The 65,447-nt window shown below is 37.7% G+C and overlaps 1 protein-coding gene across 2 annotated transcripts; it reads right to left on the bottom strand.

Moving 5' to 3' along the window:
* Positions 1 to 4,756: 4,756 nt before the first annotated feature.
* On the bottom strand, positions 4,757 to 54,493 carry scamp1 (secretory carrier membrane protein 1). 2 transcript variants are annotated; one of them, XM_088910670.1, is made up of 9 exons: positions 54,291 to 54,493; positions 34,358 to 34,435; positions 28,326 to 28,433; positions 22,035 to 22,146; positions 20,571 to 20,699; positions 16,557 to 16,716; positions 14,935 to 15,036; positions 13,975 to 14,092; positions 4,757 to 8,943 (listed from the first exon to the last, which is right to left on the bottom strand). In XM_088910670.1, the coding sequence occupies exons 1-9, from the start codon at positions 54,345 to 54,347 to the stop codon at positions 8,791 to 8,793; spliced, it is 1,017 nt and encodes a 338-aa protein (XP_088766796.1). In that variant the 5' UTR covers positions 54,348 to 54,493; the 3' UTR covers positions 4,757 to 8,790. The 2 variants fall into 2 exon arrangements, with proteins under 2 accessions (XP_088766796.1, XP_088766798.1); XM_088910672.1 differs by lacking the exons at positions 34,358 to 34,435; positions 54,291 to 54,493 and adding an exon at positions 33,399 to 33,488.
* Between the last annotated feature and the right edge of the window lie 10,954 nt (positions 54,494 to 65,447).

Raw genomic sequence — 65,447 nt, 5'->3', positions numbered from 1 at the left:
AGAAGATAGTGTTAACAACCAACCCTCATCTCTTTGTATACAGTATGGGCATTTCCCCTCTTTTGTGTTTTGAATTGGTTTCCTGCTGTGCTAGGTTTCTTTGTGGAGCCTGAAGTGGTTTATTGGATTAACACAGTCAATGACTTACAGGCTTTTTAATTCCCTAATCAAAATTTCCTTAAATCTTCTCATCCAGGTTAAGAATGATTTTTATTTTTATTATTTTATGTTTGACTTACCTTCCAGTCAGGGAATTATTCAGTTCTTTTCTATTGAGTATGTTCCATTACAGCAAATTATTTTTGTAGAATGGTGCCGAGGACTAAAGGCATTGTTGGAAATTGGCGTTTCACGTATATTCCCTGCTTTTAAGTGTTATGAAGTTTTAAGCTTTTTAAGGGAAGCTAAGGCTTCACTTGGGCCTTCATTACCACTAACAGCACATTGATAATATCATGATCCATGTTTCTTCAAAGGCAGCATTCTTCTTATCTGTATGTAACCTCTTGTGTCATCCACTTTCTAATATTGATATTTTATGCTTATTATTACTTATTGTACTATTTTTTATGATACCGGGTTTGCCAATTTTGAACCATTTGCAAATATATCAAATCAACTAAACCAATCTTGGGACATCTACATAAGAAAAAAAAGTCCCTGTGGTTAACAACAATTTATAACATCCCACTTCAATAAGTTTCCATCACTACCCTCTATTTTTTTAATAATCCGTTTTGAATCCACATGCATCCAATAACTTGGATTCTTACCAATCTCAAGTTTAGAATTAATCCTGTGATTGAGCTGTCTCAATAAGTACTGTATTGAAGTAACAGGTAAAGGTTTATTCCATGCTTAAAGGAAAAGAGACAATGTTTTGGCCATGGAGCCTTCTTCAGGTACTGTATGAAGATGTACTACACCTGAAGAAATGCTCCGTCTCTTTTCTTTTCAGCATAGAATAAACTGTTTCTATGCAGCCTGTGCATGCTGATGCAGCTACCTACTTGAACTATATTAAAGTAGATGTCTATATTAAAGAAAAAAAGTGTTTCCCTCCCTGTGAGTGTCTCTGATGAGAGGAAAATGGTTCCTTGGTTCTGTTTTTAAATTGAGCTAATATTCCTACCAAGGACAAATGTAAAAACTGCATCTAAAACAACTCCAATTACCTACAGTAATATGTGTACATGAAGGAAGTTAGTCTAAATGCTGGTTCACATTGACTTAAATCTGTATGATTAACAAGAATAGTTTCAAAATGCTAGCAGCAAGTTGATGACAAAGAGTTGGACCTTTAATTGAGAGTTTTTATAAATGAGAAAAAAAATCAGGCCTAAAAAACGGGAAAAGAGTTATATTTTGAGATCCCTGTAGCAAGGGGAAAGAAAAAAAATACTGTTTGAACAGCCAGATTTTGCATGGTACTGTACACCAATGCTTTTCATCAAAATTATTAGTAAATAGTTTCAGCACACAATCTATAGAAATTCTTCTATTTTTCAAATCTGTTCACTAGAGGTTTGTAATGCAGGGCTGAGTATTATAAATAATGAACTACTTTTATATAGTACCTTCAAAGGGGCTTCTCAAAGAGCTTTACAGAAGAAGAAAATATAACTGAGGGGAGATGGGTGTGTGGAATACAAGAGGATGGTTATATTGCCACATAACTATTCCTAACGTATCCTGCCTTTTGTACAAACAAGGACTTCTGTCAATTTAGAACCGCCAGACATGCAGTAGTCTGCGATGTAAACGAATGCCCTGTAAAGCACCAAACACTTAAATTGTGACTCAATCTCTCTGGGAGTCCAAATTGAAAAGCTAGAGAGTGGGTGTTTTGAATTGCAGGTTAGCATTTGGGCCCTTCGAAGTCATAATAAAAAAAAGGGAACAGAGGCACCCATTTAAAACCACTGCCTTTTAATTTTGCGTATCAATCAGTACAATGCCCCGTTGACCCACACAGCACAGACTCTGAAATCATATCATACTCCAGGGGACTGTTGGAGTCGGCTCTGCTCTGCGACGACGCACTGAAAAAGCAATGTTTCATTACCACAATATTTCACAGCTAGCTCCTCTCTACCCCAGGCAGCATTAGATGACTTATAGCCAGTGCTTTGCAGAATGATGCATCATGCTAATTGAATTTGTGCCAACATAGCTAAAATCCATTGAAATATACAGTAATATAAGGTGTGGTTGTGAGTTATACCATGAGCCCATGCAGCCTTCCAATTATGGGGATGCAAATGTCCCCCCGATCACAGAGTGGCTCCTACAATGAAACATTCAGTTTAGATTGCAGAACCAGATCTACAGCATGGAGAATCAGGGGTACCAGATTCTGCAAAGCAGAAGGTGGTGGTATTTGAAGGTCCTAAATATGCTGTATAACATACAATGAGTGCTGGTCAGGACTAGCATTACTCAATGAGCAGATGTTCATGTTTACCCTCCAGGTAGAACTCAATTAATCCATTTTCTAACTGCTTCATACAATTCAGGGGAATGAGAGAGCTGGAGCCTATTCCAGCAAGCAACCGATGCAAGGCAGGGTGCACCATGGATTAGGATGCCAGTCCAGCACAGGGCAGATAGACACGCATACTCACACCAGGGCTAGTTTTCCCAGAAACCAATTAACCTACCAGTATGTCTTTGGGCTGTGGGAGGAAACTGGAGCACCCAGGGAAAACCTATGCTAACATGGGGAGAAAGTACAAACCCCACCTACAGTACTGTATATAGAATCCCAGGCAGCAAAGCTAACTACTGTACCACCATTCTACCCTGAACTTAATCTGCTATTACTATTCTTAATGAAGTTAAATGCTTTGGAAGACACACTTAATTTGTAGTTTCTAAAGGTACATGTACAAATTTCTGTTGTGAAACAGAACTGGCTAATCCACTTATTTAAAAAATGAAGATCATAAGGTGTCTCAATATAGTTCGTAAGGTGCCGACAGTGCTGTTTTGACTCGTTGTACACACTACTTCATCTTGAGATGGTAAGAACTGATGAGCCAGGTGGTTTAACAATTTGGAAGAGGGGAGGAGCTCCTGGGCATTTCTCACAGAGAAGAACACTATCTGGAAATAATAATAATATCCTTACTCTTATATAGCAGTTTTCCACACACTCAAAGTGCTTTACAGGTAATGGGGACTCTCCTTCTCCAATGTGCAGCCCCACCTGGATGATACGACAGCAGCCATAGTGTGTCAGTATGCTCACCAGACATCAGCTATCAGTGGGGAGAACAGAGTGATGAAGCCAATTCATAGTTGGGGATTATTAGGAGGCCTTGATTTTTTTAAAGGCCAGGTGGAAATATGGCCAGGACACTGGCGTAACACCCCTACTTTTCATGAAATTAACTGATATGTTTAATGACTACAGTGTCAGAAACTTGGTTTTATGTCTCATCTGAAGGACGGTGCCTTTTTACAGTAGTTTCCCCGTCACTATATAGGGGCATTAGGACCCACACCAGAGGGTGAGCAACTCCTGCTGGCCCCACTAACACCTCTTCCAGCACCAACCTTAGTTTTTCCCAGGAGGTCTTCCATCCAGACCAGGCTCGCTCCTACTTGGCTCCAGTGGGCTGTCAGTTGTGAGTTGCAGGGTGATATAGCTGCTTGCTCAAAATACCCACTTGGTCCAAACTATATCTCAATAATTACAGGATATGCTGCTGGAAGAGGTTTGGCCAAGGAACATTACTGAAGACTAGCACCTCAGTAACTCAGAATTGACAAGAGTTCACAGGCACATCTACTTCAGGAGGCTCAGACTGGATTCTCCCTCATTTCTATGGCTCATTTCTTTGTTCCCTTATCTTTCAAGTTTCAGAAAAGAAGCAGCCAGCCTGCTTGGGAAGTAAAATTTTTGATTGGTTGAATATTTTGCTTAAGAGGTGTACTCAGATTCTTTGTGATCACTGTTGCTCAACACTTGGAAATTCTTCTTCATACCTAGAGTATTTTGTTCCTTTACATAACAATAACCACGAGGTTAGAAAGGGGGAAAAAAGGAAAATGTTATGTCACATATCAGATAGTCTTAAAGCTAAGCACAACGAATCCCATAAGTAAGAAAAAAGTGTAAATGCATATACAGAAACAATTGCACCTTTATATTAACATTTTAAAGTTCAGGCTTCTAGAGAATAACACAGACTACATTTAACCTCAAACTTGGGATTCAGGATTTGCATCCAATACTACACTTATATCTTGTCACTGATGATGACTCACAATTGTTTTGTCTATACTAGATGTATCACACTACAGTTAAATACAGTCAGGGTCATTTTTGCAAAGATGAGGTAACCAGTGAGAACATGAGACATTTTCATTGTGAAGGGCAGAGGAGGTGCCAACAGAAAAGACTGATTCTTACCACATTATAAGGCAAGCTTCAGTGTGAAATACAGAACCTGAATGTTTCTGGTGTGGTACAACGCACAAATTAAAATTCTGTTGTCTCATACAGACCCCTGCTGGCAGCTGGATGCTATATCTAACAGCACCTTGGACTGCCTGTCCTGGTATGTCTGTACTTCACAGTCATCCTGAGAAAACTGGAATCAAAACAGCTGTACAGCATCCACTGCCTTCCGACTGCAGCAAACACATGTAAGATTCAAGCTTCATCACTATTACAACTCACAGGCAGGCTTTTGGAAATTTGAAAAATATACATATCTATGCTACAGAAAAAGCTAACATTGGGAGAAGGTTAGGGAGTTGGCTTTTTATTTTTGAGACTTTGTGTTAACACAATAAATATACAAAACTCAAACTATTCAACATGCGACAAAGGGAGAAAGAGTGCAATTTATACAGTACAATGAAATTCAGAACAATGGCAGACGAATTGTCAATCTTACAAAATATACAAATATCCCTCAAAGTATTTTAAATAAATTGTAATCACAGACCAAGTTCGGACCATTCTCATTTTCTTTTCAGTGTTTAAACTACACACCTTTCCACTGATGAAAAATAAAACTTAAAGCCACAGTTTGTCCTATGACAAAGAAAAAAAAGTCACAATGAGTCAAATCTACCGACTTTCTCAAATCCGTATTACTTGATTTGAACCAGGTATTGTGTAACCGTTTGAAACAAAATAAAAATACTGCAACAGGAACATTCTGCATTCAGGAACAATTGGTTTATAAAGGGAAAACGAACTTGCAGTAGCTAAACAAATGCAAATGCTCTCACACGCAGAACTACAGAGAGAAAAAAAGCCCAACTAACCTAAAAAAAATCAGTGTTAAATAAAAATCATACACATTCTTGAGACATTGTGCAGCCTTTTGGAATTTAACATAAATGATTAAAACCTTTTTCATGGGTTAATTAAAATGCTAATAAAGACCACACAATGATGTTAGCTGTTTCAGTCCAACTGTACTCCAATTCAGAACTACTATTTATTATTATATAACAGATTAAGTCACACTTCAGGTGTAAACATGACACCACACACTTTACATTGACTCTCTATTCCTTTGCATCAATTTATCTGGAAATGAAAACAAACACTTCTCAGAATTTCACTTCCAAAATCGAAACTACAGAATGGCTGAGGTATTTAACAGCCAAGCCAACACTGAAGAACGAATAGAAACCTGTACATGTGAAATTTGTGAAGGGCTAGAAATGTCATATCATGCACCTTTCAGAAACAAAAATACTGAGAAAAAACAAAAACACGAAATTTATAAATTCACCAAAACAAGAAAACATTTTAGCCCTCCTAAGCTGAATAATTCATGAAGACTGTGAAGGAAGACCAAATGAAATAGTGTACACCCTGAAATTTGTATCTAAATGACAAAAAGTAATAACCCAGATTAAACTTACTTTGAATTTTCAAAAGATCTTTCATGGACTGAACCAAAATTAAAAATGTGCATTTTAATTTAATTACTTCTGCCCAAATCTACCTAATATTAAATACAATGTTTAAAGATAACCCTTTTGAACTTTCCTATTTTACCACAACAGCTTTGAAGAAACTGAAAAAAAAGTTACAGGTAACACCAGTGTGACACTAGAACACAGAATACCAACACATTAAACTGGAATATTTCCTCTACTATATTCCACTGTAGTGCTGTTATCCTGATTTATTTTCATGTGCAAGCTAGAATAAAAATAAAACACAAAGCCCAGCTAAGCAATATTAGGTAATTGTTCATGCATCTGAAATATACATCCTGAGTATTACTGGTTTAGTTACCCTTTTTGAGTGAGCTCTTGGTATGAATTGACAGGGGTAGTTCATTCAGATGGACGTGAACTTTTGTTTTTTAACAAGCGTGTATATACATGGAATTTTGATAGAAAAGTTTTATTTCACAAAAAGAAATAATGTTACAAGTTGTTTTGTTTTTTATACACAAGGTAGTTCAAAGTGGCAGCAACAAGCTCTCAATGGCATTCGCTCACCAAAAGCCAGCAGTGAACAGACAAGCTGCACGAGGAGCACAGTCATGAGGAGATAAGCTGGAAAAGCTGAGAGAATCCTCGAGCAAAGCCACCTTAGAATGTCTACACCAGGCCAAATAAAACTCTAAAATCCCAAAACCAAAAAGGAAAAAGACATACAGTACAGGCAGGAGTCTCTTCAAATCCAGCATCAATGTCTGCAGTCACTTTTATTTGCAAAGCAATCATGAAACAATTATTCAAATGAGAGCAAGATTAGTAAAAAGATGACAAAAGTGAAATCACTGGACTTTAAGAACATCCTCCTTTTATGCGAGTCATTAGTGATTGACATATTTCATACTGAAAATATCACAAGTTCTCCAATTGCACCTAATAACTCAGTAAATGTTGGCAGATTGGTAAGGTTTTAAGAGTTATTGATAATGTATGCATGTATTCTTTTAATCAGTTGAGTTCAGTCAAGCATGTAATTTAATCACTTGTGATATTCAAAACTAACACTATCTATATTAAGGCTTTCATCTTGGTCTCTATAGTGTCCAAAGAACCATGCTGTTTTCTGCACAGTATGAAGGAAAATGTTCAGACACATTCAGTGTTGTGAAATCTACTAGAATGACATTATTTTAAAATGGATCTTATGAGAGACATTAAAGGTATTTGGGATGACTGAGAACAACGTCCAGTCTTACAAACATTCCAGACACTTTTCAGAGGTGAACAAAGCCTAAATAAAAATACACATTATCAAAACACACATTTCTGACAGCTCCCCAAATATGGTATTTAAAAAAAACAAACAGATACGCCATATCATAATGTGTGCCATGTGGCAGATCTCTATGGAACCATTCTGGTGAATGATCGATACGAGCCACAGTTTTTCTTGACAATGGGGTTGAATATTGCTGAGACTGAAAGTGTTGCCATGTTGCCTCCTACTGTACATGCATCTTTTCTCTGTGGGTGGAGCACTGCATGTTTTGGATTCTTGCTCTGCTCCCACACATACTATAACAATACATCTTAGATCCATTTTCCCAAGGGGATAAAAGGATCACGTTACTATCACTGTGATAGATCGTCATAAGTAAAATAAGTAAAGCTGCATAAATCTGAATATTATCCCACAATTAGTTTTATTAGTGAATATTTTAGGTTGCATTACATGGTATCAACAGTACGTATACTGTTACATTGTTTTTCAATGACAAGATCAATGAATGTGGTGACATACTTGCATTCTGTACGGAAATTTTGTTGTGTTTCATTCATTAGGTACAAGGCATTGTCTTATTTTAAATGTCACTTTAAAAGTTGCAGTAAGAGGTAAGTATCTTGCATTGTATCCTATGCAGCCGAGCACTAGATTGGTGTGTATTTTCTTGTGCCATTAGAGTACGTCTTCTTGTGATGAACTGATGATTAAACTGAAGTATAATGATCAAAACTGGATCTCTTACCCATGAGACAGAGACATTACCTGAAGAACACTGAGTGGATGACCTTGTAAAAAGCCTGAACGGCAGGGACTGTGAATCCGGGTTTCAAATATCAGAAACAGGATCACTTATGAAACCAGTACAGCCCGACTGGGCACAGTCACTCTAACATCAACACTTTGGTTTGTCAAGTGAGACATAGTGACCGCTCAGCTCCAAGAACCAACAGTGTTTGATTAGTTTGAACAATTCAATGTTCTGCACATTATGTAGTGAAATATCTCAAGATGAAAGAAAGAATTTGAGCAACATAATGGGGCATCACCTTCAAGGTAGACCTGGAGCATGAAGATGGTATCACATTCATAGGGGAGGTCAGAGTAAAAGCACAGGAAGATGGGAAGTGAGGGCTTATTGGACACATCACCTCCTTACTGCTTTACAGCTGTGCAAATGAATTGGATAAACCACCCAACAGTTTCTGCAACCTGTCATCCATTCATGACTCTTATTGCTATTCTCTATTTACTAATCAGGGTAAATCAAAAACCCAAAGAGCAAATAAAAAACCCCAAAACGTCAGTAAATATACCTCATAAATGAATTAATGTACTTCATTAAAACTGACAAGCCTTTGTTCATCTGTTTCTCAGCCCATGCGCACATACGTTAAAGGGAACGACGGATTACAGACATGCTAAGTGACATGGAAGGGCTGGAGTCCGCTAGTGGAGTGCACGTTAAATAAACAAGAGGGAAGCGAAGTCATCTCTACACTGAACAGAAGAGGGAGGCATGGAAGGAGGGCAGTGTGGCTGCGGTAATGAGTGGGGGGGGGAGGGTTAGGTCAATGCGTTCAGTCTGCTCAGATTTGATCTCCCTTGAAAGCGCCGCGCGCCGCGTTGGAGGCCGCGTTGGCGGCCGCCGTCTGGACCGTTTTGTTTGCCATGACTCCCGTCGCAAACTCCTGCTGAGCCTTCTCGAAGCTGGCTCCCGTGGTTCGGTACAGGCCGTGCACCTGGATTTGGGGAGAATCAAAGGGGGGGGGGCATCAATAATCAGAGCAGAGAGCTGAGTCAGCGTGGCTTGGCTGCAAAGGAACATGTACAGGTTAATTCAATGCTGAAAAATACATGGGAGAAACACAACGCTTCAGCTCTAAAGCAGCGGTAGGAGGTTCACCAATCAAAATTTTATGTTTCTCCTTCCCATTTTTCCAGTATGCAATGATCCTTTACTTGTTTTTTCTCAAAAATCATCATACAATTATTAAAAAATATGTGAGCAGTTCTTGACAAGCATAAAGGTCTCGGAGAGCTTTCTAAAAGCATCCTGGCTAAACTCAAAGCCATAGTAGACTGAAGAACACGAGAACATGTCTTCAGGGACATCAATGGTATAATCCTTTCATACTCCTTTTTAGTGAGAACTTTAGAAAACCTTGCCTTTTTAACTTTGAATATTTATAACAAAGGCACTAACACAAAAGTTCTTAGTAAACAAAAAGGCAAAATAATAAGGCCCTGTCTGCAATGAGATACCAGTGCAGTCCTCCAGAAAGTGTTGTAAAAATAAATCCAGTTTTAGGCTCTGTCTTTTTTACAGTAATCCAACTGATGTCCCTCCGCAAAAAAAGAATTCTGCAAAATAATAAAAAAGGTACCATAAGCCATTCAAGCCTTTCGCATGAAGTTGATAGCACACTTGCTTCCCATCAGTTCTGCTGAGCCTAAGTTTCTATTCATGTCTGTTAGGAAAGTCAATGAAAAGGGTCAATAAATAAAGCACTCTATTAACACTTATTCCTTAAGAAAGAGAGTGGGGACCCCCTCCTCCAACTTATTCACTTAAATATCAGGCCCAGGTTTATATTCATCAACTCCAAAACCACTTTTTCACAACATTAGTAAGTCAGTATTATTTACTAACAGAAGCAGAGTACAGTATGGAATGAAATTCAAAAGACTTTTTTAAAACTCTTCATGTCTCCACTGTGATCGGTTAAAAAAAACTGTAAAGAAGCCATGATGTTCCAATATGCTTTTCTAAATATATTAAAGCTCTCTTTATGACAAACCAAACAATCTGAAAATATTTTGAGCACTTGTAAATTAAAAATGTAAAAGAAATGTTGATTCAGATAGTTCTGTGAAAGAGCTGAGAGGATAGACAGCTCTGCCCACTCTGGTTTTTAGCCACCTTAATTGATGTCAGATATAACATTATGTTTAAGTGTTCTAAGGGTTACCTACACCTCTTCTGTTTCAACAGTGTGAAATATCTCCTGCAAATTAACTTAAATAACTGCAAATTATAGCTCTTCATTTCACAAATTTCAAGATGGCAGGAATACGCCATCCTGTGAGGGTAAAACCCTCTATACTGTTTCAGGTAAAAACAAATCTACATTGTTTTTGACAGATTCACTGTAATGAGACCTTAAATCCGATTTTGTAGTTAAATCCAATTGAGGTATCAGAAAAAAAATAATTAGTTACTTCTGGGTTTTAAATAGAAATAATTAGCTCTGTTAGAAATAAAGAATTATCAAACCAGAGAACAGAATCTTACAGCTTGTTTAGTGTGATCCACCAATCCTTTCTTAAGTAAACCCTGTCAATTAATGACAACTCCTAAAAGATCATTTTCCTCTTGATTATACCCTCCGAAGTTTCACCATCTCCCTTGGAAACCGATTACAGAATGTACATATAATTTCGAGTATTACTGCAGTGATAAGATAAACTGGGAAACAGATAACTGGGGCTCTCAGATGATGGCTGTTCAGATACGTGTTGCATTGATCTTTAAATGCAAAAATAAAGTCACACTCTAACCTTTAAGATGCATCTGGCTTCCCACTCCCACAAATAAAATGTAGAATATTCATCATATTGATTCCCTTCAGGCACAAGAACCAGATGGTGAAGCATGCTTTATGATTTTTAAGCCAATGTTTCTTGGCATCACAAAAAACATAATCTTTCCATATTTGGCACGTTGTTTCTTTCTCACATGACAGACTGTTGCAGCTTCATGATCACATGTTCCTGGAGGTGCTGACTGCAGCATCCTATGTACTTTGAATTATTCCAAAACAGAAATTGAAGCAATTTACTGTTAGTGAACATATCCACACATTACACATCAGGGACACCTCTCTGTGCCTACAAATACAAGGATCCTCAGTTTGCTGTTTTAAAATAAAAAGAAGGCCATACTGCCACCTATTGGAATGATTCAAACTCTCACGGATAGGGAACAAAAGCTCTGATCTTAGAAGCCTGCTACCAAATCGTATTTTAATCTGTAGAGAGTTAACAGGAATTAAAAGACTGCTTGCAGCAGAAATAAAAAGCAAATTCTGACTTCTAGGGATTATGAGGAAAAAAACCTAGGGATGTGTTTTGTAATCCTTTACTGGATTACTCATTTAAAACCTCACATTCTGCCAAGACAAGTATAATAATAGAGTGCCTGTATTTGTGCACTGTTGCTTCTTTAAAAACGTTACATGGAAAGGGTCTGCTGATGATTTTACTTATAAACAACTTCACACAGAATATGGATAATACAAGTGCTGACCACTATCAAGTTATTGCGTAGCAAAAATAATAACTTTGTATACACATTAAATAAGCTGCATATATACTGTATTTCTTTTAGGTAAGGCAATTACAAGATCCTTAGATATTACATTTGGCACACCCACCTTGTACCACATGCGATGCTTTAAGCTGAATTTTGCTGGCCACTATATGGGCTTGGAGCTCATCCACAGAAGAAATTAAATGCCCTTCAGATATTAGGTATTAGGTACTTAAGCCCAGTGATGCCATCATCTTGCTTTTCTGAACTATGTAACAGCTTGATTGAACTATTTTAAGAGACTGCTTTTGATAGCAGATACAGTATATTACAAAAGTATTCACTTTAATCGGAGGGAGAGGTATGACTACTTAAGCGGTCAACATATTTCAATTCTTCATTTTTCTTTGCAGTTTTTGCCAACATTTAACTTCTTGTACCCATAAAGCAATTGACTCTTCAAGTTTTGATTAAAATGTTTATCTTAAAAAATGTGTGTATGTCGTTTGGAATTAAAAAAATGGGATATCATTGGAATGTGAAATTACTTTTGCAAGGCACTGACCATATCATCTTGAATGAAGATGTCTGTGGATTACAAACCATGTTATGCCAGTGAACCAATAACTACAGATTCTAAGCAGGAATTCAATTAACTGCTTTCACTGGAGCCTCGGGGCTTACACATGAGCCCTGCATAGATTAAAGGGGAACTGCAGTCTCAATTTCTCAAAGGTATGAAATCTTGAGAACAAAATAAATTTGACAAATTACGAATTAAGCACAAACTTTGTGAAAGTACTGTATGGTCACCACAGGCGAGAGTGAGTTTGCGTGAATTGTGATGTAAAATGGCCCTTCCTGCTCACTTGTATCTGTAAGCAAAATTGGTCATTTGGTCTCCAAACAAGGTTAATCCCTTTTTGGCTTACTCAATGTATATTTTTTAAACGATGCCTCACTGGGCATTTGGCTGTGCAGAAAATAGTGGTCATGCACAAAACAGGATCAGATCAGCACAAAGTCAAACTGTTTTCTTTTTCAAGGGATATTCAACTACTGAAGAGATGGGCAATAAAAATGTGCACTAATGTTGGTCCCATTGACAAGTTTCTTGATGAGATTCAGTGTGAGGTACAGGTTAAGTACAAGTCGTGAAGCAGACATTTCACTGCAGAAATGTTTCAACACAATCTGCATCCAGAGTTAAGAAGTAGTATACATTGGTAAAATTGTCTCAAAGTTGATATGTTAAATTTGACATATTCAATTGCACTCATCTGAATCAGCAGTCTAGACAAAGTATGTAAAAACATGTCGAGTTGTATATGTTTTTCATAACATTGTATATAAATGATTACAGTTGCAAAATCTGCTTGATCTCAAGCATGCGCTTTATTGCAACACAAACAGATTGGTTTTCAAATATTGTCAATTTGGGATATAATGTGTATTGAAATTTCCTCTGCTTTATGAAGGATTATGAAGCCTGATAGCTCATAATATGAATTATATTTTCATTTTGGATACTGAACAAACCTTGTGCTATTCCTACCATTTTTGCCCATAAAAAGCAACCGATGAAAAGAGAACGCATTGAGAGGGTGACATCAGTGCTTGATAGAAAAATAGAAAAAAATCTATCTTCAAGATTTACGTCATCCTTTTCTTCATGATTATGTTTAAGACCTAAGTTAAGATATGCATTAAATATGGTTTAATGACTAAGAACAATATTTCTATTGGATTAAAAGAGATATATTCACAAGCCTGTTTGTTTACAATGTACAAGGGCCATTTTATGTCACAGGAAGTTTTGTTGCCTCTTTCAATGACTGCAATATGGCACTATGCATACCTTGAACTTTTGCCTATTTTGTGATGTAAACTGGAAGATTTACACTTTATGGTGCAGTTTTTACTTTCTCTGAGGTTTGAAATGCACTCATCAATGCCGATCCTTTATAACCTCCAAAAGGTAAATATAGCGTTGCAGTTCCCCTTTAACAGCTAAGACAGCATGAACAGGCCCCTAGATCCTTCATGTGAACACCCTGCATGGGAAACTCACACAGCTGTAGAAAGTTGCAGAGAACACTGCACATGGATAAATGTTGATTTCATTCCTTTCCAAAGTCAAAACACTGAGCAATATTTTCAGAGAAAATCCCAACCGTTAAAACATTTGTTACAAGTCTTGTCATTTCGGTACTAGTTTAATCCTGCCAGGACACTTTATATACCCATCTGCATCTTGTACAGAATGCAGAACATCTCAGGTTCTCAGCACATGTGAAAACAATTGTAAAAAGAAACTGTACTAGTTAATTTCACTCATCCTGTAATTTCTAACTGAAAGACCTTGATTTTGAAGGAATTTAAAGCTTAAGCTCATCCTGCCTCATTACAAAAAACTGTGAAGAACAACTGTGAGTACAGGTTAAGGTAAGAGAATCCATACCTTTTTAAACATGATTAATGAAATCACTGCAGAGGCTGTGAAAAGGGCTGCTATAAGGATCATAATTATTCCCACAGGAATACTTTTGTTCAGACCAGTGAGTGCAGAAATCCAGCCACTAGAAAGAACCAAACAACAGAAGACATTGTAAGTAACTGTTTTACAGGTGGAAGCTTAGACAGTTTGGATACAAACCTTCTTCCAAGAACATGGTGGTAGTAATGATGTTTTTTCATGTTATCAACATGCAATACTGACCATTCAAAAAGTAATATAATTGCTAACAATTCTAATAACACTTGAAGATAGGAGAAAACTGTAAGGCATGTAATTACAGTTCAAAACAGAGCTGGTAGAACGCTAGTAAATACCTAATATGCATTTTAAAATTGAAACATGAAAGGTATATACAGTATGAGTCACTGACGAATGACAAAAGGCATTAAGTACTTAAGGCAGTCTATATACAACGGGTGACAAACATTTGTTAAGTGCTAGTAGGCTATATTATACATGAACATGATACAACTGACACTTATTCATTTAATTTAAAAGAAGAAATATCAAATTTAACATACATTAAAGTAAATATCATTGTCCTTATGCAATAAGATTGATTCAGAATTTGCCAACATAAAACACATAGAAGACGTGTGCAGAGTACTTCTTTCTGGAACATGGTTGAACACAATCATCGAAAACTCACTACTATGTTATAAAACTACACCACGCCAGCACAGAACATGAACATTCTGTAAAAAAAAAGATACAACAATCAAAAGGCTGCCAGACACTGAAAGTTAAGGTCCAGCTCAAAGCAGTAAACACGGAACTCAGCACTAGGAGATATTGGGTTTTATGATTTTTGTTTTGCAAAAATTAGTGTTTGCTGTCACTTCACTGCTTCAAAGCCTTGTGAAAGCATGTGAAACTAACACGTACATTTTCCACTCTACTTACCAGTTGCCCCATCCTGTAATGCCAATTGCCTGTAGCACATGTACCCCAAATTGACAGATATATACAAAGAAGAAAACAAAGAACCTGAATGAGCTGTCACTCCTGAAAAAAATAAAATAAAACAAAAACATTAGCTTGGAACACGCCAATTCATTTTGTTAAGACAATCTAAGAAAGCTTAGTTTTGAAAAGTATCAAAACGGAAACCACTATATACAGCAACTGTAAATTCACTATTATAGCTTCTTACAAAGGTTCATTCCTGATACAATGAACAGGATATGGCACAGAGACAATCTGTAATGGGCAATTATTTCTTTATAAAAGCAAATCCTGTACCTAACAGGAAAATTGCAAATGGGTCTCTATCTCTCTCATTCAGTGCAGTACAGGAGGGTGGGTGCTGCACAGCTCTCACTGACTTCACTGCAAGCCAAGAACCAATGGAATAACCCCGACACTGTCCCTGGTACCACTCAGGCAATCTTGCCTTGTAGCTTGGTCAATCCTGGTCATGTGACCCAAGCTTAAACTCACAGTGTCTGGGCAACAGAACTCCACCAGCACTTGAAGTATTGGATGATTCCCCTTGGAAGCCTCCTTCTAATTCTTTCCATGCAAATGCGGAATAATTCTTACTTCAAGGAGATTTCTTTATTTTTAATAATGTGCTTGTCTTGCACCCTGAGGCTCTCCAAAAAGGTAGCTATAACACTAGGTGTGAACATAATATGAAATCACCCATATACGTTTGTGTAATTAACTTAAACCTATACTTTTTTCTCTGCCTTCTGAGCAATCAGTAAAATCTATATAATGTACAAAGTTGAAAAAGGTATAACACTTAATATAAAAAATACTGAAAAGGGCACTTTAAATATATTATGGCTACCCCTGGTGAAAATGTAACAGATTTCCCAATTGTTGTCTGTTTTTCCAGTCAAGTGTTCTTTTTTGCATTCTAGAACTTAGGAATGATTGAGAAACTTATCTGGACATGTAAATATGTTTTAAACGTGAAGGCATAATAAATTCAAGGTAATATATGGCCAGGGTCATAGGCTGGAGTCAGATTAAATACATTGAACATGAGCTGAAAAAAATAATGTAAGTAATAACTTTCAAATAGTCTGAAACTTTACACCGATGCAGATTTTTAATGCTTTGAAAACGTTTTGGACACAAAGAGGAGGTTACAATATATGTATGTTTTATATACTGTATATGCATCAAATTTAATTGACTGTCAGGTGATTGTTCTTAACAATTTCTATTCTTCTACACGTTCATGGAGCTAAAAAAGCAAGGGCACATATTGCACTAGAAAACACAGATTTTTTGGTTTTAACTGCTAGCTTAACACAAAATTGCTTAAGTTTCAATAGAAAATGGTCATTCTGCACACAGAAAAACTGAGTACAAAAAGTAAAATGCAAAATGCTTAGAAATTTTGAACAGCAATAAGTATGAGTTTTAAAACAATGATACCCTCAAAAATTCTAGTTCAACAAACAGGTGGAAATTTATTTTTTTCTCATAAATGTAAGTAACCGTTTCATACAGTGTGTGTACCTAAAGGTGCAATGCCGCATGAAAGAGAAATGTGATAGCTTTGCTCTTACCTGAATGCCCCATACAGGGGTCTGTACCAGCAGACAAAGGAGCATGGAGTAAAGAGCATGAACCACAGCATTGACAAGCCAAAGTCCACTCCTCGCTGAGCATCCACGCAAAACCAGGCCAGACAGCCAAAAATATTCACAAACAGTGTTCCTGTGTGGACTGTGGAGAAAAAAGATCAATCCATCACAAAAATAAATTACAGAACACAGATCAAAGTTTATAAATCCACCATTTTTAACTGCTTCATCCAGCCTATCCCACGCAAGCAACAGGTACAAGGCAGGGTACACCCTGGACAGGATGCAGGTTCAGTGCAGGGCACACACAGACACACACACTTTCACCAGGGCCAATTTTCTCAGAAGCTAATGAACCTACCAGTATGGCTTGGACAGGCAGAGGGAGGAAACCGGAGCACCCGAGTGTGAGGAAATCCACACGAACATGGGGGAACACATATTAACTCCATGCAGATAGTAACCCAGGTCCAGAATTGAGCCCAGGGCCCCAGCGCTGCAAGGCAGCAATGCTAACCAATGAGCCACTGTGCCTCCCAGTGCATAAAGACCTTCCCTTATTCCGTTGCAAAGGATTTTCTTTCATGTATCAGTGGCTTGTAGCTTGTGACTACAGATGGTAAGAATCACATGCCGGATATCAAGGTCTTTGAAAATCAGACATTACTGTAACACGACAGTATTAAAATTGAACTGTGCAGGCACAGGAAAAAAAAACAGGAATTCAGTGATCATATCTACAACCTCTAATGCAGTTATTTTAGCATTAAAAAAGTAATTCAAAAGTAATACAATAATACAAAACTTGTATGAGAAACAAGTGAAACATTAACAAAAGGGTGAAATGTATGAGAAAATAAAAACAGCAAATGAAATTAACCAAAATCTCTGCAATTAGTATGCAAGTCCTAGTTATTACCTAACTATGTGGTACTATTAACACCACCCATTCATTCTCGAAGGGCTAACAATCCTGGCTGGAGATTAAAGGATTTCTTCCTTTATTTGGATGGCCTCATAAATATCTGCTTTGAAACCTTGGTGTCAAAATCTGCTTCAAACAGTGCAAAGTAACTGAGGAGTGCTAACATGAAAAGAAACAGAGTTGAAAGAGCTTAAAAAGAGCTGCAGCTGCAGCTGATGGGGAATTAATGTTTGCTCCACTGGATCTGTGAAAAAACAATACCTACTGAGAAATGCTTTCACAACAGTAACATGAAGATGCAGTGCCTTACAAAAGTAGTCACCCCTTCAAAAGATGTCCCATTTTGTTACATTACACATTTATACGCAGTGAACAAATACAAAGTGATTTTTTTTTACCAGTATTGGAAAGTTCAGACTAAATATTTTCACCCAGGAAAGAAGTTAAGTTCAAGATGGTTGAATCTCTGCCTGAAATTCACTGCCTGACTAAAGACTAAGGGACCTTGCAAATACAAATGTATACTTTACAAAATTATTTACCCATTCCACTTATAATCTGACTTGTCAAGATAATTTTGTGCATCTGAACTAATTCGGTCTTGCCATTGCAAAGGGTCAATATTTATGCAATCAACATACTTTAGTCTTTGAGCTGTATTTGTAGTTTTTGCTGAAATGCAAAGAATTTGAGTTTTGAATAAAACACTCATTTTAAAAATGTACATATCATTTATAATTTATCAGAATGGGTCATCATTGTAAGGACATGAAAACATTTGCAAGGTACTGCACTGGGAAGACATTTAGCACAAAACACCCAGGAATCTGATAAAAGACAGAAATGACTGTTAAAAAAATGTGCATTTGTTTTCCAAGACAACGAAAGATGTCTTGTAGCCCAAAAAATCTTGAGCTGGAATCCGTGATAAGGTTGTGTGCAATAACTGCAGAGTAGAGAACATCAGAGTATCCATCTCATTCAATGGATGCAAAATATTCAGTGTTGAAAACTAGTGACTTAACTCCTTTTGCATGGAAGTTAATTGTGTCAGTACTGTTGAATTACTTTGTCTTGATCTTTAATGATCGATGGCAGATCTGATTATTCAGTGTAAAGTCCTAAGATAAAACTTTCTATAAAGCTTTCTGAACTAATCATCAGAACTGCAGGAAACAGCGCTATCTTCCAGAGCAAATGTGATTATCAAACTTTGAGAGCTTGTGATTGTCAGTGCAAGCACTGCAAATCTAAACTCCCGCATGCAGTGTGTCTTTCATTAGCATCACAATGTTTTGTGCAAGAAAATTCCAATTATTATTCCAATAATTATAATAAGCAATTTTCAAGCACATCATCAATTGAACCAAAATACAATGTTTTTTAGGCCTCGGCTGATGTTTGCAAAAAATATGGTTTGGAGGGAAGGAAAAAACAAGCCATCCATGATGCATAGTGTTATTTTAGATATTTAATCTGAATTTTACACCTTCCCATGAAAAACCTTAAAGGAATACCCCACTGAAAATACCCTGGAGCCTATCAGAAATAGAATTAGTTTAATATTTCAAGAAAAGAGGCAAATAATTCACCGGAATAAGTAAAGGTTAATTCCATCCTGAAAAGTAATAAGAAAAACAGCATGAACAGCAATGAAACCTTCCACACGTATAGGAAAATGAGGGACAGACAGAAAATATGAGGCCATGGGGTGTATAAGGAGAAAGGAAGAGGTGAATAGAGGGTTTAAGAGTTAAAAATACATTTTTTTCTAAATTTCATTTAACCATTTCTGCTTTCCATGTACTTTCTGGAATTCATTCTGCTTTTTTAGCTGCCTTTTCTACCCCCTTCCCATTCTCTCATCCTCTCTATCTCTCAGAAACCAAGCTCTCTCAGAACTGCTACAAGGGGGCAAAGATACTACAGTATGTGGCAATTACTGCATGCGTGACTTTCTGAAAAAAAAAAGTAGCAAAATTCATAAAATGTGGCCTGTTCCTGTATAAACCAAAGAGTTGAAAAAGATGCAAGATTGCGTCATCTAGCTCAATCTGACTCACTGCAGAGCATAAAATGACCAATATTGAATGCACAGAACTTGTTTGAGTGAAAGGTTTATCATGAGGAAATCCAAACCATAGATCCTGGGGATGGGGCACATCAGCTCTGAGAGAAAAACCTTCTCAGGAGGCCCATCAATAAGGCACTTGAATGTGAGAGAAGGAATTTCTCAGACCTGTTCAGAACCTTAGCTGAGATGAGCTGCTAGAGCTTGAAATTATCAGGAAGGATTCAGATACTGCAATAAAGACCTAAAGCCTCCATACACTGGAATGTAAGTGACAATGAAGAAGTCTAAACAGAAGAGGAAGAACACAGTGTCACACACATATGAACACATTTGACAGAGGAAAAGGGTGAATCTTCCTCTTTCTCTAACTGAAAACAAATGGTAAAATATAGAAGAGCAAAAACAAATTTCCTCCTCTTCACAAGCCAGTCATGTGCCTCGAAAAGAATGAATTAGGAAAACTCAGTTAAAAGCAGAAATCGAAAGTAGATTCTCTGCACACAGACTTTCATGATTTACAGGCACTTGGAATGTAGAACACATTGATATAATTAAGAGCTTTTGAACTACTCTTTAAACAAAAATCTCAGTAGTTGAAATGTAGCACTCAGTCTAATCGAATTTGCTTTTCACATTAATCAAAGTTCAAAAATAAAACCTAACAGGCCAATAATCAATCAATCAAATTTATTTCATAGGCTAATGCATTCTTATGCTCTAATCACGCACAAGTACATTACTATCAACCCTTGTCTAACAATCTACTGTTGAACTTCAGGAATGCATTAGACCCTAGAGGGATGAACATTTCTGAAACTATTTTAAATTATATTTGCAATGGTGCCTTTTAGTCCATTATAAATAGCTCAAGACACAGATCTCAGATTTTATTTCAAATCATCCAAAACGTTTAGCTACATTGCCGCAAACAGCATGTAAAACTAAAAAAATAAGATGCAAAACTTTTGAGTAACATATTTGTAAATGCAATACTCACACATCCACAGATAATACATGATTTTGACGGTCTTCTGGAACTCCACAGGTATGTCTACAGCAATATCATGGTAGAAGCAGGGCCCTACAGGGAACTTTTCTGGAAGTGGCGGCCAATTGTTTTTCCTTCCTGAAAAAAAAAATGAACGTACTGATACTTTGTTTCTACATCTTTCAAAGAAGTTCCTTTGAGCAGTTCACAGACTGTACAATCTGATTCCCTATTCTCATGAAGAGTGCTATTGTATATACCAAGAGAAATGCACGGTACAGTCAGCCACAAAGGTCTCAAGCTTCTGTTCAACAGCACAGCTAAAATAATCATTTGTACTTAAATAGTTTAATCCCAAATGCTTACACCTGTATCAGCACTCAAACATTTACTGTTCTTACTGTTGCTTCTAGGAGTGTAATCTAAACCCTTGAGTGGTTTGGGACTTCAGCAATTCAGCGTTGAATTAAACCACCATGTAAAATGTTGAAAATTACAACTCTCTGAGGTCTTTAGCTCAAAGATGATTTTAAGATACCTTTACATGTGGATCATGTTTCCTTTTGCACCCTTGAAATAGGTTGTTTTGAAGACAAATAGGGAATACACAAAATTAAAGTACTTCCTGTTCTAAAAATTCAAAATCAGCAGTCTTAGTTCTTTCAAAGACGAACAAAGGGACAACTGAGAGTATGTTTGGTGATAGTAACACACTTACAAACTATGAGGATACCCACAAGAGAGCACACACAGGGTAAATGTAGATTCTCAATACCTGGTGGTACTAACACCATTTTCCTATTTTCCCCCCCACACCTTTTCATTTACAAATTCCCTGAGTATTGCAAAGCAATATCTGCAATTAAGTGAGATGAAGAAAGTTTCCAGTTTCAATCAGTTTCCAGTTCTCTCAAGTGTGTATTCTCATTCATAGCACGCAGACAGCCCTAATCCACCACAACACCACCCTTTCTACATTCACAAATCCAGAAATCACAAAGACTATGGATATGGAATTAATCTTTAAATTAAAGTTTTAGTAGCTACATGAACTTAACACTACTGACTTCATATTTTTAAAATGAACATAAATCTCATTAGCAATGCTTGTGAAATAATATGTAAAAGACTCATTTACTTGCATTTTTTTCCTGAGACTATCCAGCCTCCCGTCTCTTGTCATTTCTGATTGATTTCATACAGGATGACACAAGGCAAAGTTTGACTGAATATACATACAGCATGGCTTGTAAACATGTGGCATTTAGTTCCCTTCAATCGTCAAGTTGGTCACCAAAAGAATTTCAAATGTTGGCCGATGGGCAGTTAAGAGCAGACAAGGGTGCGGTGTGAATGTAGTACACTGTACATGAATAGACTGTGAAAGTGGGGTGTATGGAGCTACAGTATGAGGACAGTGTGGGTGCTGTGTAAGTGTAATGCGAAGCCACAATGTGAAGACTCAGGACTCACCGCCCTGCTGGCTGAGAGACTGCATCTCCCTCTCCCGTCGGTCTAGCTCAGCAGCCTTCTTCTCCAGCTCCTCCTGGCGCCTCAGCAGCTCTGCCTGAGCCCGGGCCTGGTCCTGTTAGCAGACACCATGAGCTCTGGTAAACTAGGCTCTGCATCCCCATTCACCCTGCATGGCAATCCTTGCATCTGCACCACTTGTCTTGCATTTAACAGCCGTCATTCATATTAACAATGTAATACGTTTCAAATAAGGCAAACCTTTCCTTCAAAACTGTAAAAAACACTAAATCAAATCCAAATTAATTAGCTCATTAAACCTAGCACCACTGCTGCACCAACCCCCACTTTCACTGTTAAATCGTACCACCAGGTTTGAATAGAAAAGGTGTATTTTTTTTCTTCCTGTTCAAAACTGTTCACTGAAATGAAAAAAAACCGAGTTGTCTCCAGTTAGAAACACAGGGGAAGTCAAAAATGACATGTCAAGGATTCTTACAATAACAAATGATGTTTAAATTACTCAAATGTGCAAAAACCTGCTGTAGAATACGACAAACATGAATGATCCACATGAGTGATTTGGCAATCCAGGCAGTCATGATTTTTTTAGAAGAGGTAAATAAAACTTTGAAAAGAAGTTTGAAAGAGTCAGGCTGTTAAAGAACTGAAAAGTGATCCTTTATTTCTGTACTCGAGTACATTTTTATTGTTAACTATGTTCACAAGTTAGGAAAGGGTGTGCTCATGTGTGCTGGTGTGATTACTGTCCACTCTGTACTAGCATGTTCCATATAGGCCTATTCATAGACTCAACAGTAGTCTTAAAACAGAACGCTTCTGGCTACTTCTGAATTATTGAACTCCTGGTTTCTTTTTAGAACATCCTGTGTCCTTTTTGTTTGAAGGATACAATATTCAAGGAAAAAAATCCAAATTAAAGACCTCAAAAAATCTCTTTCTTCTGCACATGACAAATTCTTTGAATTTGAAATTGTCAAATTTAGGATTTTTAGAATGAAAACCAATTAAAATGTTTTCCTGAAATAAACTAAACTATGAAAATAAGGTAGCACATCAACATTGCAGTGGGAATATAAAGGTAAAACTATTTCAGTTCTACTACAGTTTGCTCCATAGAGACAACACTGTATTACTTGAAATTTACAGTTCTTTAATTTTAATTAACAATAGACTAACATTTAATATTGCAGTGTTTTTTAAGTTCTAGAATTTAATTTAAGCTGCTGGTTTTATTTACAATATTATATTTACAATCTAGTCCTTAATTTCACATTCATTTTTGTTTCCATTTCACATAATTAATTTAAGAAATGATGGATTTTAGATTTAGTTTAACCATTGAAGAAGTTCACTTTTAATGAGTATAATGACACACTGATATGAAAAGAGTTCAGTACACTCATAAATGAAGTGAGTTCATTCCTCAGAAAAAAAATTACTTTGTGGTACAATGGTTTAATACTTTTGAAATGTATGGACTTCTGCACATTGTAGGATCAGTTTAAAAAAAGACCATAGTTTTAAGGGTGCACCCTGTTCTCTCTTTATTCTTTTACTTTTTACTCTCTTGTTTATAAAATGGAGATGCAAAAAAGAGGAAGCTCTTTAATGTTGACAGCAAGTATAAAACTCACAAAGGTGTGTGGTAAACGTTTTCTATAAAATGATCTGATTGCAACAGCTTCTAAAGTGTGAAAAGAGTCACTTTCACGGTTACTGAAGAAGACATAGAAAAAGGGATTTGACATTTAAAACAATTTGCAGTTCAAGAAGTTATGCTCACAAAGAGCACATTTAAATTATACTGTAGTTACAGGAACAAATAAAACTGAAGGTTATTAAATATTCAAAGATCCAAATAATACCCTGATAGCACCTCTGTTCCATTTACATATTTAGAAGCCTGTTTTCTAGCCTATGTACTGAATATAACTTTCCAGTTGAAGTCAGGTAGCATATGCTGTGTAATTTGTTAACCAAAATTCACAAAGGACATTACAAACAATGCAATGAAATCTCTATTTTTTGTCAAATGTCAACATTTTATTACAATTTGCTTGAAAACAGCAGCAACCTCCACCCTAATATGTTGTATTAATGGTGAAATAAGTTTCTATACAGAAAATCAAAGAGGTTCCTGTATCCATGACTACTGAAATGAAACCTGACAATATATGTAATGTAATTCTTATGTGTCTGTGTTTCAAAGTAATAAAAATATTCTTTATACATTTAGTAGAGTTTACTTTTACAAATAAAACATTTAGTGAGACAAACATGAGATGGGAACTTAGTTCTAGTTAATTCAAATATAAGTCAAAAATTAAAATAACAAGAAGGACATGAGGAATATATGCCACAATTATATGAACGTCCTGATAGGCATGATTTTAAATCAGAAAATAATACAATGAAAGAAAATCCCAAGCTGTGCTGTCAATTTAACTGAATTCACCTTGATTTCAGTTTTTGCTATTTTATATTGTTTCTAGAAAGGCATCACAACCAGACTGTGCCTAGCCTTTGTTCACTTATACATGCATTCTGGGGTAAACCACCACCTGGGGCTGCTCACCACATGGTAAAGGCACAAAGGCATTCTGGGAGTAACCCCAGGGGTAAATCGCAATCCATCTTGATGGATCCCTTGATGGAGACCAGATCTTGTTCTCCATGTGCAATTTCTTCAATATTCAGCAGGTTAGTCAGGTACTCCTTTTCCGGTATTCCTGTTTTTATGTTGGGGTCAAACTTTTAATTTAAAAATCATTCTTTCAAGTTCAAATTTTGTTTCAAAATAAAATGCACCCACTATGTGGCAAAAGCTGTAGCGATGGTAAAACACTAGATTGATGGACACGCTGTCGAGATTCAGACAAATCTACAGGGCTTTGTCAAATTTTGAATGAAATATGCCAGCTGACTTACAGAGGGGTATCGAAAACTGCTACAGGTAAGTGACTGCCAGAAAATGTCATGGGGCTCAGTCTTTCTTCACAGTTCCATCTCTTAGCAACCGGACTCTTTTCTCTCTTCTTGGCATGGGAACAAGGGGATAATGAGGGCTAACAAACAAATAGACTAGCCCCTACCAATATTGCCTTCTAGATTTACTCATAAAACATTAGGCAATTCTTATGATCATGCACACCTTGAAGGTAAGACTGGTTTTGTTCTCTAAAACATGATCTGCAAGCTTATATTAACTAAGACTTCACAGAGGCTGCTGTAAAGAAAAGCAGACACTTTGCTGTACTTATTTCTTTGAAGTGAATGGATGTCAAGTGCTCAATGGTATTAATGTAAAATTGAAATGTTGCTAGTCCATTAATGTAGACATTTGCATAAATGTAATATACAGTTCGTCATTTATTATCAATCAATCTCAAACCACCCTGACATGAATAACCCTGGCTGTTTCAAATTAGAATGTAATTCAGAATCCCTGGAACCTGGGAATTCCTAAAATCCAGTATGGTACCAGTATACTACTAGGATTACAACCTAGAATACAACTAGGATTCAAGATTCCAGATTTCTTTATTTGCCATATACAACAAGTGTATTGGAATGCTTACTCGCTCAGCTGTGCCCAGTAACATTAGAGAAAAAAATGTACAAATGACAAACAGACATAGACAATAAATTTAGACAATAGATGTTATAATACATCCAAGATAGGACATAGTGCAAACAGTGTAGTACCTTAAATTGCAGGTGCTAATACATGTATGGGCAGGTGCTAATTTGAGCGGTTTAAGATGTGGACTGCTTGGTGGAAGAAACTGTTTTTGAATCTATTTGTCAGTGTTCTGATACTGCGATACCTCCTACTAGAACCCAGGGGTGAAAACAGATCGTGGCCCGGGTGAATTGGGTCCCGAAGTATAGCTCGAGTCCGGTTGTGGCAGCGGTCGAGATATATCCGGTGGATGGAGGGTAGCTCGGTCCCAGTGATTTTCTGTGTGGACCTCACAACCCTCTGTATGGCTTTTCTGTCCTGCACTGTGGCTCCACAATACCACACCGTAATACCACCGGTCAAGACACTCTCAATTGTATTATGGTAAAAATTGGTGAGTGCTGTCTTGCTCATCCCCCACTTCCTTAACTGTCTCAGGAAGTAAAGGCACTGGTGGGCTTTATTGAGGATGGCAGCAGTGTTCTCTGACCAGCTCAGCCTCTCAGTGATCTGGTGGCTGAGGAACCTGAAGGTGCTGGCAGTTTCGACTGGAACCCCGTGAATGATGATGGGTGTGTGAAGTCCACCGTGCCTCCTGAAGTCCACAATAATCTCTTTTTTGCCGATGTTAAGTGTGAGGCTGCTACGTCGCTCCTGTAGGCGGTTTAATCATGGTTGCTGATAAGACCAATTACTGTTGTGTCATCAGCAAACTTGATGATGTGGTTGCTGTTAAATCTAGCCATACAGTCATGTGTAAATAGAGAATACAGCCATGGGCTCAGGCAGCAGCCCTGGGGGGGCCCTTGTGTTGAGGATCAGAGGGGATGAGGTTTTGTTTCCAATCCTCACCACGTGGGGTCTGCCTGTCAGGAAGTCCAGGACCCAGTTGCAGATGGATTTGCTCAGGCCCAGACCCCTGAGCTTGACCACCAGCCTGCCTGGCACAATTGTGTTGAAGGCTGAGCTGAAGACAATAAATAACATCCTGAGATAGGTGTTCCTCTTGTCCAGGAGCTCCAGAGTTGCGTGAAGGGCCAGTGAGACAGCATCGTCCACTGACCTATTATTCCTATTAGCAAACTGCAGGGGGTCCAGGGAGTCCAGAACAATACTGTTGATGTGTCCCATCACCAGTTTCTCCATGCACTTCATGACTACTGAGGTGAGTGTCTTTGGGCGGTAGTCATTCAGACATGACACCTTGGTTGCTTTAGGCAGTGGCAAGATAGTAGTCCTCTTAAAGCACGGTGGGACAGTAGACAGGGATAGTGACATGTTAAATATTACAGTGAAGACAGGGGCCAGCTGTGCTCCGCATGCCTTTAAAACACAGGAGGGGATGCCATCAGTGCTGGCAGCCTTGCGTGGCTTCACCTTTTGGAAAGTTCTCCGTACCTCCTGTTCAGACAGCTGCAGCATGAATTCCCCAGGCTCACTGGGCGTTTTGTGTGAAGGGTCCGTGTTGTGAGCGTCGAACCTCGCATAAAAGTTGTTTATTGGGATTAGAATGCACTGCCTACATTAGTAAGAATTAGTAGAAGTATCTTATCCAAGTATGTTAATCTTCATTTGGTTGCTTGAGAAAACAGCTGTTAAGGATGTAATATGTTGCTTTTTTTCAGCTCAGCCTTAGCTATTTCAGACTTGGCCATTGAAAAAGTAGCACATCCAGCACAAGGACTGTTATTTAACAGTGTTATGTAACCTTTCAAAAACACATTAGAAGTCAATCTCTCCCAGCACTCCAAGGATCCTTTACACTGTGCAGATTCTAAACTTTTATAGGACTTTAAATGATCAATCTTCCCCATGAGATGTGTTCACAAAGGGTGTGCCACATTTTGAACCCACTGCAGGCCATTTTCAGCCAGCAAAGACAGCAGGAGGAGCTGTGGACAGCCACTAGGGATGTCTGACGTGTCTTAGAAATAAAGGGCTACAAACAGTGAATTCAGTGAATGTTTTTACCAGTTTCTTCAGTTATTCTCCTTTCTTGCCCCCATCCTAAATGAGTCCATTTATAAGATAAGGTCATTTATTTCACTAAAAGCATTCTACCAACATTAATAAAACTGGGGATTTGTTAAATCATTTCATGTGTGAGGAACACTGTACATGTATTACAGGTTTCTACAGATCACAAACGGCACTAAGCCTGGGCCAACTAGTCTAGGAATGAAGCTAATCATGGTCGCAGAAACCTACTCCTAATGTCTTCACAACCCTTACGAAGTAGAGAAATGACATCACTTCATCAGGCAGCACTGTTAAGTGAACTTAGCACAGCATGACAACAATCTCAACAATATACCACATTTTTTACTTCAAATGGTAGGCAGTATGTGCTCTTCACACATTTTCTTCTAAGTTCTAACTTCTAATTGGCTTGTTATACTGTGTCCAGGAGGAATTTCAGGCTAATCTGTAACACAACAGCATGCTCAAAAACCTTAAAGCTCTTTTAAGGAACACTGTGTAAAAACCTAGGTTTGATGTTTCATTGGAAAAGTTACTTAAGTTTTGCAGGAAACACCATTACCCCACTGGGTGGCTACGGGGCAAGCTTGTAGCATTCAAAACGGTACCTGTGTCTGCTGTTGCTGTGTATAGGCTGGTGGCTCTTCTGTGGGCTTCATGATAGCAGGCTGTGTGTTGGAAGATGGAGGCACTTTGGAAGCAGTGCCTGGGGGTGCCTGAAGAAAAAAAAAAGAAAAATGTGAAACTGATTGAAGGACAAAGAATTTGAATTCTTTCAGAAACGCATTTGAGTTTACACCATGATAAGCGTCATTGTGTCTAGTTACTGTCCGTCCAGGTTAGGGTCTTGGACAGGGGTGTCAAACCTGTGGCCCCCCCAAGCTCATTTGTTCAACCTCAGTGGCAGACGCATGCAGTAAGAAACCCCGGCTGGGATTCAATTCACACCCTGTCTGCACTCTACGTTAAGTGCCTTTGGTGGTTAGGTTAACAGGCTAGAGTATACAATGCTCCCCTCGGTTCTTTGCCTCTATCCAATTGTTTGTCATTCCTTTGCAAAAAAGAAGGTGAGGATAAAAGCGACAACTGCAGGTCCTGTGCATACACTTTCTCTAAACTCAACTCAACCGCAAGCGACTGAGTCATCAGAGATCTCTTAATGTTCTCAAAAGGATATTTTTGAACATATTAAGAAGGGCTTTGGAATTACATCATAGAAGAAACAAAAAATAATTAATATAGCTCATGATGCTAAAAAACATTCCATACTGAAAGGATAATGAGTACTTTATGCCAAATAGGCATCTAGTGAAGACACAGTGAGTGATAATTGCATTTTAAAGGGAAGGTATGCACACAAAACACTCCAAATAAATAATACTATGTATGTAGGTTGTGCCTTGTATTTCCTAGTATTTCATTTATAGTATGTATAGCCCACTTGAAGTACTTTGACATCAAATAAAGCCCTCCATAGCAAATGAGTTTGACATCCCTGGTCAAGGTAATGTTTTCTGAATATCAGGTGTAATATTTTATGTTGTACTCCTTGATTATTGCGCACTACATATATCTCCATTCTGCTGAAAATTGTGTGGACATTTAAGTTAACAGCTGGTGAAAATAAACCTGCAAACATAAAGAAATTCAAAAATTTCAACTATCAAAAGGCAGGACTGCAATGCACGTTTAACAAGTTGTGTAATATGGGATCAGCGTCTCCTGCACACCCGCTTGAGGGATTGATAAGGCAAAACACTCTGATGTTAAGTAGAAAGCAGCCTGGCTTGTTTTGTAGTTAGTTAAGAGTTTTAGGGCCAGATGCACAATGAGACTGCAACCAAGTTGTAAACCTGCCAGGTTTGGGACTGTACAAATGCAAAGATATTTACAAGGTTTCAGGAAATGTTTTATAGAGGTAATTCATCTTTGCCACTAAGCCAGTGATGAATATTTTATTTGGAGCGTCTTTGAAAAAAAAACAGGTTGCAAAAATGGTTTGTGCAAATGAGGTTCCTCAAATATTAAAATAATACACTAAAGCTGACGGCAACTGTGACACTTGAAATATTGGTCAATCTGTTCTGAACTTAGGAAAGAGTGTCTTACATGGAAGAGGGATGGGATAAATCCTGTGGAGGAAAAAGCAGCAACAAGTAAATTGCACAGTAAGAAAAGAAAGCTCACGATCGCGCTTGTGTCATCAATTGTGCTTCATGCTTTACTGAGCCCAACACAAATTCCTATCCTTCCCTAAAAGCAAGGTTGACCGACAAGCTTGTAAAGAAATCTCTGTGTAATTTCTGGTTCCCCCAACAACCCCCAGTTCTTTCTATAAATACATATTATATGAATGTGCATTGGTATGTGACTAAAACTGAAAAATTACTTTACCTCCTAGACAAATATCCATGGTGAGTTCTTGACTGGTTTATTCTTATGACCAGTTGCACGTAAATTTTTATCAAATTGAGGAAGAAAAATGTGGACTTTCAAACTCCTCATCAGAAAAACATTATTTTATAGCCTTCCTCTCCTCTCTAACACTACTGTGTGGCTGTTGCCCTGGTGGGGGAAAACATGGAATATTGCTCCCAAACAGTTTTGTTCATGCTCTGAAACACACAGGCTATAGACATCAGGTTACCAACCAGTAACTTTCCTCAGTTTATTCAAAGAATGTTCACAAATCTCATGCAATGTTTATATTGTTATACTGTCCCATCCATCCATTTTCTAACCACTCAATCCAATACAGGGTTGCAGTGGAGACGGAGTCTATCTTGGCAAACAACGGGTGTAAAGCAAGATACACCCTGGATGGGACACTACTACTAGTATCTCTACTAGTATCTCTTTGGACTGTTAGAGGAAACTGGATCACCCAAAGGTAACCCACATACACACGGGAAGAACATACAAACTCCACACAGATAGCCCAGGTCTGGAACTGAACTTGGGGTCCAAGCTCTGTGAAGCAGCAATGCTAACTAATGCACCAAGATGCTGCCCTTGCTCTAGTGCATCAACAGATACTTCAATTTGTATCATTAATGTTTTTATCCTACGCAATCATGCAATCTTTGCTTTGTGAAGTGTCCTCACAAAACCATTAATGACAATATGTTGCACTGATTGATCTTTCACAGTAGATCTGATTCCTAACGTTTTTAATTGTGATATCACCTGATGAAAAACGGTCACTGAGAATGAAGTGGCTTAAAAATTCTGTAACACATTCTGAATTTGTGACCAGTTTGTGATTTTCTTTGAGTAGAAAAGATGGGATGGTGAAACCGTATTGAAAATGTCTATGTCGATCCATTATTCAAAAAGGGGTTTGCAAACTTAACCTAAAATAATTATCCTTTGTAAAAAGCTTAAGCTTTTGGACATGGGATGACTGTCACTACCCCTTTCTGCATGTCATTGCTGTGCATCCATTTCATACTGAAAGCCCAGAGAAGCAAGGGGATGTGAATTCTGATTGATGACCAGTCACAACCAAGACAACACCAAGACCAAAACATAAAATGCATTTTGCAGTAGCACAAATCACCAACATACAGTACATAAAAATGGATTCTGTTTTGCCTTCAGGGAGAAAAAGTAAGTGAATATGGATTTTACCAGAAAAAGACAAATATCTGCTTTACACAATTTAAGACTTTCGTCTCAGTCACGAAAGCAGAGCTGGAGGCCTAGGCAGCTTGTGAAAACCAGGCCAGGTCTGTGCAGCATGCACTCATGTCCACACATTTCTGAAAAACAGATTTCCACTGAGGGAGGAGTAAGAAAAATAGAAATGATCCAAATAAGACATTTTAAGTTTATTTGCTAAAACAACTTTATTCTGTAAAATATAATTAATTTAATAATTTCAATAAGTATTTGCACAGTTTGTGCTCAAAGTTGGTGCTACTTATAATTACGATGGATAATAATATAAGGAAAGCTAGCTTTTTTCCCCCCAATGCAGCCATATCCCAACAGTGGGAGAAATTATACATTGACAGGCTCATTAAATGACCCTGTGACCATGAGGAATGGTCAACACCTTTTTATGTGGTATATGCTATGACCCTTTGGTGTAAGAGATATAAGATCTTTCCACAGAGTTTTGCTTGAGGTCAACAATAGCTGCCCTGTCCAGGCACAATCAAGATTTCAGATCATCCTCTGTTAAATGTAAAACTTTTCAGGGATGGACATTCCTGTAACTCTCTCTCTACATGTTGCCACAATTATGGCTTCTGAACCATTATTAACTTACTGCTCTTTTTAACCAATATACGGAGATTTCAATCAAAATTAATTCATTACCAAAAGCACATTTGTGTTGGTAATAATATTGCAAAACACACAAGTCACCAAGATCATAAGAACATAAGAAACTGCAAATGAGATGATACCTTTCAGGTGCCATCTAGCCAGTATGGTTATTAGATGCTACTTGATCTGAAGACCTTGTTCCAGATCCCCCTTGAAACTTTATGATCATTATCAAGATCATAAAGTATCAATGGGATTTAAGACCCTACTCAGTATTGCCAAGATGCAAGCAGATCTGAAAGTCCCTAGAAGTGCTGTTAGCTCTAATTTCTAAGATTATATTTCCGTTTACTAAATGCAAGAAACATTTTCTCTACTTACAGGATATATGGGCATTTTTCCCCAAAATGTTCTCAACAGAATAGGTGTCTTTGAAAAAGGCTTGATTTGGAGAAATCACAAAGAGTTCACACTAGTGCACTTTTTCAGTAATATTTGTCCGGTAAACCTCTGACAATCTTACTCTTACTTGGACTGAAATTCCCTTTCATTATGCATATTTCTACTGTTAGAACCATAGAATTTCACTTACTGTAAATAAAGCTAAAATAGCAAATTCATGCAGGTTTTCTATTTTACCACAGCTTAGTTTTATCTTAAATTTAATTTTGTTAAAAGAGTTTGGTTTAAAAAAAAATTTAAGCAAGAATAAATCATTTCTGAATTACTTTGTACTAAATATTGTCGAATATGCCATACAAAAATGTTCACAAAAACCATAACAATGTTGTACAAAATGAGAGCATGGGCATGTAGCTGCTCTGCATGGATTAAATGCCAATGCCTTATTATCTTGACAGGTCTGACTGGGAAGAAAATGTATCTCTGCATCTGATTTAAAACTATTTTTTAAACCTCAATTACCTAGAGCAGTAAGCTGCTTAGGGTCTGCCTTTTTGTAACTGGGTGCCTGGAAATTTTCCAACAACTACAGCTTAATATGAAATACTGGTGAGTGTAACCCAATACAGGAAACAGCTTTTACCTAAAAGACTGACTGTACATATCTGTACGAAAAACAGTCTTCTGACTGTGCTTAACTACATATGGATGCAATAGTCTGTTCATGGGAAATAACAGTATTAAAGCCAAGTTATTAGTGTTATGGCTTTATGCTCTACACACTTATTACTTAAAAACATCTTGCATTAATTTGCAAATCATGTTACTTGAACAATATCACCCCAATAGTTTACAGTAATCCAGTACATCAATTATTACTTGCAACTCTGCCCTGGAACAGTATTAAGTGTCACTTTACAGTACTGGATCTCTTTTCATTCTGACTCCGGTAGCCACTACTAACTCCCTAATTGTTTCTTTATTAATTTTTCAAAGAGAAACAATACCTTTTCCAAAGTTTGCTTCATTGCAGCCTCCGTCTTTGTGGAAAACACTTTGGAAGTGTTCTTCTACCAACACTTCTGCTATATGAATACTGAAGACTTTGAACGCATTCAGGAATATCTGTGTGTTAATCCAGGTCTGTGTTCAGTTAACTGTGAAAAATGGTGATGTGGTTATAGGGTTCCCCCTGCAGACAAATGCAATCTTGAATATCAAGTCTGGATTTGACTACAAGGCTTGAGGCAGACTGTATGCAAAAAGCATCTGTCCTCATTTCTTTCAGGGCTGTGTCATAAAAATGGACATCTAAGCCAGGTACTGAGTACTAAAGATGTACTTAGTCTACAAACAACAACACGCACATTTATCACAAGAGTCTATCAATCTAAGAACATCATTTGGTCTGTCCCTGATATACGATTTTAACAACTCTATTTGCCTGTATGCCCTGAAGACATTTCTAATTCACAACCAGCAGAGGCCAGTCTGTGATAGATCACTACTTAGAAAAATAATTGTAAAGCACACATTCATTTTGACAGTACAGTACATATTTTATTTTTTAGGTGTCTATATCTTGTAAATACTGATGACAAAGATGTTCACTCCAGATAAGAGATCATAAAAACAGCTGATTCAATACATTTTTATTGTACTGTTTTCATTTTAACGTTTGCATAACTCTCTACAGTAACTCTCTGTTTTATGCTAAACCAGTGGGAACACATTTAATTCAAAATTTCAGATTCTTTAGTTATTATTATAACAACAACAGAACAGACAACAGTTAAATCAATATCTTAATAAGCAGTGAGATAACCATAGAATTATCTCAATATGATATGACGGTGTAAAAGAAACTGATCACGAGGGGATGCGACTTTAAAGTAATAACTTTCTAAGGATTTCTTAAAGTGTTTATTGGGTGTTTGGCATTCTGAATAAAACAAAATATACTGACCGTTCGTGCATCAGTAAAGGGATTATATTCTTCCAACCCTGGAGGGGCATTCCTTGTTACCTGTGTCACTGAAGGATCCTGGAAAGAAAAAAAAGGATACCATTATACACTGCACATCTTTCTTACTGTTACTAAAGGCAATGTTATTTTCCTGGACAAAAAAGCAATATTACTGATACTTCAATCGGGTTCTGTCACCTATAAAGCAATCACTTCAGTTTAATTCACAATGAGAAAGCACTGAACAAGAAATGTAATAGCACACTCGGTGAAGCTCAGTGTTAATCCTAGGAAACTACTGCTTGATGCACTGCAATTGCCTACATGCATCCATCTTCAGACCTGGATTTCTTCAAGTTGAACAAAAATACTGAATCACGCTTTTTATTGAAAAAACCTTATATGCGGGTTTGAGCTTAATAGCAAAAAGGTCTGGAGCTCTCTTGCTTTGTCCAGAAGTTATAACCTAAACTTAACATAACAGGTAGGCAATATGTGAGTTTAACCAACATAACCCAGATCACACAGATGTCTTCCTATATGCAGTGATTTACTTTATGATACAGATATTTTTATGTACATTTTTAAATCAATTATAGCTGCAGGTGCTTATAACAATATATAATATAATGTTTATAATCTGATCAGAATGAGAAACCTAAATAGATAGTTCAGGTGCACCACATTGTACTGTACATAAACATGCACATGAACTCTAACACAATGTGTTCAACATTCTTACATATTACGGTCAAAATTAGCATTCACTTCTGTTTTCAAAAGTAAAGGTTAAAATCTGTGTCCTAGGGGAAGAATACTCGTACTTATCATTTGAGAAATTAGATGAATCAAAAGGAAACATGCCTTACCTTTTTCCCTACCCATTCATAAGGTAAAGGGTAAGCATACGTTCAACAAAGCACCAATAAAAGGCTTGCTCATCTGATTAATCTCAATTTGCAATGAAAAAATGTTTTAACACACTGTTTTAAAGCTAGGTTTACAGTCTGTTATAATACTTAGGTCACATTACCTGCAAATTTTGCATACCAAGTCAACTGCTTAATCCTTGGTCTTTTCCACACTTAGTCCAAAGAATTTTGCTAATTGCGCTTAGAAATGTCTCATATGTATGTGATGTGTCCATGACAGCCGTTTCATTAGGGTAGTTTATAATAAAGCTATCAAGACTACTACTATTGACATAATTCCAAGAATGATGACACCCGAAGAAGGCTCCACAGCTGAAATGTTTTCTTTTTTCTCTTTTCAGCACGGAATAAACCTATTAATCATTTGAAGATAGTGCTAATAGGACAAAGAACATCACTGATATCTGAAGAGCTCTTGTGGAAATTAACTTACTTTTACGAACATATAACACAAAATTGAACACATTTGGGCCTATATGTAAAAAAAACAGGCAGCTCAGAGAATCTAAAATGGTTTACTTTCATCTTCAGTAATTTCCTGCCCATTTAATGAAGTTGTATTGTCAGAAGCTCTTCAAAGGTCTACAATATCCACCCAACTATATGACTTGAGCTACCCCAAATACAAATTACAATACAACGGATGAAGCAATCATAACTACATCATGGACACTCTGCTCCAGGCTCCTTAGGATTAGGCTGCACATGAGAAGATGAAAGCCTCTCTTTTCCCTGTTCTGCTCCCCTTTCAAGGTCCATCTTAAAACCTCAAAATGATCCCTTTAATGTTTCCTTGAAAAGATATAATACTACTTTACAGATTGGCTGGGGCTCAATTATCAAAATATTTGATAATGCTGCATGTTAGGAGACTACAACCATGGAAACTACTCACTCACTGACAGACGAATCTCCCATGATAATGCAAATAAATGTTGGTTTTATGTTGAAATGGTGACCATGCTCTGAAAGTTGTGAGCATTTCCAGCCCACTGGAAGAAGTCATGGGGAAAAGAGTGTGTTTATAAAATTAAAAAAAAAACAATCAATCAATCAGTTCAATAAAATTCAATCTTCATCTGCCGCCTGGCTTCTTCATAAACTGTGACAGATTTCACAGGCAGCAAGCACCAGATTGCAGCTACAGGGATAAATCAGTACGGAACAATGCCATTTTATAAACCTTAGTATTATTCCTCATAAAAGTAATCAAGTGGTGAGAGCCTACTGTTATGAAAAAGTCATATTCCACTGCTGCTAACATCTATATTACTCTCTTCCACAGTATATTTAAATCTAGGGCTAAGGCTGTAATTTAGAAATGACACAGAGGGAAAATTCTAATAATTTTCTCTGCAAGTCTTCTATAAATCTATTAATAGCCTATTCAAGTGTCAGAGAAGGGTAGAGCAATACAAATGGGGACAATATGCGACTGATGCTTTGATAGGAACCACTATGCAAATAGCTCATGCAGATTACCAAGAGGAACAATGCAGTGAGCCCAGCAGGCTGCCACACACGCCCAATTTCACACCAATGTCAGAATCTCTGACATTCTTAACCGCTATTTGATCAATACTGCATCTTAAGCTGAGTGTCCTTGTTAAAAAAAACAGATTGAATGTCTGGAAAAATAACATGACAGTCTTGTCATACCAGCATGTTAAAGGTGACAAAAAATTTCCAGCAGGATGGAACATGGCTTCAGGCCAGTAACATCGTTCCTGATAGGGGGTGTAGTAACCCAGAGCCTATTCCAGGATATTAGGGTGCAAGCTGGGACTACACCGAGGATGACAGCTTGTCGCAGTGTGCGCACATTGACAATTTAGAGTCATTACTACGTTAAGACCAAGCTTGTATTTGCATGTTGGGAGGATGCCAGAGCACCTGGAGAAAACCCATTTTCACACAAACTCCACACACCTCTGTCAAGGATCGAAACCAGGACATGGGAGCTTTGAGGCAGCAGCAATGCGCTGTTCTCAATTTTACCACATTTTCCTAAATGGTAAGGAAGTTCACTGGAACAGCTGAAACACTCTGGGCAAAATTCACAGAAGGGCACGATAATGATATGATAAATCAATTATGTCACCATCTGAACAGGCATTTGTTCATATACCCGCAGCTTTGCAAATGTTGAGCTTTATTTCAATGATACGGAGTTTGTTTTAACAGCGAAACGTTTTACTCAAAAAACACACCCACGGTACATTTTTAAAACTGAAGGTAAGAGAGAGAGCCCAAGTACTCTAGCCAGTGTCACTGCCACATTCTTTTAATACCCATATAACTTGCCATACCTACTTTTACAATGGATAGTATAAAAGCAGAACTGTACTTGATTAAGTACTGCAGCATAATGTTAAAAGTAACTTGTCAAAATGTAAGCCCGTAAGGTCTCAAAGATAAACTCACATATGTGCTTGTACTGTATAAACATAATAAAGAGTTATGAGCAAAATACTAAACAAGAAATATCGATAAGCATGCAAACAATGCAGATACGTTTTCAAATACAGAACCCTAACTTAAACTGCCTCAAGGTGTACAACATGCAAGAACAGAAATACAATTGTGATATCAATGATTTAAACAGTTTCTATCCACATCAGAAAGATGGCTTTTCGTGTTATTAAATAACCTGTGGAAATATTAACAACATGCATACATTTTCCAACCACTTCATCCAATACAGTGTTGAGGAGGAGCCAGAGTCTATCCTGGCAAGCAAGGGGTGCACACTCACACCAGGGCCAGTTTGCACAGAGGCCCATTAACCTACCAGTATATCTTTGGACAGTGGGAGGAAACCAGAGCACCCAGAGGAAACCCACATGAACACGGTGAGAACATACAGACTCCACACAGATAGCATCAGCAGCAATGGCAATAGGGGTAGCATAGTGGTCCAGCAGTTAACAACATTTTCATTATACAGTAACTACCTTGTCAAATCATTTATCAAATGTATGAGTAGGATGTTTGAATCAGGTAAAACCACTTATACTCATCAAACACATTATGTTAGGCATACATATTTATTGGTCTGATCAACATTAATTATCCATGCAGCTAACAGAATATTACTCTGTGGAGACAGACATCTCACTTTTGGCCTGACTCTCCATAACACAGTGTTTACATATCCTATTACTACAGATCTAAAAACAGATCCATAAAGCTAGAGCTAGGTCATGCCGCAAAAAAAAGTAGGTTTATTTCCTTCCCACAAAATCTCAACTTCACAAAATGCAGGGCAAAGATTGTATTATGAAGGTAGCATTAATAGTTCAGCTGTTTGGTAATTAACCATTATTTAAGAAACTGTGTTTCTGTTTCATTCAGAGAAGCGTTTGCTGGAAAATAAAATATTAGTGCTGTACAAGTACTACCAGGATTGCTTCGTGAGTGAACATGTTGCAGTTAGTTCTAGGTGCACAGCTGTAAATGTTACTACTTGTTGCATAATCAGAAGATTGCATTACATCGTGGGAAGTGAAAGTAGATTATGTTTTGAAGTGTAAAAAATAAATATCTGAAAGCATATTTCATACTATAAATTGCTTTGGCCTGTTGGGAAATATTTACAATTTTATTAATGCAATTTCTTCTAGAACGGGACAGTTCTAAACAACAGTTAATTTGGACACAGTTCCATCTTTTCATCCTGCAGTTCATATTCAGTTGCTTCTTGACACTACTATAGATGGCAAAAACTCTGATCCTATAAGACTGCTTTGTTATTTTTTTCCCCTTCAGAACTGTCTGCACTCTAATGTCGATTTCCTTGACTGCAGCAGATTTCCAATAATGGACACACTGCTGAAAACGTACTCATGGTTGTTGCAGGAACTGCCTTAATGTCCAGGAAGCAGCATGCCAATCCAGTTCTTTGTGCTTCGTTAAGGGACAAAACTTTGCATTTCATTACGATGGATTTCTCTGGAAAATCATAGGAACAACGAATACATCCTGGGGTAAACACAATAATGTTTTACTAACAAGCAAAAATATTTGTTAACAGTATAAATCCAAACATAACAAAGGTTACAAACAAGAAGAGTCCATTCAGCTCATCTAGCAGCTCATTGATCCGAAGAACATCATCCAGCCAGTTCTTGAAAGAAGCTGAGGAATCAGCTTCAACAACTCGGCTGGGTAGCGTGATCCATACTCCCACAACTCTTTGGGTAAAGAAGTGCCTGCTGTTCTCATTCTGCAGTTTCAAATGCACTTTCATATAGCTTCACTTGTGTTCTTTGGTTCCTATAAGAACAGCTCTCCTTCACAATCAAATCTGGGGCTTAAGTACAGTTTTCAGTGCTGTTCTGTCAACCCATGGATGTCATGACAAGGAAAATTTCATAAAATAAAAATGATACAACATAACATATTCTTTGGTGATTTTGCTTAAAGATAATGGTCTAGATTCCAGGAGTACAAGAACACAAAGATGAAAATCTGTTCAAACAGTACAGGTATGCAGGATTATTAATATAAATGTTTCTTTCTATGTTACAAGCATCACTTTAGGACAGTTTTGACAAAGTTGAAGAATACTGATGGTGAAAAGCAAAACTAAATACTGTACACAGAGCAAAAACTGTTAGGGTTCAGGTCAGATGAAATTCCATTAAAGGAATGTCTCGCAAACATCTGCTATTTTTCCCTGTGTATTCCCATCACTTAAATATTAATCAAGTTCTTTTACTTTCAATGCTGCATGTGCAACAAACATGACCAAAGTTTAAACAAAAGATGGGAAATGAAAAGAAACCAGAGCAGTTTGATCCGCCCTCGCATACTGCAAAACCAGGTGCTGGACATGTCATTTCATATTTTAAAACTCCAAATGTCATACGGATCTTGATTGATCTGCATTGCTTACAAAATATTCAATTCAATTTATTTTTATATAGCACCTTTCACAACAAGGCTGCCCCAATATTAAAGGGGAACTGCAGTCCTAATTTCTCAGACCAGTTCTTAAGTCTCGGTAACAAAATAAATTCATTGACGTAACAAATTTTAAAAAAACATTTCGAATTGCGCGTAAAATCGTGAACTTTGTGAAACTAGTATAAGTAGCCATGTTGTCGCAAACCCCTAGTCTCGCCACAGGTGAGAGCGAGAGTTTGCGTGAATTGCAACGCGAAGCGGCCCTTCTTGATCACTAATGATTAAGTTAGTAATGAGTAATGTAATGGGATTTCAAAGCTAATAAGAGCAGCTGTGCAGCAGACATTTCACGACAGAAATGTTCCAACATTTTCTGCACGTTGAGTTATCAAGTAAGTAGTATTTGTTGGCAAACTGTCTCAAAGTCAAGAGCAATGATTCTATTGGAATTCCATTGGATTAAAAGAGATGTATTCACAAGCCTGCATCACGTCACCAGAAGTTCTGTTGCTTTGCTTATGAAGCAAAGAATATGAAAATGAAAATTGGAGGTTTTAGAAGTTACTATGTACATCTTAGTTTAACTGTGGCTTGAAATTGCACTCATCAATGCTAAATCTAACTCTTCCCCTTTAAATAGTAAAGAAATTCCAAAAAGATATCAAGAGACCTCCATCTTTCCCTTCATGAACTGACTGCTCCAAGTTTTTTGCTAAAAAAAAAATCAAATCTGAGAGTTCATTGGTTTCTTATTCATAGATTACAGTATTGAATGCTGGGTCTTGCTCACTAAAAGGTTTGGCACACATGTTGGGCATATCAGGCCCCATACATTTTGACTGTTACATATGAATTTCTTGCATTTTTAATATCATTCAGTATATCATGTAAGGTTATAATAAAAAACGTCTTCCTGGAGTTTTTGACGCATTTTGCTGTGCAGGGGCTTTTAAAACAGTTCATACATTTTCTGCTGGCTTCCACACTAAGCAGAAATGAGTGCCAGAGAAACATAGGGAGAATTCTGTATATCATATCACACTGGAGAGAACAAGTATCTATGGCTTACAGATAGCAATGCTTTAGCTTCACAGAATATGAATATTACCATAGCAACCACCAAACCCTGGGAATACCACGGCAGAAGGTTTAGTGCCAACTAACTACAGTATTTACCAATTTTCTAATGCTAAAATTACATTTTCTGTAAAATACTTCTCCACCCCTACACACTCCTCTAAACTGAAATATAGAGATAGTCAGCTGTACAAACTCTCAAGGCTATTTATACTTTTGCCTGTGATGTGCCAGCAGGCTAAAATAGTATATTTCTATGTCACAACCACTTTGAAATGTTTATTGTATTTGAGCTACCTATAAACATAGAGAACATGCGATTTATAGGCTAATTTTGTTAGATATTTTATTTCCTCATCATTTTTACTGACTTAATTTTCTACTAATCGCTTTTACCTTTGACTTACATTGGTCAAGGTGAGAAAAACAAAATCTAGTGCTGATAACTCATATTCTGGTGACTGGAAGCATGCCCTTAAAAAATAAGCTCAGAGAATATGAAGTGTGACCACGTACTTGGGTTGATTGCTTTGAAAAAAAATGAGAGTAGTCTTAAAAACATTTAAAGCATAGCAATTAACAATGCAGTACAGCATGTTATTTAATATACTGTATTGCACTAGTGTATCTATTAAAACCTAACTTACAGCTAAAAAAAAAGTAAATGTAAAAACCCAGGTCCCTTCTGTTTACTTTGATAGCTACTGAACAATCCTGAGCAGTAAGACTCATTACATGCCTATCATGAATCAGTCATGAGAATTCAATTATTCAAAAAAGAAACTTGCTGCCAGTGCTTGAGGATTAATTGATTTAAAACTAATATTTTTACAGTTACCAAAACAATGAGTTTTAAAACAAATACAGTATTTCATACACTCATGTATTATCCTTAACTATTCCTTATTTTCATTGGTTTTCTAAGGTTGTACAGGCACATAAAAGTTCAGGTAGGTAGCTGCGTCAGCATGCGTAGGCTGCAAAGGAACAAGTAATAGGTTTATTCCATGCCGAAAAAAAGAAGAAAGAAAACACAACGTTTCGGCCGTGGAGCCTCCTTCTTCTTCTCCACCTGAAGAAGGCTCCACCGCCGAAACGTTGTGTTTTCTATTCTAAAATATTGCTATTCAGAAGTAGGTTTACAACCTTCACAATACCATCAGATAGGCTGGTAGCTGTCCACAAACATACAGTACACTGTCACAATACCATGTAACCAGCATATCCATACAGAGATTAAAGGGCTCTTGCACCAGAAGAAATTCTGGAGTCTGATTTTTGTGAATAGCAAGAGAAATTTAGAATGTTCAGTTTGTGAACATGTGAACAACAAAAACTTTAAGGTATTTGCAACAGCTTGTAAGAAATGGTTATTTGTTTAATTGCCTTCTTAGTACTTCACTTCCATTTCAAGCACTTTACTTGTTCCATGGTCAGTGTATGTCCCATGGTTTCTGTGCCTTACTTCATGGTTTAAGACAATTTAAAATGACTAACGAGAGTAGATTTTTTTACTGTAGGGTTTTTTTATTTGATAAAATACTGCTACAGACCTCAGCTGGTGGTTTTTTGTTGTTGCTTCTTTGGTTTCTTGGGACTTTTGTTTTTACTTTTCACAGTTCACACTTAATGGAATTACCAGAGTTTCTAGTACTTGGACACACCCTACTTTGTTTACAGCTTGACATATCACACCTTCCATACATACTGAAGACAATGGTTGTTTGGAATTGTGTGTTAGAACAAGGTTCCAGTCTCATTTATCTAAGGTTGAGTTTATTTATTTTATGAAATCATAAAATAAAAAAGAGCTTCTTGATCATCAATCCTATCTTTTGTTTTGTCTTTTTGTTGAGGCTTTTCTTTTTTTTTCCTTTTAAAGGTTGTGTTAAAAGACATAAACTGAGGAAAATGTCTTGGGAATTTTCCTTTATCTCTGTTGGAGTTTAAGGAAAAATACCAAAATATTTTATTATGTACTGTACATTACATGGAAAATAAGGGATTGTTAAAGTCTCTGTTAATGCTGCTTACGTGGACTGCTTGAATTAATTGATATCTGTCCAGACATTCACTAAAAATATTAGTTAATCACACCATCTTAAAAATTCCCACACTATGAAATCACCTTAAAAATGTTATAATTTAAAGACAGTGAAATTCTGTAGCTGCTATATACCTACAACATAAAAAGGAAAACGTAGTTTACAACCGAGTGACTAACATCTGTGTTACTATGGATGTGCACGTAAACGCTAATCGTTTTAATATAAATTGTAATACAGTATCTGGGTTACACATTGTTCTATTCATCCGAAATTTAATTTTAAAAGCAACCTTAACCAGAACTAATAAAACAAATATACATATTTCCATCTATTGATGCTTCTGCTTCTCTTCTGCTGAGCAGCCTTTGAAAATCAGTACAAATACAATTATTTCTGCATTTGTTTTGCAGATTGATGTTTGACACTCCTTGTCAGCAAAGGTCAAACCAGCTGAATTGGTTGAACAGACAACAAAACCAAAGGTAGGAATAAAATTATCCAGAAGACTGACCTTGAATACATTTATCCATCCATTTTCTCAGTGTTTCATCCAATTCAGGGTCACAAGGGAGCCGGGGCCTATCCCAGCAAGCAACAGGTTTAAAGCAGGATACACCCCGGACACAGACATCTGCTCACTCACACCATGGCCAATTTTCCCAGAAGCCAATTATAAGATAAGATCACTTATTGGCCATAGACAATTTCTTGTATTAGGAATTTGTCTTTTTGCACACCCCAACTTGCTCTCCATGAGACACACAGACAAGGAGAGAAGCTTGGGGTCAGAGCGCAGGGTCAGCCATTTTATACGGCACCCCTGGAGCAGCTGGGGTTAAGGGCCTTGCTCAGGGGCCCAACGGAGTAGGATTCCTCTGCCGGCCGCGGGATACAAACCAGCAACCTTCCAGCCACAGGCGCAGATCCTTAGCCACAGAACCACCACACCACCCCTATTAACATACGACTATGTTTTTGGATTGAGGGAGGAAACCGGAGCACCTGGAGGAAACCCACGCAAACACTGTAGGAACATAAAAGCTCCATGCAGAGAGTACCCCACGTCCGGAATTGAATCCAGGAACTCAGCAAGGCTGCGTTGCCAACCACTGTGCTTCCCTGGCGTATTATTAAGTAATAAGTAATTACTGACAGGAAAAAAAAAGGTCCAAACATTAAGCAAGAAAATGTGTTGAAAGTTGAGGAAGCCTTTTAAACTGAAATATAACGGATTTATGTTTATCACAAAACTCCTAAATCTAAAAAAAGGATAAGGGCTCTTAGCTTTAGAATCTCAGAGATGTACTATTTGCAGTACCTAACTTTGCATTAAAAGAAAAATATATTTTGCCGTTTTGATTTTTTTTGTTTTATCAGTGCAAAACAAATTGAAAAACAAATAGCCTTTATGCAATGCAAATTAAAAAAAAAGAACTTTGCGCTTGGCAGATGAAGATGGCCACTTGTCTTTTTTTTTGTGTATGTAATGGTTTAACCAATGAAAGTGGTCACAAAACCAAAGACAGAGGCTAAAACATTATTTTTATAACATACATTATGGTTACTGACCTTGTATACTGAGTTCTTTCAGTTGATCTGTTTAATATTGTTGTGCTTTTAATAACAGGAAAGGTTCAAGGACAAAGAATTAAGCAAAACAAATGGACCTCCTCCTACCCATTCTGGAAGCGTCTTAGGTTTTTGGTCTGCTTAATGCCACAGCAACTGGGAAATGCTTCAGTTCTAAGGGCCACTAACTGACTTTACCTGTTTCAGCTCTTGCATATATTAGCAGAGCAGTACAACGTAATACTGTAGTTTTAAGGGTAGTACACAGCACAACATTATCTCAGGTACTTCCTTACAGTTACAACCGGCTTCATGCTGTCCCTCTTTAATTCCAACATCACTAGCTTTAACTTGAAAAGACATTTTCAATGCCAAAGACTTGGTAGTTTGGACAGAAATCTGTCCTAGTCAATTTGTTTTCAAATTTACAATTTACAAAGTCATCATTTCATATCAAAATTTTATAGTTTTACAAAAAGGCATAGTTTGTGCACTTTGGATATTTTCGGCAAAGATGCTCCAAACAGTATCACAAAATCTTACCACTCTGTTTTAGAGATGAACTACATGAGTGTAGCAGCAATACAAAGTCAGTTGTGTTGTGACTAGTATGATAAAGGACGTGGTCATGTTGGTAGCATAAACTGCACAGTGAACAGTGCCAGAAGACTCCCACTTTGGAAGTCCATCTAGTACAGTGAGGTAACTGCCCAGCGTGCTGTGTAACACTCAGCTATCCAAAGGCCTTTTTATAAATCATTTAAACCGTATTTCCAGCCCACTGCACTGTAGCTTAAATCATCTTTCCCTCTTATGATTTCAAAAACTGGTTTCCAACATTCACAAAAACCCCCCAAAGCTTTTTTGGTGGTAAAAACACTGTCAATGTCAGCAAAAGAACTTGACAATTCAACGTTCCTTTCCCATTAGATTTCTCTTTAGCTGAATGATATTCACAGGCCTCGGGAAAGCAACGTGCTTCTGATTTTTTATTTGCTAAAGGATGTGGTCATCTTGGTTGTCCTGGTAACCTGAACTATACACAGCACACTTGCATGATAGGCCAGTTTACTATCATGTGTTTTCTGTGAAAGAGCAGCAGGTATTCAGCACCCAGTGCAATGTCTACTAGCTAGGTACTACAATCCATCTTGTGAAAAACTAGGAAGCAGTAGCAACTTGCAGAGAAAAATATGCTATGTTGTATCCGTGGTAAAGAAATAATCTGTTTGAAACAACTATTCCTAGGCTAACTGGTATAAAAAAACCCCAAACACCTAAAATATAGTGAAACGTAAAAAATGTGATCTAGTCAAGTAGCCTTCATAAAAAAACTACACCGCAACCTAGAACATCACTATTTATTCCCACAGCAAAGGCCAAGTGGGAAAGCTACTGCATAGACCCCTTTGCTGACTGACACAGTGTAACATGGAGAATAAGCTCTGAGACAGAGGGACTCTATTAGTAAGCAGGGCAGTGACCAAGGGATATCCTGTATGCTGCTGGCGTTCAAGGATCACAGGAAGGGTCACCTAGTCAACATAGCATCTCTGTTCCTGAACTGAAAAATCCTGTTATGAAACTATGACAGAATATATATTTTTTATTTTCCAAAGGATAAGGGATTAACCTTGAAGAATACTGGGACACACAACATCAGTAGACTGGGTCATTCAGTCAGTATGAACAATAAACTACATGGGTTGCTTCACATAACTTAAGAGATGTGTAACTTAGAGATGGGAAGGAATCGACTTAAATCATTTCAACTGCAACGTATGAATTACAGCTTTGGAACATATCATAGCACTCCTGAATGCTATATGAAGTCATTCTTTATTACGCGTGTTGAATAAAATGGTGATAAAATATCCATTATCATTAAGGAAATATCAGACTACATTTACAGCATAAATTGTATAAATCATTAGGCCAACTGTGTTTTTGTGACAAATGCAATGTAATTAAATCAAGAAAGGATAACCAATCAATTCTGACAGCAGACAATTACATTTAAGAGTAAGATTTCCGCAACTGTATAAGGGCTTCATTTAGCTCTAGCCCAGAACTGTGGAAAATCCCCCAAAATGCTAAGAAGGGGTCTTATCTTTAAAATCTCAAATGGCCAATTTATTTTATTTCATTAAATTAGTTTTATTTTTTTCTTGATAAGGTATCAAATGCAATGTAAATAAAAAAAACAGTATTTGTGTCAGAGTGTGCCGTTTGTTTTTCAGCAATCAATGTGGTCACGTTAACAATTTGCTGATTTGCACATCGCAAAACCCAAGGACAGGCTGAACATTTATACTATAACCCATGCATCCTACCACAAAATGTTCAACCCAAAAAAAGGCGTGCTTTCTGTGCTGACCTAAACATAATGCTATAAAATGTTCCTCCTTCTAAAGTAATTGTGTTTACACTGCAGATCTCATCTTATCAGCTGACAGCTATGAGCAACTGTCTAAGAACTGTGTTCTTACCCAAGTAAAAATCTCTGCATCCCTCATAAGCACACATAAGAGATGTGTGCTGGGAGCTGTTCTGTACCAGGAGGAAAACATTTCTATCAAACAGAAATGTACTGGAAAGCAGATGAGCTTTACAATCTGATTGGCTTGCACTGCGATGGGCTTAACAAGTACTACTATGCTCTGCAGTACTTTAAATCTGGGTATGACCTAGCCTATTACACAGATTTACTGGACTTTAGAACTGAGATGAGTACCAGAAGGAAAGAATATGGGCTAAAGGATGCTAATTTGAGTCTGACATTTTCAAAAGACCTTCACTCCACAGTGCCACTGCACTGACGCACAGAACTGGATTACAGACCCTCCCGCCCACTTTGATATCCCTGTAAACAGTTCAATCTAATTTATTTTGTCGTGGGTGGTTATAACTTGATGCTCTATTTACAGATTTGTAGAGGATAAAATAACATAGGATAATAAAAAATAAACACACCTGTGGCATTGGAATGTGTGTCTGTTGGACTCATTTTAGCTATACTAACTTAGGTATAAATGTAACTACATACTGTACCACATATACATACACAAATATTACAGATTATAAGACTGGTTGCATTGTTTTCTGCTTACAGGCCGGAAGGGTGCATGCATCTATAAGATGATACTTACTAATTAAGCATGTTGGTAACTCTACACAGACGACTGTTTCCTCTTTCAAAGAATGAACAAGATTTTATTGAGCAATCTGCCCTTACAGCTCTGCTCTGTCGCTTTTAGAATGATGTTTTTACATATCAATGCTAGAGTTTTCCCAAGTTCGGGGTTCCATTTGCAGCAAGGTATTTTTCTTGATCTTAAGAATGACATCTTCAGCTGTACAATGCAACAAACACAGTACAGATAATAGCTGAAAATTACTATTGTTCAGATGTTGTCTGTATTTGCAGCCAAACAGCACAATCAGCAAGCACTCACTGCATCAACATATGTCAGTTCTTACACTAAGCTTCAGCACAGCAGCAAAATGGGGAGTTATCATGAACTGTAAGTACTACACCGCTACTGTATTCCTGTATTACCCAACACTGACATCTAGCTCCCCATTGATGTCCATTGGAAAGACATTTACTATCTTAGCATGTGAAGACGGTTGTACTAAAAACTATGTACCAAATACTGTAACTTATCCTTTACTCTAGCACTGCCATGAGAATCAAGACACTTTAATGCAGATTTTTAATCTTAGGAAGAGGAGATCAATCAGTTAGCTACTAATTGCCAAATAGCCTCCTCTCAATTGTAATCTTTCTTATGTCCATATGAAACTACAGGATACAGAGTAGGACACTGATTTATCCTTTAGCCAAAATCTCCAATTATCAAGATGCAGCAAACGCCTCAGGATAGAAGACAGCGCTCTTTCAATTTATCTCAAGCAGACACTTTCTCCCTCACTGGTTGATTCTGCCTGGCTTTCTGCTGATATGCAATGCAAGTTCAATTTGAGCTGGACATGGTCTATTCTGGAATATGTCACAGAAATCAACATCTTCTTAGTGCCCTTCTCCACATTTCATAGCTCCCACAACTTGTACAAGCCTTGAAATGAACATTCTGTGCATGCTGCACATGTTTTTTGCCCTCAATAATGAATGCTCAGCCTCCACTTGTATCTGCACAACCTGACCCTCCAGTTAACTGCCCAGCTAAAGCAGATCTATCCTCTTTTCACCCAGTGAAACACTTCTGAAATCCCAAAGAATTGACTAGGAACAAAAACCCAAACTTCTCGTTGTTCACAGTGAGGCAAGTCAAAACAGCAGCTTTAAGCAACCTGAAGTCAGACAGGCAGAAGTCCCAGATACACCATGCAACGTTTAACATTTGGAGTCTATGTTGCAAATAAACAGCTGAAAATCCTGACACCCACCTTGGTGCTATAATTTGTCTTGCTCAAGAAAAGCACAGTTTCGTAGGTTCTGTATTTTGTCAGGGTGCTGTGAGACTCAAGTTCAAGGAAGCTTTCATTTCTTTATTGATTACTTTGTAGGGGTAACTCCAACCTCACTTAGTAAATTACCTAAACGCTATGTTTTGTGAGGTCAAATACGAGTGATAAATTTTAAAAGCCGATCTGCTGGGTGCTTAATGTGATTCATTGAAGAAAGAGTCTCTGGTGAGTTCCCTTGAATGCTGATTATTTGGTCAAAGATAAAAAAGTCTACAGTATATGTGAAATATTTTAATAAGCCTTTGGCTAGTTAATATAACTTCTAAGGCAAGGATTGGATATAGTTTCAGATCAAACCAAGGAATTTTATTTGCAAAATCAATCCTGGCTAGTATGTTATTTGCAAAACCAATCCTGGCTAGCCTAAGAAAAATCAATTTGATTCGGGTCCTGGTTTTATCTACAATATGCCTACTTACACAGAGCAGTGCATCACAATGTTTTATGGCAGATTTGGTTTGCAAAGCCAAATTAAAAGCACATTTTTATAGCCATGGTATAGTGGCTGCTGAATACCTTCCTCACAGCATTACTTTCTTGCAGTTGTAAAGTTTTTGTTGACTGCACATAAACAGAGCTTTCCTGCTTCAGAACGCATAATATCTAGAGCCCCTGTCCGAGAATGAAAGGCTGGTGAACTGCACGTGGGCCTACTGCTAATGCCTTCTAGAATGAAGGCAATGCAGTGGGATAGTCTTGGAATATACAAGCACAATCATCCTCCTGCCAACCACTCATAAAAACATAAATAATGAACGTGCATAAAGAAATGAGTTCATGTGTGAACATCCACCCTGTTCTGTTGTTTTTACTGCATAGGAATGGGTTGTCTGTGATGTGATTGTGCAGGTAGATGGTTTCTTTCTTCATTAGTAAGGCCTAGGCACATCAGCTGCAGATGATGTAGATCCCAAATTATTATCATCACTACTTTCAATCCTCTGTCTGCTATTCTTCAACTGTGTTTTGGGGATTGTATAAAATCTATTCATTAAATGACTATTACTTCTTCAGTACTGTTTTAGATTAATCAACTGTTTAAATTATTTACAATCCTAGCAGAGGCCTGACACTCAGTTCTTGTATTGTAAACTATAAAATGCCATGCTAAATGATACATGAACCTTCCATTCGGGATCTTGTGACACAGTACACAGTCCTGTGCTAGAGCCAGCTAGCTGCCTGCTCAGTCAATTCACCAGTTCACTCCTGCGGCACTGTGCAGACTCTGGATACAGTATAAATTTCAGCTACAGTATAAACTTGGAGTGTCTACCCAAGTCATGCAAAAGAAAGAAAACCACCCCATATTCTTCCTTCAAAAATGCCTAATAATTCTTCAGTGAGTCTTCAGAGCACACTCCCATGCCCACTACCTTTCCATTTAAACTCAACATTTTGTTTTCTTTCCATGCTTCCACTTGGATCAACTTATATTCAGTCCAACTGTACCCCAAAAATAGGAACTAAGGCACACATCCTCCAGGACGTTGATCCATTTGATCAATTCCTTCCTTTCAGAACAGAAAAGGCCCGAATTCATTGCAACAGCCCAGAGAGCTGACAAAACTGACAAAGCTACACTCATGCTATACTCTTCTGGGTAGTCTTTGGACTCACTGCCACGTACTGTCACCTATTCAGTTATTGAGAAATTGAAAGGGGTTTCCAGGCTACAGAGGGCGAAAATGCAGCCCTAATTAAGGTCATGGATATCCAGGATGATGTTCTCATCACCTACTCCAGGCATAGGCTGTAACAGTTTAAACCACTTGGGGCTCCCTTCTCTACCTTTACTTAATTGCCAACCATGTAGTTTCAGAGTGCATAATCTTGAAACATTGAGCTCTTTATGCAGCTGGATAGCTAATGCAGTGGAGACACTAACCTCATCCTTTTCTTTTTTAACCTTTCCTAAATATCCTGCTTTGGAGAGTGAGGATAACATGAGATTTGAGTGCGCTGTCTGCGCTTTTCATGTTAATAATAATGATTCCTTGCATTCATATGGAGCTTTTTATACTAAAGCATCCCAAAGCACTTTCAATACAGTGGGAACTATTTCATTCACCACTCGGCTGGGTGCAGCTCTCACGTGGGTTAACCTTCCAAAAAGACAAGCGCACCCACACAAGAGATCAGATAGATAATGGAAAATTACTTCACCACCACTTGAACTGAGGGGGAACTTCAGGGAGACCAGACTGCACAAGGCCAGGGAGAAATTTGGCTAGGACACAGAGGTTAACACCCCTACTCTATTTTAGAACTGACATGGGATCATTAGTGACCAGAGGGTACTAATTAGGTTCTGTCTTATCTCTAAGATGGTATTGTATGCCCTGTCACCATACTGGAGTACTGGTTTGCAAACTCTGGCCCAGAAAGAAGAGTGCCACCTTCTGTTCCACTAAATCCACTGGCAGGAGCAACCTGGTTTTCTTCATTCTCCTGTGTTCTACTGTCACAGTACTGACCAAGCTGAATCTTGCTTAGTTTCTCCATTATGATAACTTTAATGTACATGGTGAGAATCCTGCTGTCAATAGCAATAATTTTATTTGTAAACAATACTTTTTCACCTATTAGGCATGATACCTGTATGGTTATGAAATTATGCGCCCTTGGCTTGCAGACATGAAAAAAACATGAACACTGAAAGTGTTTGCAAATATATAAAACACTGAAAAAGATTAGTTATGTGCCTCTTCACAGAGCTAGAATTTACTGTGGGGAAAAAAAGGCTTCTGTCACTTTAATAAAGCTGTTTCCACAATGTTAAAAGCTTTCTCTTCTGTAAAAACATTTACAAAAACAAATCACAAAGGCTTGTGTGGTACAAAATTAAAAGGAACTATGCTACGCACCTGTAACATTCTGGCACAGATCTCTCCTCAAAAGAAAATGCAATTCTGCACCATTATTGTGTGTACATATTTTTTCCTTTTGACAATAAGTTTCATTTGAGAAATTCCATGTGATAAATGTGCACGTGCAACAGGAAATGAGCAAGGAATGTGTTAAAATCTGTATATTTGTGCTGCCTTCAAAATGAATTCTTCCTTTTGTTTATAAACACCAATTACTGGTGGTCATGAGAGAAATTTGGCACTCCCAAAAGATACAGCAGACAGTTACAGGATGTCAAAAAAGTTCTCCTGTTACAAAAAGACTGCTCTAATAGGCTCCTAAAGAATAAAAGATCTTAGAAGACAGTATAGTATGAAAACCTCCAGGCCTATATGGAAGAAAACGGACAAGTGTTGCTCACACAACTACGTAATGTTGTGTCTTGCGGGTCACAAAGACGGAAATTAAACTTGAGTGCAGTTTGAGTCTTAAAAACAAACACCGCAAGGTCTCACAATAAAAGCATGCAATCAAACGATAGGTCCCTCAGTTCTTGGTGCAAAATGCAACATGCACCACTGCACAAGATGAAATTGAAAGTTTGTTTAAAGTAACAACTTTGTTTATTGCATTAGCAGGTGTCTTTAAGGTACAGCCAAATCTGCAAACATGTTTGACCTGCTTGTAATTATTATTAATGCACTAGAGTTCATGGATATGAAATTGCCTCAGTTCAACATGGGATGAAATGTATAGTTCAGGACAAATAGGGACCTTACACAAAACATTAAATACTTTATTTTAGATGCAGTACGTACTACTGTCATACAGCTAATGTTTCTTTCAATTTTGCATATTTTTAAAGATATTTAAAAGGCTTGAGGATTCAAAAGCAACAGCTTTGTTAAAATGACATATGTGTGGATCCTAATTCACAAATACGTCACCATATTCCAAACAGGCAATTTTACATCATTCCGACAGCACACAACCACGGACCGGGAATAAAACCACATTTTCACTGAATTATTTTACAGTGTGGTGATCGACTGTTTCTACCAAGACCAGGGTTGTCAGGGAGATAACGGGGGAAGGGGTTTCACCCACCGCGTGTTAAAATTAACCTAATAACTGAATGTCGAAGATATCAAACTGAAAAAACAAACATTATAACTGATGGCATGTACAAAATAAAAGCTGAGTCTTTATCCTCGCACTGAAATCGCTGTGTTATGCTATGCAAAAAAAACGGGCATGACTTAAGTTAGTCGGCTACGAGAGGATAACTACAGTATTGTAACTGACACAACAGTGTGGTGTGCGATACACAATTTCTGTGAGCAGCGCTTGTCAATACACTCCCACGTTACTGCACAGAAAAGAAGAAAGAAAAGTTAATGGACCAAAACGTTGAGGAACACACTGCAGCGAGCACTTTCTCTTTTTCCCCATCAGAGATGCTGGGCTCAATTGAGACAAAAACAGTTCACGCCTTTCTATTTCAATATCTGCACATGCTAAGTAGTGCTATTTTTAATAAGCTTGATATTTCCTTTTAAAATAAAGCATACCCGAATTTATATGCAGGGTGCATATTGCAGTCGGTGTGGATTTTCCTAGCAGTCAATGCTGCTTCCTCAACCACCTCAGAACATGTTTATATAGTGTAAAAAATGCATCTGAAACCTTATGTCCATTTCCATTTGACAACAACGCAAGGCTATTTGTGACTAAATATCATTCTGCCTTACAGGCCCTGCATCGTGTGCAAGATCTCAGCTTAGCTCATCGAAAGGAGAGCCTCCCTACTCCGCCACTCTAGAAGACAATCACTAGTGCAAATACACAATAACAAATGCAATAACCTGAGTTCCATCACCCATACCATGTTAACAGATGCCCAAGATCTGGCTAAAAGGTTATAATAAATAACTCCAGGGAGCAAAAACTTAATTGTTATATTGATTTGTACATCGATCTAGAAAAGTAGTATATTTGTTAACCGAAGTGGAGAAGAAACAATGATAATTTAAGTAAGTAATTTGAACTGCCTTTTACCTGAAATGGGTTGCTGAAGTCCGGATCTGCAAACGGGTTGCTGTCAAAATCGGACATTCTGCGTTGATGTTGTCTTCAGTGTTCTCTTGCCCTTAGTGTTTTATTTATCCAATAATTTTAAAGAAAAAAAAACTGAAGGGCTATTCCCCCCTCTTCAGCGGCTGCGGTAGCAATACAGCTTGCTCACAGCTTGAGTAGCAAAATGGCAGGAACGGAAGTGATGTCCGAACCCAGTTGCACAGCGCCACATAACGTCATGATCTCCGCCACACTTCAAAGGCTGTAGCTGGGCTCATTTCTTCTTGTGTAGTAGCCTGGATGTTGGTGGTTTAACTGTTTAGACAGTTTATTTATTTTTACGGTTATGCTGTTTTTTATATACTCTTTACCCATATCGTTACTGATAACAGCCTTCAGTCTATGTTTCAAAAGTAATGACTATACAAGCAAACGGACTCAAAATTGAACATTTACAAAACTGTAAAACCTTCATAGTGTCACAATATGATAATAGTCTTTGTCTTCGTATTTTCTGCATTATTAGAATTAATTGTAATGATCGTATTCTTGTTCATAGAATCAACAAGATACTAACAGCTTGATGAATATGAGGAGTTGGGTGGCTTCCTCTCAATAGACTTTCTTCAATTGCTGCATCTTGAATATTATCAAGAAATGAAATCAGTGTGAAAAAAATGACTTCGATTTTAAGTTGCTGCGTTCGTGAAGGGATCAGTGATATTTAACCAACTGTCACAATGTTGTTAAAAAGGAAGATCTAGATTTGAACCCTCACAGTACACCTGCATTTAGTGTGAAAATAGTCATCAAGAGACAATTGGACACATATAGAAAATAATGTATTCTCTACATTTCTGTATTATTAGCCAGACATACAGTAATTAAAACAAAAGATATAATACATATATACATACATGTATGTTTTTAAGTTTCTAAATGTTTTACACAATCAAAAGTTCACAGACTGCAGTCTAAAAAGATCCATAAGCAGGAATCAGGATCAAGTGCGCAGAAGAGTCATCATATCAAACTATCACCATCTAACTGAAAGATGCATTTCAAATTTGGGCTTTGTTGCTTTTAAATGTATAATGTCCACACTAAATCCCGTATTGATATGGTTTCAGTACTCTCTTACTGCATTTCTGATAGAAACGTTTGGATAACATTTTTTTTTGCATCTTAGTGTATGGGAACAGTGAAGTCATGTTATTCTGATTTGTGATTGGTGTTCCCCCAATCAATTCTGTAAGTGTATGGCAAGTGTGTTTTGTTGCAAAAAGAAGAATTTGGGGGTTACTTTGGATCCTGAATTGGCGTTTGAACCTTACTTGAAGAAAATTATTAGGTCCTTGTAAGATCCATCCATCCAATTTCTCAATCAGCACAGTGGTTAACATTGCTGCCTCACAATGCTGGGGCCCTGGGTTCAATTCTTTACCAGGGGTACTATCTGTGTGGTGTTTATACAGTATGTCCCCTCCATGTGTGGGTTTCCTTTTGGTGATTCGGTATCCTCCTACACTCCAAGATATACTGGCAGGTTAATGGCCTTCTGGGAAAATTAGCCATGTTGTGAGTACGAGCGTGCCAGTGTTTATGGCTGCCTGCCCTGCAATGGACTGGCTGCCTTGTGCTCATTGCTTGCCAGGATAGACACCTGCACCCCCACGACCCTGAATTGGAAGAAGCACTCACAAGATATAGTTTTTTAATCTTAGAAATGCTAATAGGCTGTGTCCTACACTGTCTGATTTGGAGCAGAAAAACAAGTCCAGGTGTTTTCTTTTTGAAAGACTGATTATTACACTGTCAGACATGCAGGAGACAAAACTCCACTTAACTTGCAAGGTTTTCAGAATTTGGCTGTTAGAATGCGCTGACTAGGCCACTCACAAGCAATCACATTACTCCTGCCTTGATGTACTTGCACTGGCTTACTCTCAGATTATCAGTGGATTTTAAAATAACTTTGCTTTTGTTCAAGAATATGCATAGTATTTGGCTGAGCATCTAGCAGATATGTTATCTGTTACTCCCTTCTGTGGGACTTTTGCTCAGCTGAGTCTGGTTTGTATGTCTACGCAACATGGAGGACAGAGGCTTTTTGTTATTACTCTCCCTTTTTTTTGAAAGGCATTTTAGTGACTGGTTCAACTTGTGTATGTTCACTTTATTTTTCATGTGCATTTTCATTTACATTTTTTAAATTTCTTGTTATTATGATGTATTTTCCATGTATAATAATGCACTTGGAGATAATTGGTTTTAATGACACTATATACATACTTTATTTTTGTTTTCTTAACATATCTTCCAATTGAGAATATTTTTAGATTGATACCTGGTTAAGTATAAGTGTGCTTGAGACTGGACAAAAGGCAATATAATGAAGAATGAAAACATTTTTGTTGGTTTCTAATTGCATTTTTCCACTAAAACAAAAAACAAAAAAATTGCAACAGTCCATGACAGCATGCTGATTTTCTGCTACATACAAGTGCTTAAGAATTCATAGATATCAAACACTGTGTAGAACTCATAGGTATTAGGTTATAGTTCATGTCTACACTGAAGAGACTGTCATTGTTCTCCTGAGCAAACTGCTTTACCCTGGTTGCTCCAGTCTACCCAGCTGTGTAGGTGGAGACCAGTAATGATGGCTGTAATCCGTGTAATAGACTATCGCCCCAGGTAGGAGGTAACACCACATTAAATACTTTTTTTTCAAGGACAGTTATGTAGCAAGTTCAAAAATAGAAAAAGTCCAAATGTAACATATTCGCAGAGTATAAAATCCAGAAATAATTCAAAATTCAGAGACAACAGCAGGACATGTGCATCCTCTCATTGCTAATGTAACCATGACTAGAGCTCAGAGACCAAGGGAAAGGCTCTACAAGGTGAATTCCACAAGACAGTATCTGAGGACTGGTGCAAAACATGTATCTCAGATGTGCAGTTTGTACTGTACTGTTTCTAACAAAGACACCAGCCTTTAACTTTCAAAGCTGATGACAAATGTTAGTCAGCCTAATGCCACTATCCATGTCATGTCTGTTAAGTAATATGTCAGCCTGATGAAAAAATGTACAGTATGTTGTTATACCCGGGGGAGTCAGAGCTTGCAGCCCTTGGTCTCCACGGCAATCGGTCACATTCGCTTGTGGAGTTAAACTCTTCCTTGTGCCAGGAGGACTTGTCTGAGCCACATGTCCCCACTTAATGGGCATTTAACTCGTCAGCCCCAGGTTGCTTAAGCTCTGCTCTGTGCACAGTCAGGCACTCTGTCATGGAACATCCTACCAATTTAGGGAAGTATGCTCACAACATACAGCTAACCAGCCTGTCAGAAAGAAGAAGTGTTCTCGCGGATTCAGCCTGTCTGTCCGATCCCAAGACGGAACCTTTCAGTCAGACAGATCTCCACCTGCCCCCTGTTCACTACTTCGCAACAACCCACAAGACTAACAGGACACAGCTTCCCTGCTCTGCTCTGCATAATGACACCATGCCTTCCCTGTGCTTTTTAGTCCATCTATACAGCACCTTCCCTGTTTTGTCCATCCTCTGTCTGCCTGCATAGCACATCCCCCAGCTCTCACCTGTCTGCTTGCCTGCCTTCACTGGGACCAAGCAAGAGGACTCCTCAGCGTGTCCTACAGATGCAGCACTTTCCAGCTCATTGCCACATCATAATATGTGTATTTGTTATGTGTTTTTTGAAGTTTTTTGATGTTCAGTATCTGATTACAGTACATAAGGCCAGCAGCCATATCACCCTGCAACTCACAACTGGCAGCCCACTGAAGCTAAGCAGGTATGAGCCTGGTCAGTACCTGGATTGGAGACCTCCTGGGAAAAACTAAGGTTGCTGCTGGAAGAGGTGTTAGTGGGGCCAGTAGGTGACACTCATCCTGCTGTCTGTGTGGGTTCTAATACTCCAGTATGGTGACGGGGACACTTTACTGTAAAAAGGCGCCATCCTTCGGATGAGATGTAAAACCGAGGTCCTGACTGTCTGTGGTCATTAAAAAATCCCAGTGTGTTTCTCAGAAACAGTAGGGGTGTAGCTCCAGCATCCTGGCCAAATTTCCCAATTGGCCCTTACCAATCATGGCCTCCTAATAATCTCCACCTATGAATTGGCTTCATCACTCTGTTCTCCTCCCCACTGATAGCTTTATGCTGTGACTATACTGTGCACACTATGGCTGCTGTCACATCATCCAGGTGGGGTTGCACACTGGTGGGGGTGGAGGGGAGTCTCCATTACCTGTAAAGCGCTTTAAGTGGAGTGTCCATAAAAGCACTATACATGTATAAGTGTAAGCAATTTATTATTATAAGAAACCCCAAACCAAAAGCTTTCTATAAGTAGTACCTCACAATTCTTTTTCAGAGTTGTATCCTTCGTGACAGATCTTTCCTTCATTTTTTAAAATTATTTAGGAATACTAGTCTTGCTTGACTTTCGAAAATATTTAGAGATATTCTGTCTGAAATAGGGTCCTGGTAATAAATTATTTCAAATCTTTGGAAGTATTTGTGTTCCAGTTAGAAGCAGAAAAACATCCCGGGTCATATTTTCAGCCTTTTGAATGTATATAACTGTAAAATGTAAAAAAATTACTGATACTCTTCAGACAAAGAAATCACAGAGAATGTGGTTTCCTGTGCTCCATCCTTAATCAAAGGCTGGAAGGTTTTTGACTGAACCAGACATGTCTGGATATCCGCCTGTTAAGCCAAACTTAAAAGTTCTGACTGTTGGAGAGTTGATGAAATCCTGTGAGCTTCCTATGTTGTATTTCCTTTTCTGTTCAAGTCAGAATAGGATCAGATGGGATCAAAAATGAAAAATTTTAGAAAGAGCAGCTCACACATCTTCCCATACCGGCCGAAGTTTGATAAAACCATCACTGGGTTGACATGAGTGGTTTTGATTAAAACATTTAAAATGCTCCCAACCTCTGCTTAGCTCTGAAAACTCATCCAAAAAATGTTTACACATCTATGGTTACCATTTCTGAAGTGAAATATTACAGAACTGTCAGTGTCACATCAAATATTGTTCTGCTTTAAAAATTGATTGTACATCTTCGTGGATGTTAAACATATCAAACATATCAAACCACAAAACAGAAGGAAGACTGTGTACAGCATCTCTCTGGCCCTTTTATTCTCCACTGTTACACTAAAGCAAAAATGAGGAACGGAAGAAGAAGCTATAAAGGAATACAGCTGAAGTGAGCTCTACTGAACAGGTCCCAGAAACCTCCAGACCCCTTCTGGGTGGCTGTAACCCAATAACTGTGTGCTCACTTTTGACAACCCAGAAACACCCTTACTGAAGGGTGAGATGTTGTTCTTGAAAACAGAAAGCATGCCTTTTGCTGTGATCGCTCAGTCACTATGAAGTGTGATCCACCAAAATATTACCTCTCAGATCCAACTATGACCCAATCCCAGATCCATTACAGCATTTGCTATATTGGTCGTGCTATTTATCAATAAAATTAACATTTTGTGATGGAGTGATTTGTAGGGGGTCACTGTTTGAGTAGCCCTGTCCTAGAATATTAAATGAATAAAGACATCTGACTTTTAGTATATTACATTTTCACCATACCAGTGGGGAATACCTACTATAGAACATTATCGAATTTTTAGATTATAGATCTCCAAGAAATTTAGGAACTGAAATAAATTAAAACTATCACTAGGGTTCAATTATTTAAATGACATCTCATGACGAACAAAAATCAGCGGGTGTGTGAGTTCCTAAGACCAGGAATGCGATCCCCCAATTTAGAAAATGCTTCCAACAGTAAGGCGTTATAACTCTTAATGCCTACAGAGGCCAAAAAAAAGAAATAAGCTGCCTTTCTAAATAAATGTTATATGGCCTGCAGTTAAATCTCTCTCTCTGCACCCCAGATGCCACATAATAAATGGTAGCCTACCTCCCTATTCTAAAAAATGCACCCTAAGCAGGAAAGACGTCCCTAACCAAGACATCCTTTTCCCAGGAAGCCCAAGTTTCCTAAAAACACAGAATAGCAAGCTCTCTCTAGTGAAATTCAAATACCTAACTCCAGTTCAGGCTTGTATGGATGATCATGAAGTAGGCGCAAGCTTCCGGTTCAAATTCCTCTCTTGTGGTCTCACCTTCTGGAAGTTTTTTCTGCCAGGTGTCACAAACTTTATCTAAACTCTAAGAGACACTTCCTGGTCATCTGAAGCTATAACAATATCATATAATTGATAATTTCTTTAACAATATGAGGTATATAATGGAGATGTATACGGTACAATTGACTTAGGTAACTTTGAATTTTTTGCGTTTAATGCTTGCAAGAAATCTTTGGAAATATACACATGCAGCAATCTTTAAGTTTCTTAAGAAACCTAAGAAAATGTACAACAAAGAATATTAAACAAAAAACATATTAAACATTTAAATTAATAAGACGAGAAATGTAAATGTTGTCTTCTGGACTGTTCACATGAAACAGACAAAAGCAAGTTTTTAAGAATTATAATTCTATTATAATTCATGGTGGTGCAGAGATTAGCAGTGGTTAGAGATTGGTGACCTTGCAGTGCCAGGGCCATGGGTTAAATTGCTAATTTGGGGTGCTATCTGCATGGAGTTTGGATTTTCTTTCATTTTTTGCATAGGTTTTTGCCAAGTTCTTCAATTTACTTCCAAATTTAAAGAACATACTGGCAGGTTTATTAGCTTCTGGAAAAAATGGTCCTGGTGTGGGTGTGTTTGTGTGTGTATGTCTGTGTGTGCCCTGTGATAGACCGATGTCCTGTCCAGGCTGTACCCTGCCTTACACCTGTTGCTTGCCAGGACGGCCTCCGGCTTCTCAGCAACTCTGAATTGGATGAAGAGGTTAGAAAATGGATGGACGGATTAAGAAAAGCAATAGACATTTAAATTTGAAATGTTGGATATTAGTCTAAAGTGTGTGAGTGAAATAGGCAGGTTATTTTTCTCTATATACTGTATTCTTTCAAAAATGAACTATTTGTTTAATACATAGTAAAAGTCTGGCAGTTTTCTGGTTGATTAGAATGTTAGGCCTCTGAAATGTCTTGTCTGTAAATACTGTACATAGAATAACTTGTGTGTTTTATGTTTTGTTGTGTGTAGTGTTTGTATTGTCACCAATAATAAATATTTATTTAATCAAGTGTACCTGGATTATTACTCCTTCCACCAAAGCTGTGCCAGAGAACAAAGAATTTACATGCCTCTAATTATACCTACTCGGTATATTCTGGAGAAGTCACTTACAAGTTGGGGGTTATGAATAATTATTTTTCTTATCGACTAAAGCCCCTGTCATTTTGTGATTTTCACCATTTTCATACCCTCCCCCCTTAACAATGTTATGTAACAATCTTTATATCTTGCTTGGTTTAATCACTGTTTATGGTGTAATTCAGTTTAATTTTTGTGTAGCATTTAATTTTAACTAAATATAGGTTACCTTTGCATTAAATATTTACCACAGCTGGGCACAGTACAGTAAGATAGGCAATCCCTTGTCATTTCTATTTCAGTGTTGCAGTGATCAGAACCCCTGAGGGATGACTAAACCACACCCATCCCCAGATAACACCTAGCCTGCACACATGTATTCACTCAAAATCCTCTTGCAATTTGTGATACATTTTTTTTTAATTCTCCTTTCTTTTATATTCCAAAATCAACAAGAAATCAAACAATCATTACAGATTTCTTAAGCATTATGTTAAATAATTAATACAAAGGGCTAAAAGCAATGGGATAGATACAGTAGTTCCCCAGGCAAAAGCCAAGATAAAATATTTAAACAAATAGATTATCTCCCAAACTAACCAATTCATCACTGAGAGCACCATCATCTGAATTAATATAGGATGTTCTGCAAGTTCCTTAACAACCATAATAATAATAAACACCTTTCCAAACCCAAGGACACTGTATATCATGAATAAAGAAAAAGACAAAGAAAGTACAATAAAAGTAAATAAAGAAAAAAAAACAAGAGCATATAGGTTTTTACAGATTGACTGATTGACTTTGGTAAAAAGATTTAAAGAAGTTTCTCGTAAAGTCTGAGGAAGTTAGAGCAGCAACAGAAAATGCACATTTACCAAAGGTTTGTGATTTAGTCCTGGGTACAGTGAGCAGACTACCTACAGGAAGGGGGTGTAAACATGGAGGAGTTTGGAGATATATGATGGAGCCAGATTTTTCAGATCCTTGAAAGTCAGTAACAAGATCTTATATTGAGTATGTGACCTTATAACCAACCAATGTAGAGACTTAAGTGTAGGAGTGATGTGCTGCCAGGGTCTGGTACAATTAAGAGGTCTAGCTGCAGAGTTTTGAACATATTGCAACTTGTTGAGAAGAGAGTTAGGGAGCCCATAGAGTAAAAAGTTGGAGAAAGCATTAGTACAGTACATTTCAATTATTATATATCCATTCATTTTCTAACCTCTTCAACCAATACAGGGTCAAAGAAGAGCCAGAACCTATCCAGGCAAACAACGGGCTCCAGGCAGGATATACCCTGGACAGAATCCCATTCCACACACAGCCACAAACACAGACACACAGAGGCTAATTTTCCAAGAAACTGATCAACCAGCATGTCTTTGGACTGTGGGAAGTAACCAGAGCACCCAATGGAAACCTACACAAACATGGGGAGAACATACAAACTCCACACCAATAGCACCTTAGAAATTGAAACCCAGGGCACCAGCACTGTGAGGCAGCAATATTAAACACAGCACCACAGTGCCACTCACTAGAGAAAATACATATATGAGAAATAAATTCAATATGTTATTTACATAGGGCCTACTGTATGTTAAGTCTTTTTTGTTAACTCTTTTTGTAACTCTCTGAGAACAAAATTCCACCTCTAGTTCTAATCAACTTTCTTCCCTTTTTATTCTAGAATTGTCCCCTGTTCAATAAGATACAGTATCTGAATCTGCTCTCTTGACAAATAAGGATTTTTGTAACTTTCCTTTTACCTCCACACCACTGTGCCACCTCAGGAATGCAAGTGCAGGATTCCAGTATCATGTTCTGTCAAATACCAAATCAAGGCTTATTACCGCTTTTCCTGAAATGTGTGACATTTCACAGATGTCAGTGTTTGAAATTTTGCAGTGGTCACTTTACTTCCAAGTGAGAAGCTCTGGAATGCTTTGAAACATGTTCCCTAGATCTGGAGTCAGGTCTGCGACTTAAAAATATATTTCAGTGAGATGGAAATGCCTATAGACTCACTATGATCTTGGATCAAGTGGAGAACATCTGCAGCCTTCTGTCTCTGAGGAGACATACATTCTCTATGAGCAATTCCCCTCCAAGACTCCCATCTGCTAATCACAGGCAGAAGGAGGGCCTTCAGGGTGTCTTGAGGGGAAACCCCCTTCTGTAAGTCAGAAATAACTGGGTTATTTTATATGTATGCAAAGGAACAAGTAATAGGTTTATTCCATGCTGAAAAAAAGAAGAAAGAAAACACAACGTTTCGGCAGTGGAGCCTTCTTCAGGTGTCAAACACACCTGAAGAAGGCTCCACGGCCGAAACGTTGTGTTTTCTTTCTTCTTTTTTTCAGCATGGAATAAACCTATTACTTGTTAATTGCAGCCTACGCATGCTGACACAGCTACCCACCTGAACATTTTATATGTATTCCCTCAAATATTTAAGGATTTTTTCCAATAAAACCATGCAGACCAAGAAACTAAAAAAAATCCATAACCACAAACATATCGTGTTTTGATTACTGGGCCTGAACTAATACAAACAAATTGGGAGACAGACCTTGAGAAGGTTCTCAGGTTCCTTATATGTAATGCCCTATTCAACTGTCATCAAATGCCTTTCACTAACTGATAACATTTTCAGTTTCAACTCATTTAATTTTCAAGTGTCATAGTCTAACATCTTTGATGTTCTTTCAATAAACTAAATAGGTGGAAGATGTTTCTGCTACAGTCTGCTAGTCCCTTATTATTTTACAGCTGCAGAGAGACCTGTCTTAAGCACCATGCCAAGAATCTTAGAGGCACCTGCAATGTTCCCTCTAAGCTGTGCGTGTGTGTGCGCACACACAGGTTATGAAATCAGAGCACATAGGAAATTGAACAGTGCACAAAAAATTAAATTCCCCCCAAAAAAATTATAATAACAAAACATACATGGTCGTCAATAAAAAAAATGCTAAATTGACCACATGAGACTGGCTGCGAGAGGCCCAACTTGGCTGTGTGCATTATTATTGCTACTCGATAATCAATATCTATGCTCTCGTAGTCTTGTACCTCATTGTTCATGGTCGCTCGACACAGCCTCTATGACTGGGCTCGTTGAATCGCTGTCCCGGTCTTTTGGATCTCTATGCTTTTATGAGAATGACTATATTAACAAAAAATAATTTCTGGTTTACACCTTTACATACACTCAATTTAGTGCGCACAAGTTTTTGTCACTGGGGAAAACATTTGAAATTTGTGTGCACATAGGCCATTAAAAATTAGAGGGAACATTGGGCGCCATATACATTTGCTAGTTTGGTTCACAGTATGTCTCATATTACTTGTAGTAGCTCTATGGGTTAGGGGAAGGACTGGGCATCCCAAATCTACAAAAGCCGATTCGTCTAAAGTGAGTAATATTTACTCGTTTGCCCACCACCTTCCTGCGTCAGTGTCTTGCATCAGAGAATGATGATTTCTTTTAAAAAAACAATGTATTGTGAGAATAAAACAGCAATCATCTTAATTTGTCAATTGTTTGTCACCTTAATAAGTTTCAGCATCTTCCTGTAGTGGGGGAGCCTGGTGGCCAGTGGTCAGCATGACTGCCATGATGTAGCACTGGGGCTCGGAGTTCAATTCCAGACCCTGCAGAGATTTCAGCATGAAGTTTGCACATTCTCCCCATGTTCATGTGGGTTCCTTGAGGTGCTCTAGCTCAGTCCCATAGTCCAGCTTGTTGGTTAATTTGCTTTTGTTTTTGGTAATGGACCATTTTGGCTGGCTGTGGAACCACAAGGGTACTTGCACTGTAGCTGTAAACTAAAGAAATGAAATGGTCATTTCTGGTG

This window comes from Atractosteus spatula, chromosome 3, assembly GCF_055471065.1.
Source record: "Atractosteus spatula isolate fAtrSpa1 chromosome 3, fAtrSpa1.hap1, whole genome shotgun sequence".
Taxonomy (NCBI): Eukaryota; Metazoa; Chordata; class Actinopteri; order Semionotiformes; family Lepisosteidae; genus Atractosteus; species Atractosteus spatula.
This window is presented reverse-complemented; position numbering and strand designations above follow the sequence as displayed.

What these genes read in the sequence shown, in the direction of transcription:
- scamp1 (XM_088910670.1), bottom strand. Translation starts at nt 54,347, where the DNA reads ATGTCCGATTTTGACAGCAACCCGTTTGCAGATCCGGACTTCAGCAAC. An exon ending in CCCCTGTATGGGGCATTCAG is followed by an intron (nt 15,037 to 16,556) that starts GTAAGAGCAAAG and finishes TATTTTTTTCAG; the next exon opens with GAGTGACAGCTCATTCAGGT. An exon ending in CATTAATCATGTTTAAAAAG is followed by an intron (nt 8,944 to 13,974) that starts GTATGGATTCTC and finishes CCCCAAATCCAG; the next exon opens with GTGCACGGCCTGTACCGAAC.